Source organism: Lytechinus variegatus, chromosome 2 (assembly GCF_018143015.1).
Source record: "Lytechinus variegatus isolate NC3 chromosome 2, Lvar_3.0, whole genome shotgun sequence".
NCBI lineage: Eukaryota > Metazoa > Echinodermata > Echinoidea > Temnopleuroida > Toxopneustidae > Lytechinus > Lytechinus variegatus.
In genome coordinates this window covers 82,608,971-82,681,059 of record NC_054741.1, presented here as the reverse complement: position 1 = coordinate 82,681,059, position 72,089 = coordinate 82,608,971, and the positions used below count along the sequence as shown (strand labels likewise).

Sequence of the window (72,089 nt, the reverse complement as noted above, 5' to 3'; positions counted from 1 at the left end):
TCCTTTTGGTAACAAAAATGGTGTTGTCATTACAAGACAACACGATATTATACAATAATAGTAATAACGAACGATGATACATGTGTGTGTTGCTGCCAAAGCATGTATTGCATGCGGGGAAGTTCACCCTGACAAAAAGTTTATTGTAAAAATAGCAGAAAAAATAATAAAAAATATTGCCAAAGGTTTGAGAAAAATCCATCAAGTAATTAAGAAGATATTAGAATTTCAATTATTTGATTTGTGACGTCATATGCGAGCAGCATTCCTACATAGCTAATGGTAAAAAATCAATGAAATGTCATTTTCTCAGAAATTGAGAATGGTTTTCACTGTACCTATTGTATATCAATAGACAAATCATTTCACACCCGATGATGAATAGAAAACAAAATTAAGTCATCAGGAACCATACAAAATTTGAAATTCATGCGTATATTACATAACACATGGGGCAGCTGCTCGTTTATGACGTCACAAATCCAAAACTTTGAACTCTAATAACTTTATTACTCTTTAACGGATTATCCTTAAACCTTCACCAATATGTTTTATTATTTTTTCTGCTATTTTTACAACAAAGTTTTCTTTAGGGTGAACTTCCCCTTTAAGAATAGGCGCCCGGATCAAGCATAGGCTTACTTTCGATTTTATCTGAGCAATTGCTGCCTAAGCAAATGGTTTAAGGATGCAGGGTATTGTGTTGGTCGCGAGCGAGTAACCTCCAGATAATAGGATTGTATAGGAGGGGATGTAATTTTAATAACATCTTCTGCTGGTAATTAAAATAAAAATAATGCTAATAATGATCATAATAGTCCAAACGATGATCATAATAAAAATGGTAATAAAGAATATAAAGGTTAATAAAATTTTACGCCTAGTTCTGACAATGGTAATAACGATAAAAATGATAACAGCTTAACATTTAATGTTCTTTTTTTATCATAATGCATGTGAAATTAAAAAATGGAATGCATTTCAATTCGTATCCACCGAACAGTAGGCCTAGATGTGAGTGTATGTTGCGTGAGGGATGCTCATATATGGGTGTTGTGTGTTCGTGCATATCAGGGCTGAAGCCATGATTTTCTATGAGGGGGTTCCGAATTAAAAAAAAAGAGTGAACCCTTTGTAGATCATAATCAGTTCCGTTACCTCCCAGCTAGGGCTGATCCAGCTTTCCCCAATGCGGGGGGGGGGGGGCGATTTCCCTTACGTTTTCCCCGATCGGCCGCTTAAATAAATAATGCGAGGGCAAGATCAAAGTTTCCAGTTTTAAGGTTGGAATATCACACATTTTTGGCTCGCGTTTTGCGCTCGCACCAATTATTGTTCATTAAGGTAGTCATTCTGATACTGGTGAAATAAAATGTCCAGTTTCATGGATAGAATATCACAAATTTTCAGCTAAGCTTCGCGTTTGCATTCGATTGGTGCGATATGTAGGCCTAGCACATATCCCATTCATGAGTCACCAGATGCAAAATGTTCCTTTCCTGGTCAGTATATGAAAAATTTCAGCTCACGCTAATTCTTTAGTTAGATGACATCTTTTTTTCATGATTACAAAAAAATAAAATCTGAACGTTACTTTTTATGTAGGGCGTTGTTGCCCAGTGGATTAGTCTTCTGACTTTGAAGCAGAGGGTCGTAGGTTCGAATCCAAGTCATGGCGTTATTTCCTTCAGCAATAAATTTATCCACACTGTGCTGCACTCAACCCATGTGAGGTGAATGGGTACCCGGTAGGAAGAAATTCATTAAATGCCTTCCTTTGGGCGCCTAGGCAGCCCAGCTAAAGCCAGGGTAATAATAATAGAACCTTCGGAACAACGAACCTTATTTCGTTTTTGGATTAATGAACCTTCGGAACAAAGAACCTTATTTCGTTTTCGGATTAACGAACTTTCGGAACAACGAACCTGATTTCGTTTTCGGATTATCATACCTTCAGAACAACGAACCTTATTTCGTTTTTGGATTATCGAACCTTCGGAATAACGAACCCTGTTTTGTTTTCGGACTTACGAACCTTCGGAATAACGCCACAAATGTTCGGATTAACGAACCCTTTTTCGTTTTCGGATTAACGTACATCGAGGTATAGGCAATTTACGTGTTTCGGAATTACGAACCTTCGGAATAAAGAACCTTCGGAATTACGAAGTGTAACCATTACAGTCATCCAATCCGAAAGAATATTGGTAATTACTCAACAGTAATAGCGAACACAAAAATAGGAAATGTTTCATTAGGGGGATTTGGTGAATTTATCATGTGGCTGGGATAGATTGTCACTCGTTCTGTTAGATGTAATTTTATCTCATTAATTTCACATAATTACGAAGCTCGGGGAATTATTTATCAATATAAAAATATAGTAACATCTCGCATTATCTAAAAAAAAGGAAAACGTTGAGATAAATTAAAATTAGATGTAAAAGATCATCCCCAACATGCGTAGCTTGTATGTCATTGCAAACAAACCATCTCAAACACATGTACCGGTATTCCTTCCTTGATCGCCTTGCTGATTGAGAGCTGTGCAACACGTGCAAAGATCTACTCTCTCAGCCAAGGCGAGCAAGCAAAACGGCATGTGTTGTGATGGTTTGTTTACGATCACATATGCTAAAAAAGTTTTATCGTAATTTAAAAAATAATACGAGATGTTACTATATTTTTATATAGATAAATGATTCCCCGAATTTCGTAATTTTGTCAAATTAATGAGATAAAAATTACATCTAACAGAACGAGTGACAAACTATCCCAGCCACATGAAGTTTATCGTCGATGCATATCGTCTGCTGCTATTCGTCGAGTTGATTTGCCTTCAGGTTCGGATTATATTCACTTGTTTGTAAGTACAGTTATATCATTATTTTCCTTCTTATTTTTTGTAGCAGCTGCATGAGTTGGTAGCGAATCGGCATATGATCGTGTCGCAAGTTGAATTGTCCGACTCATCATCCTCGGCGTAGATTCCCCCAATTAACCTCCAACTACGTAACTTTGTTGTTCACTTTATCATCATTCTCTTCATCTTCAAAATCATCAATTTGAAAATACAAATCTAGATAAAATTCTGGGTTTTCTTTAATTTTGTGATTGAAGTATTCAGTGACAGTGTGGAGAAAACGTACCCACGCAACAGGTTATGCATGCAAGTGGAGCTTCACGTGGGAGAGCCACTCACGCCTCTCGTACAGACAGTGACGTCTTCAAATTCGAGTCAATTCAGAGACCGATGCGAGGCATATTTCGGAGAGGCATTTTAGCGTTTTTTAATCGGCGATTTTCACCTTATGGATTATTTTCGGGTTTTTTTTGAATGACCCACTGATAATCCCCACATCATTACCTTTCCATTGATATATAATAAGATCACATTCATAATCAATATATTTCTCCTTTAAGGTGCAGTCTATCACCCTAAATTATGAAGGGTCAAATTCAAATATGCCCGATTTTTTTCTTTGTCAAACTATACAGGCCTTGTTTCCTGCAATGATACCAAACTGATGCCGAATGGAACATTCCCATTGACAGCTCTAGCAAGTTTTCCAGGTTCTGGTAATACATGGATGAGACATCTTATAGAGACATCAACCGGATACGCTACGGGTGATATGTATCTAAGCTACATACTCGTCAATGCAGGTACCCTTCACACCCGCTCCTTTTCCACACCCTATTTTCTTAATTTTGCAACAACAACAACAACAACAACAACAAAAAGAAAGAAACTCCAGTTCATATTGTATAGTTTATTGGGGGTCCGAGAATTCACACTGATGGCATGTGCAGTGTGAAGACGGCAAAGGTGGCGTAATAAAGGTAATCATATAAGAAGGTCGATGAATATTACATCAATGCGCAGTTGTAATGGCTTATTATGATCACTCGGGTAGCGGGCGCGTTCGAAATCACTCGGGTTTGGATTTTTGGCGATTTTTTTTCTGGGGGGTGTCTTCAATGGGACAAACACGCTGGGAAAATAAAATGAAATTGAAATTTCGAGTTTCGTCGTTTTAAGCCGCAAACATGCCTTTAAAAATGTATTCGACTACTGTTTTAACATAACAAACAAGGAAATCAGCCATGTGGCTCAACTATCTTTGAATACATCCGGACTTCTACTGTGTCTAAAACGAGGACTCCGATTCGGAACTCGCCATATCTACCACATCGATATGACATCGTCATTCCCATATGCGGACATGCCTGCATGCAATGGCCCCAAGGCGGGCCGCGGTCGGACACGACGTGCATTGGTAGCATGGAGCAAGCTAATGTGAGTTGAGCCGAGTTACAGTGCCAGTCAGTCCGCAGCTCGTCCGAAAGTGTTATATTCAGCGGTATGCAGTCATGGATTTTAATGCATATTATATACAGTAACAATATATTAGACCAAAAGCTTCAGTCTGTCTTATGTCCGTTGTTCCGCTGAACTCCGTTGGCTCCACTCACCAAATACAGAGACCGAAGTTCTAGCTTGATCTGTACAGGGACCCAATGGCCATATGTTTATGTATAACATGTATAAGTTCCAATAAAACAGGGAAGCGACAGCCGAAGTAATTAGTCACTGTTTTCCTTCCGTTTTTTGGTGCATTTTAGGACAAAACGGAATAATAATATTTATTTTGCTACAGTTATTTTCATAAATTTTTATGAAATAAAGACAAAAATCGAAGATCCCCGTCTGGGGGATTTTGCATTTTTAACCCCATAATGGTGGCTGCACGATAGCGATCCGTCTATGTACGAGGAGAAATAAAAATGTTTAAAAAACTCCGTCCTCGAAAGAGATGGCTACCAGCTGTCTTCCACGTAAAGAGCTGTGAGGACGATCTTTTCGATCGGCGTTTTAAAATTTTGCTCTCAATTATTGTCCATTTCTCATAAAATTGCTGTTATTTTATATATCAATGGGCCATATCGTGTTTTAAGTAACCGAGGACCTAAAAAAATCCCTACCTAAATTCTCGAGACATTGCATTTGGTGATTTGCTTGATTGATCTTCTTTGTGCTCGCGTGCGAAACTATACGTTGAGCTCAACGGGGAGTCTTTCTCTCTCTCTGTCTCTCCTACCTTTCCGTTAAAACAGTCGCATGATCGGACACAGTTATTTAGACGCAGGCCAAATAATGCTCTGACAACCAAGCTAACTTCTCGCCAGCATCAGTAAAAATGTGAATGGGCTAAAACTAATACTAAAACTGATCTAAAATTGATTTTAAATCAATTTTAAAATCGTAATGGTACTTATTCCATCAAACCCTCTCTTCCCTCCTCTTCAAAACCACTCTGCCACTTTTAGACAGTTATAATTTTAAAATCGATTTTAAAAGCTCCAACACTTTTTAAAGACAGTTGGCTAGCAACGATATCGCCTTATCAATCCCTATTATTTACTCCTCCTGTAGGGCTCTCCCTGTATTAAAAAAACATTAAGATCCCACAGACAGAGCCCTAAAGGAGGACTAAATAATAATGATTGACAAGACGATATCGTGGCTAGCCAACTGTTTGAAAGTGGCAGAGTGGTTTTGAAGAGGGGTTGATGGAATAATTAGGTTGATTATGAATTTAAAATTGCTTATAAATCGATTTTGAAATCAATTATACTATCGACTGTAAAATTGTATTTCAAATTGGTATTAAAAGCTCAATAATTTTCTAAAACAGTTGGCTAGCCACGATATCGCTTTGTAAATCCTTATTATTTAGTCCTCCTTCAGGGCTCCGTCTATGGGATTTTAATGTTTTTTAATACAGGAAGAGCCCTAAAGGAGGAGAAAATAATAGGGATTGACAAGGTGATTTCATGGCTATCCAACTGTCTTTAAATATGTTTGAACTTTTCAAATCAATTTGAGATACGATTTTAAAATTGATTTTAGAATTATAACTGTCTACAAGTGGAAATTGCTGTTGACATGGTTGAGGAGGAGGGAAATTTCAAAATCGATTTTAAAGTCAATTTCGAAATCGTTTCATGTTTGATTTTAGACCAGCTTTAGTATTAGTTTTAAAAGCCCATTCATATTTTTACTGATGCTGATGAGAAGTTAGTTTGGTTGTCAGAGCATTATTTGTCCTGCGTCTAAACTGTGTCCGAGGGACTGTTTAATTTCGGAAGGTAGGAGAGACAGAAAGAATTTTAGGTGGGGAATTGTTTAGGTCTCCAGTTACTTAAAACACGATATGGCCCTTTTATCTGTAAAATAAGACCAGTTTTATGAGAAATGGACAATTCTAAGAGCAAAGATCGTCTTAATAGCTCATTATACCGCTGAAAAAATACTTTCGGATGGGCTGCGGACTGACTGGCACTGTACAACGTACGATGGATCTACCTCGGCCGGGTCCCGCCTTCGGGCCATTGCATGAAGGCATGTCCGCATATTGGAATGATGCGATGTAATATCGATGCGGCAGATATGGCAAGTTCCGACTCGAAGTCCTAGTATAGGGCACAGTAGAAGTCTGGATCTATTCTAAGTTAGTAGTCAAGTACATTTTATTTAAGGCACTCGCTGGCATAAAACGAAACTCGAATATCAATTTCATTTTATTTTCCTACCTTGTTTGTCCCATTGAAGACAATGGAGGCTTAACGGCTGGTACTAAGCCTAAATTGTTAACCTTGACAGCCAATCACAGCTCGCCTTTTAGCGTCCATTTTGTCTTTCGGTTCTGTTTATTGTTTTTTGTAAACGAGTAGTTCGTCACTCGACGTAAAGAGCGAACAAACGTTCACTCTGATGGGAGTGTTCAGCACGATATTTCGTCGTCCGCCACCTCACTTTTCCGAGTGTTCAATTTTCCTTTCAGTAAACAATTAATCAATTCGCTCAATCGCACTTGTGTTGTTGAGTGTGTGATCAAGGAGAACTTTACTAATACTATAGGGAAGCAGGCGAATTTCGCACTTATAACCAATCACAAGTGGGCACGTCATTGCTTGAGAATCACGTATCGCATCAACATGGCGAAGACAGACCCAGTGAAAGAATTCCTGAAGTCTTCAGGCATCTGAGTGATATCGTTCTTACTTTTTTTTACTCAAAAGGGGGTTGTCCTATACACGGGCCATGCCGGCAGCGAAATTATCTCTCCCACCTCAGTTGCGGACATCAACATAAAAGTTCATGAATTTCGTCTTCGGAAAAGACTACGCATGCGCGCGGATTCTTAAAAAAAAATTGTGGCCGTTTGCGTTGCATGCCATGAATGAATCAGCACTCTCAACGCGCATGCGTAGTCCTATTCCGAAAACGAAATACATGAATATTCATATTAATGTCCACAACTGCGGTAGGAAAAATAATTTCGCATGCCGGAGCGGCAGAGCACGTCGTCCACACGGATCTCCTGGTTGTCATCACGACCGACACGTCAGCAACACGGACCAGCACGTCAGCTACAAGGACCAATATGTCAGCTACACGGAGCAATACGGTAGCTTTATTGACCAGCACGACAAATGAAACTACTGAAAAGGTTCATAAAGTGAAACAGTGTTGTATAACATTGGGGGGAAAAGAACATGGACTGCTAGGGATACTCCAGGCAGCCACACAGACCTTCACGGCAGCTACACGTACCATCCCGGATTGTTTGTCTACCCGGCAGTCCACGGATGACGCCAAGTGCTTTTGACAGTCAAAACTAATGGACCTCCAAGGATGCCCATGCAAGGCGCCAACATTATCTCCCCGGACCAGCCCAGATCAGATCGGGGATGGTCCTGGGTAGTCCGGGGTCTGTAATGTGACTGGGGCTTTCCCAGTAGCCCAATGTCTTCCGCTTTGTTGGAAATGCTCGCTTTTCACATGACCCGTCCAAGAGGTGGAAATCAAGCATGATTTCATGTAACGTTTCTCAACAATGCTCCGATCATGATTTATGCACGAGGTCTCATATGAAGGATGGATAAATTAATATCTAAGTTATGAACTTCGTTTTTAAAATACATGTATACTGTAAAAGCCAGAAAAACTCACTCAGATTCGTAATTTGCTCGTGCAAATGGAATTTTTACTCAGTCATGCGTGCATTGTTAGCTCCGATTACCAAATGTTTTTTTGTTTTGTTTATTATGAACGTTGAGAAGGGGTTCAAATGAAAGAGAAGAAGTTTATCTTTATGTCGATATACATCTTGTGAAGCGAATGAATAATTATTTTGATGGTAAAAAATAACATTGAATCCCTTTTTGTCTGGGATGCACTGTATATAATGTATGTGTCCACTTTCAATAAAACAATTAGATACACAATGAAATTCTGTGACAAAAATTACTTCTGACGCCAAGATCTATATTGTGGTTTGTAATATCAACGACCATGATTATTCAAACTATAACAGTATAGCCTCATGGTTCCAGTTGAAGTCTAACAATCATATTCTTCTTACTATTTTGTAAAAAAAATTCAATAGTTCCAAAATCTTTCACATATAACATGCAATATCTATTTAACATGGTCAAAACGAATTTATTAATTTATAATAATTTAGTATTCATATAATACATAGGGCAATATATATGGTCCGAATCAATGATAAGAAGAGATCAATATGAAAACCGGAGAAGTAAAAAAAAAATGTTTTTGCCTCATACCTTAAATGAGAAGCTCTTTTTCTGCTGATGTATTTTGGTTGCTATTAAGCCAATGGATTATATTTTAGTATGTAATTGTTTCTATTTCATTTGTTTACTTTATTCAGGAAATAGATTTCTTTATTCAAGTTCAAATATTAACATGTTATATATATTTTAAACTGCCTCAGTGCCTTCTGTCTGGAATAATGTATCGTTGAATTTGAGAATTATATCATCACTGGAGACCTAATCTAAACTGAAGTCTTATCTTTTTTCACAGTATTATAGGCCTAGTTATTGACACTTTGACACTCATCCAAACTCTCTCATTCTTTCTTTTCTTGTGCGCCTCGGAATAGAATACTTCTAGATAAATGGCGCTATGTAAAAGCATATTATCAATACTAAAGTTTAATTTTCTTATGGACGAAAATAGATTGTGTTTTATTTAAAACTGAATTAAATCAGAATGCTAACCAGTTTCTAAAAAATCAGTTTAATGTAGGCATAAGCACAGTTCATTGAGACTTTAATAATTAATGTGAACCATATCGCACTCTGTATTTTCCCCAATGCTGTTTTCGACAGGTTTTATAGGTGGAAAGGTTCCAACCTTCTCTGGGAGAACTTTGACAATCAAGTCACATGTTTTTCATCCTAAAATGGATAGTGCTATTTTGATTGTACGTAATCCATACCGAGCAATGGTGGCCGAGTTTAACAGACAGAAATCGAATAAGACTGGATTTGCATACGACGGCGAGTTCAAAACAGAAGGTAAATTTGTTTCCTAGGCTTATTTTTAAGGAACAGTTGTTTGGGAAGACGGATCTTTTACTTCGGTCCACCGTTTTGTGCCGGTGTGGTCGCCGAATAATATTGGACCGGATACCGGCGGTCCAAAAAGAGTACAGTAGCCGATTAGTACCGCCAGTACCAAACGGCTAGTCGATCGGGCCCGCCAGATCCAAATGATTGGTTCAAATTTTGGCCGAAATGGTAGGAGAACCGCCGTTTGGTTCTACATTTACCAATTTTTTTTAAAGTAGATTATATTTTCATTTACTTTGATAAATGTTTCAAAATATATCGTGGAGTAAGTTTGTTTTATGCTAGTGCATAGCGCGATCTGAATTTTTAAATATTCTAACCTGACGTGACTTTAAAAAATTGTCTTCATTTGCCATTTTCATGTGGCTATATAAGCTGTGAAATAAGACAATTCAACGTACATCCATTTAAAGCGGCTAGCCTTTGACAGATCATGGGGAAATTGAATACAATGCGGAATTTGCAAAAGGCCAATTGACTAGCATAATATAATCCGTCCGTCATGACAGCCCGTTGGACTAATGCGATAAAAGTTCGGACAGTACAAATTTGACTTCGGGTAGTCGCCGAGTAGTCGCAGTTCTATAGTTCCCATCAATCCCAATTCCTAGACTCCTAGCAGGTCTCATGATTGCTAAAACCAAAATAAATTATCTTTGTAATGTTCCATTTTATTTCTCCTGTGAGTGAATGGTTTTTTAGCATTCCTTTCCCTCCATTATTATGTTGGTCTAAGAATTGATCAAAGTAACATGAGATTACGCGGGTGTTTTCTGTTTACTACTTCCCATATTATAGTCCAAGTTTATATTACTAATGATATTAAAATCACCTCATATTATATTAACCAGATGGTTGTTTTCGTTTATCTCATCTAACTTTTCGTTGAAGTGTTTGAAAAAATCTATTTGTTCAAATTTGTTCAAAAAAACATGTTCTAGTTGGATAATCCAGCATATGTAATTAAATCCAAAGCAAAATTGAAAGAAAATGGCTTTTGTAGCCTAAATTTCTTTAATCTTCATGGTTCTCTGGAGAAAAAAAAATGTCAAATTGTATATTAAGTAAAATCTATCATTCTTCTTTACCAGTGCTGATATCTGACCTTATGACCGGCATAATGAATATATCAACTTCACATAAGAACAAATAAAAGAGAACAAAACAAAACAAGCTTGTGCATGCAGGAATATGTCTGCATAGAGAAAAGGGGACATTTTTTTAAAGAAAAGTATATAATAATCAAACTCAATAACTAAAACAGAGGCTTGCTTTTTTTTCTCTCTCTCTCTTTAGCGACTACAATTTAAAAAAGGATAACACAAAACCTTGCTCTATACTGCAAGGTCGATATTCACTTAAGAAATAAAACGCGAGTAAGCAAAGAGAGGAGAGAGGGGGGTGGGGGGGGGGGATAAAAGCCAGCTTATACGAAAAAAATATAACACAGGCAAAATGATGTAAAAACATAACAGTCTGGGTTGAAAGTATTTAGAAATAGATAAATCATTAAATGCACAATCTACTCATGCAGATAAACGCACAGTGTTCTATTTTCAAAAGAAGACTTTTAACGATCGATTACCCTCATTATCAAATAATAAAATGCATTACAGGAAATCCTGGCTTGATTACGAGAATAACATTCCCAAAATATCGGGCAAATGACTCTCCTGTATTAATTGGAACCTCCTAATTTAAACATGGAGATATTCAATAGGTTATTCAACCTTGGATATTTAGAATGCGGGATTGGTACACTATGCAGTACGTGCAAGAACGATAGCAAGACCGATATCTGCCGAAGAGAAATCGCGGGAGAAATAGGTACCGAATCCGCCAGAGTTGGAACACGATCCGCCGGCGGTTTGTACCATATCTGCCAGTCACAGTATTCGCCGCTACACCGGTCGTTTCGATTTTTAGGACGAAGATGGACGCGTTGTCAACATGTTTGACGTATTGGGAAAAAAAATCACGTGACAAATCTCAATGGTTTGTAATGTTTCAGTACAATGCTGATTCACTCATATGCTTTTCACACTGCATTTCCTTAACCCCATACTATCTTTTCTTCGATTCACACTCTCTCTTAACCCCATACTATCTAATCAACCGTGGTTAATGCTTTAACCCCGGACTATCCCTCAGCTCATGAATATTGATGATTTTACCATACAGAGCGTGATTAATGTGCAATTCGACTTATGTGATTGGCTAATGCAAAGCCCCACTTTCCTTAGCCCTTTTTCGTTTTCACACTGCACCTCTTAATAGCACCGCAATTGTGATACTAGCACCACAATAAGCCGGCTCAGTAACCCTGCTTTTTTGCAGGGCCAGATAGTACCGTACTATTTACCGTGCTAGCCCACTTTGCTAAAACGTAGTGTGAAAACGAAGTGGGCTAAGCTTAACCCCGGGAAATTGGTGGGGCTAAGACCCCCCCCCCCCTAGCCCAATTTAGGACAAAGAGTGGAGTGTGAAAAGCATATCAGAAAGTTAAGGAAGCTTAAAGGTGTCCCGAGACACGTTCTCGTAATTTAACTCGTCTTTTCAACTACTTCCGCACTTACAAAAAGCGAGGTTTGTCTTGTAAGAACTCGCCAATGCGGCTTCATTAGCTAAGACGAGAAGTTTAGGTACAAAGTATCAGCCATAATTTGTTTTTCATCAATGACCTGTTGAAAACAGAATCAAGATTACAACAAATACCATACATGTAACCGAAATTAAATTCCGAGTTATTATCTGGGCAAAGCTTTGTATTACTATTATGAACTGATATTTTTTTTTTACATAAATGATGACATGAAATGACTAAACTGTAATTTAAAAAACGGAAAAATACAGATAGAAACTAGAAATCGTATAAAAAACCACGGAAATGAATTTAATGAAATAATTAGTGGCGGTTCCAGGGCATTTCCTCCGGACAGAATTGTTACACCTGAGAAGGACCCATTTTATGTGTTAACGAGTGTTCCTTTGAAACAAGAAAGCAATATTCTCATATAATTATGTTATTACAAAACTTGTAAGAATAATCCTACGTGCCTTAACCTTCATGAGTAATGTGAGTGGGGTTGATGAGCATAGGCGTACAGATGGGGGCTCTTGCCCCCTCCCCAAATATTTCACGACCAAGAAAAAAATAGAAAAGAAAAGAGAGAAGGGTGAAATATTATATTTTTTTTATACATAAGTTGTCAAAATCTATCACAAAATTGGATTTTCGTTAAAAAAATGCCAAATTTTTTTCCTCGCTCGCAGCTTCTCTTGAATTTGCGTGATACGACATATCTAGCCCCCTCAAAATATATGCACCATTACGCCACTGTATATTATGTTTTCTTTGTTTTAAGATAGTGCCCTTTTAAATAGAAAAGGTGCCCTTTTCCTTTCGCTCCACCGCCCCTGTAACTGTGTATTATACTGATGTATGTAGATACGGGCTCCAGAAGCACCGGCTAGAGTGAGTTTGATATATATATATATATATCAAACTCACTCCTTTCACCGATATTTTTTTGTCTTTAACCTAGCCAAGAAAAGAGAGAAGAATGAAATATTACATTATTATATTATATCACGTTAGATTTACTTTTCGCAATTTTTGCTTTATCTCTGTTCGCTCGCGACTTTTTAATCAAAAATAACAATTTTGTCAGATCCGCCATATTGCGCCCCCTTAAAACGTTGACTCCTTGCCCTATAATTCATTTTCCAAGCACAATTCGATCGTAATAAAAGCGATAAATTATCTTTTGTATCTGCATTTGAAACTTAAAGGCAAATAGTGAATTATTGAGAAGGCTCTCCTGACATAATCATAGCAAAACTATTATTTTCTTATGAATCTTTCTAACTAAAGCCAATTCTTTGTCTGAAGATATTTAATCAATATTATTCACTTCTCTTTGCAGGATGGAGTAATTTTGTCAAGGATGAAGCCCCGAAATGGTTTAATCTCTACGAGAAATATATCTCAGAATGCAACCACTTGGGCCACACCTGCAAGTCTATGTTAATCGTGTACTATGAACAACTCCAACTACACCTTAAGGATGAATTGCGACGAATATTGAATTATCTTAACGTCACGATTGATGAACAAAGACTTGCATGTACAGTAAGAAATTCAGAGGGACAATTTCACAGACCAAAATTGGACAAAACTCTGGATCCGTTTTCACAGGTAGATAGGAGTCCCGTGGAGGAATCTTTGAAAAAATATCTTGATTTGATTGATCAGGAGGGCTTGGAGAAACCACCATTAGAACTAAGCTCATTTCCTAATGATATTTAATATTGTAGAACCAAGGCATTTCATTTTTTTTCCAACAGGGAACATAGTCTTAACATCGATAAGCGGTCATGACCAAGCGCGCGTAGCTAGGATTTAATTTTGGAGGGGATGGTAAGTGAACACGAAGCGTGCCAACAAAGGGAGGCTGGGAGGCCTAGGAGTTCCCGCGCGAAGTTTTCAATGTGTCATCAAATTCAAACCAAAAGAAATCTCTCGAACTCAATAGACTTGGTGCGATTAAAAAAAAATAGAACGCTCCAAAAGGGGAAAAGATTTAGGGAAATTGAAATAATTCCTCTAAAACAGTTTATAAAATAATTGAGAAGAGAAAAGGGCATTCATTGAGTGGTATAAAATGTAAATCTTGGTCATATGATAGCAAAGCATTAATTTTAGCCACATTAATAATCGAAAAACGGGGCACGTCGATGGGTACACAGACAGAAGATATTCCTTCCAGCAAGTAGCGTTGAAGATCAGAAATGTCGAAATTTCTGTGAAACCTTTACCTGCTCTAATTCATATCATGATTTTATTTTCTTAGATTATTAAAATCGATTTCGAAGACGAAAGAGCTCAAAATGGGGAAGGGATGATGCACTAAGAGGAATGTTTCCTTTTCCATACACGCGAAGAACGAAAACCTCTGTGATATGTTTTGGAAAAAAAAATATGTGTAATTTGGCGCTTCCTTTGTATGATTTTTTTTTAGTGATATTCAAACTTTAGAATCAATGGCGCAAAATAACACGAGATGGAAGTGCCGCGAAATGGGATAATGTTCCATCGTATATACTTTTTTATATAGTACAGCGGGGTTTTTATATGCTATACTATAGAAATTGGTGTAGCCAGGGATATCAATCAGGCAAGGCGAGATGGTCTCAGTTTATACACTCTACGATAGACAAGCAAAAATACCATCACGGACGGTGTGTGACAGCATCCAATTAAAAATATATGTAGGCGTATCGAAGCCAAATACAATCATCACAGGGGCGGCGGTATGGGGTCCTTGCCCCCCCCCCCCACAAAAAATGTAAGAAAAATGAAATGTTCCCTATTTATAAAGATGAAATAGTCTACCCTGTTTAAAGTAAGAGTATAATAAATTTCAGGTTAGACAATCACAAAAGTTTTCGCTCGCGCTTCGCGCTCGCATCAGTCATTGTAAGTATAAAGTATTCGTCCTGTCATGCCTGTTCATGGTTAAAAAAGTGCATTGAATATCCAGTTTGGAATATCACATTTTTACTCGTGTTTCGCGCACACAACAATTTTTTTTTATTACGGTCGTCATTCTGTTCTTGGTTAAATAATGCCTAGAACGTCCAGTTTTCTGGTTAAAATATCACATATTTTCAGCTCGCGCTTCTCGCTCGCATTATTCGATTGGTGAAATATGTAGCCCGTATTCTATTCATGAGTCACTATATACAATCTTTAAAAGGTTCCTTTTTCTGGTCAGTATAATAAAAATTCAGCTGGCGCTTGACGCTCGCGTTAAATCTTTAGTTCGATTCACATTTTTTTTCATGATTACAACAACTGCACGGTATGTTCATTTTTCATGTCTTATTACATGAAATTTCCAAAAGTTTGAGCTTCCGATTCGCGCGCTCGCCACATCTCTGAAGGACGCTCTTTTAACAGTAATTATGCCCATAACTGACAAAAAAGCGAGTTTTACAACTTCAGATTTGAATTTTTTTCCAAACCGCTCGCTCGCAAAAATATAAAATCTAAATGTATCTCTTACCAATCAGGAATCACTTAAAAATTTTGCTCTACGTAATTACTACAAAACACACAGGTTCTTCACACATGATAATGTCATGGTGAAAATATCCGTTTGCATCAAATTTTCTTTTTTGTCATAATAAGTGCCCTTATTTTTGGCCTTGCCCCCCAAACGAATATACGTTCCGCCGCCACATGATAATTGTAACAAATGAAAGTTTATTAAACAACAAACGTTGTACAATACAAAGAAAATGCATACAATGAAGGGACTATTTAAAGTGTACGAGGGACCCCAGCGATTATGCAACAAAAGTGTTGTTTTCACAACTGACATGATTGAAAACGTAATGTGTGTAACCCACCAACGGTCGGTTTCAGCAAAACAGGGCGCATGTGGGCTTGTAAGGCATATTTGACCCCGCTCAGATGCCCCAGATATTTTGAACAATGAAGAGAAAAAAGGTAGAGTAATCCGCCTTTGACCCCAAATTTATGAATCCCGGTGAGCGACGCCTCTACAAAAGGAGTAACACGTGACCATAATGAATAGGAACATTTTGAATGGAGACCTCGGTATACAATGATATTAAGGAACGATTGTATAACAGTATAAGGAGCAAAGCGACTGAGCGAGAAAAATAGTTATTTCGAACAGTAAAACGTATCGTTAAACTACAAAATGATATGAAATGTGACTCTTCATTAATTTTACAGTCATACGGCCATCCATGTTACAGACCTGCAAATGCCTGCGTATATCATGTATATTTTGATAATGAAAATGCGTTATTTTTACCCCCAAATAAAAGGACATTTTTTTATCGACCGAAATCAGCATTTTGAACACAAAACTCGTTATACGATAAAACATTTGTAGTGAAAGGTCGATTGGATGTCCATGAGCGTGTATAGCGACTGAGCAAGGTATATGTTTTTTCGGTTTTTCGTTTTCTTACAAGTCAGCCATAATATTTGAACCAACAATAGAATATAAAACATAGAATCCGAATTTGTTTGCATTTTTCCACCCGTGAAATAACTGGGACCCGTTGCATACAAGTTACTATTATGCAAGGACGGATCCAGGAATTTCTAAAAGGGGGGCACATTTTCCCTAGGAAAAAATAAGGATATTTCGACCACGGAAAAAAAAAAGAAAAAAAAAGGAGTCTTTGCTTTCAAGGGGCGTGGGGCACACTTATGTTTTAACGGCATTTCTACATGACAAATATTGATTGTGCCTCTCAAGGGAGGGGGGCATGGGCCGGCTTTGCCCCCCCCCCCATCCGCCTTTGCCATCCAATTGTAACTTGCATAGAATCCTTGATTCTGATTGGCTGTAGATCATCGTTACCATGGTAGATTCCATTATGCAATGGAGTCAAGGGATAAACATGATAAAGTAGTTTGTAATAATAATTGTAATAATATAGTAACCGACTATAGTCCATGCTGTCATATCAGTTTCCTTACGTTAGATAAATGAGCTTGGTAGTCTTGGTTAAATAGGACTGGTCCGTGTATATAGAACCAGTCGTATATCTAAATAAATTTAGTTTAGATCCAGTCTAGTCTCTAGATAACGTCAGGCACAAATTAACGTCAGTGCGCGGCTCCGGTTGCATGATACGCATTGCAATAAATCGCAGACGGACTAGAAATATTAAACCAAGGCGAGTTAATTGGTATACCTTAAGTAAACGTAAAGAAATTAATTAACCAGTTCTCAGGGACCCAGATCCAAGAAATGTCCCGATCGAGAAAATGCATTTTGTTTCATGTATTTTGTCCTGAAAATTGAACATTCTGAGCAATGTCTGAGATCCTGAACAAGATGCGTTTGTAACAATAGGCCTATAATTACTGCGAGTGCGAGCAGAAATTTTATAATGAAGGCTCTGGCCTGATGACTATTTGCATCAAGCTATGAAGACTACGTGTTTCACAAATCAAATAATTCGAGCGCGAAGCGCGAGCTAAGAATCCTTGACATTCCGACTTTAAAAAAAGGACGTTCGAAGCACTTTTTGTAATTATGAACAGGAGAGTATGAATACATGTAATGCGAGCGCGAGTGGAAAATTTGAGATTTGAGAGGACACTCTATTTATGTTTTGTAAAGCATGAAAAGGATGGGTAATTGGGTATCTTCCTACATTAATAATACGAGCACATAGCGCGGGCAGAATTTTTTTGATATTCTGATCTGAAACTGGATAATTTAAGCATGTCTTAAATAAAGAACCAGTTGCAGTATTACTTTATTTATATTTTATATCACTATTGTAGGCGTATGCCTTAATTGCATTCACCATAGAAAAAAAAATCGAATTTCAATTTCAGTTGTTGTCTGTATACTGTCGAGGCAAATTTTGATTGATTTGATTCGTATACTTGCACTCTTAAAATGAGTTGTTAAATCAACATTTGAAAGGTTGGAGGAGTGACCTTGAACAAATGTTACATCCAACCTTGCATAAAGCTTAATCCAGCATTTTAAAGGTCAAGTCCACCCCAATAAAATGATGATTTGATTAAATAGAGAAAAATCAAACGAGCAAAACGCTAAAATTTTCATCTAAATCGGATGTAAAATAAGGATATGACATTTTAAAGTTTCGCTTATTTTTTCACAATACAGTTATATGCACATTTCAGTGACATGCAAATGAGACAGTCGATGATGTCCAGCACTCACTATTTCTTTTGTTTTTTGTTTGATTTATACAATATTTCAGGTTTACAGATTTAACGATAAGGACCAGTTTGACTGAACCAAATAGTATTAAAAATAATAATTCCACATGTTCAGGAAGGAATTAATTTTTGTTTCACTTGACAATGAGGAGAAAATTAGAATATTTCACATTTCATATAATGAAATACAAAAGAAATAGTGAGTGGATAAGGTCATCAGTCTCCTCATTTGCTTACTGACCAAGATGTGTATAGGCCTATAACTGTTTTGTGAAGTTAAGCGAAACTTTAGAATGTCATAACTTTCTTATTTTACATCCGATTTTGATGATTTTTTAGTGTTATGCTTGTTTGATTGGATAGACTTGTCCTGTAAGTGTTGGCACGAACCATTTAAGGCGGTAAATCCAACATTTAAGAAAAGGTTGTCACTCATCAAACCTTTAAAATTTTGAATTGGCGTTTAATTTTTTTAGTGTGATATTGTGATTCATTTGAGATTGCAATATCATTTTTTTTTTCATTTTGACACTCATTTCATTCATTCTCTCATCAATCACATTCAATTTTGCTTAAGAGTAGGTGGTGTTGGAGAATTTCGATAGTAAGTGGGCAAGACGACATGAAAATATCTTCTATTTCTCCATTAAAATTAGGCTTGCAAAATTCCCGAGAATTTTGGTGGTGGAAATTTTCCATGGGAATAAACGGGAATATGGGGAATTTTTCGGCAATTTTCGAGATTTTTTAAAGATATGCTGCACCCTTAAAAATGTTTGGCAACAAATACTGTCCGCACAACTATTGTTAAAACTTTATTCAATTCTGGGTAGATTTAAACCACGTGCTTTGGATGAAAACTACTATTATACAATATTAGTTGAATACTACCCAGAGTTGGATAATTTTTTTAACCAATTATTGTGTGGACAGTGTGTTGCCAAACATTTTAAGAGTGTATGAATGCTAAAAAAAGTCAGAATTTCGTGATTATATAAAGAAAAGGGTACCCAGGCAATGCTGCTTTCTTGTGATTTTGTCAGCAAATTTAAAGTCAAATATTTATGCAAAAACAAGTCGGAAAGGGCAGAATTGTAATGAATTCCATGGAAAGTTCTAATGAATTCGATGTTAAAGTTACGTGGCTGAATTGGTTAGTGTGGTGGTAGTTTACTGCACGTGGAGTGGGTTGGTGTGGGGGGAGGGGGGGGGGGTACGAAAGGCTGTGCTGAGTAATCCTGGAGGCCTACAAGTTCTATATTTGTGTGTGTGGGGGTGTCTATAATCACGGAGCATTGTGGCCCAGTGGATTAGATTCTAGACTTAACCCGGGGCGCTCAACCAACGTTAGGAAAATGGATACCGCCGAACCGGTAGGAAATAATTTTTCAAATAGCTATGAATACCTAACAAGGTGGATATGTGTGCTATAAAATGCCCAAAATTATTATTGCATGTATTATTATCAAATCAATTAATTAATTATGCAGATCTATTTAAAGCCTAATAAATGCATGATATTGAAACCAACGTTAGGTAAATGGGTACCGCCGTACCAGTAGGAAATAATTTTTCAAATAGCTACGAATAACTAACAAGGTGGATATGTGTGCTATAAAATGCCCAAAATTATTATTGCATGTATTATTATTATCAAATTAATTAATTATGCAGATCTATTTAAAGCCTAAGAAATGCAAGATATTGATTTTTTTTGTTTATATTTCATGTATTTTTAATCGTGAATAAAATCAACCGACAATACCACACACCACTTCATCGCCGCTTCGCAAAAGCAGGCTGCCGGTTTAATCGTACGATGTCCCTGCGCTGATCGTAGAATACCCTTGCGGTTTAAGGGTTACGATCATACGATTACTGCACTAAGATTGCGTAGACCCTACAATAATCGATAATCAGTACGGACATTCACATTGTACACACGTTGCACGCCACTCCAATGAGACCGTATAATAAGCAGGCTATATAAATAACCCTATAATGATCATTATTCAATTCCATGGTAAATGGAAGATGGGTTCTTAATTCGTAGGCCTAACTGTTTAATCTCTCACAGAAACTAAGAAAATAATCATGAATACGATAGTTTTCTTGCTTCATTTTGAATTGTACGTGTAAAAGTACAGATTGGCTTTGTACCCATAGCATTTAAAACATGAAGAGTAGATGTTTACACATTGATGTATGAAAATATAAATAAAAAATGATAACTATTTTCCTATGGAAAAACAGAAATTCCCGGAACTTTCCATGAAAAGTTCTACAAATATGTAATTGAGATGTGGCTGACATTGTTATATATTTAGTAAACATGTTCTTCAGCCTGTATTTGGCTAACATTTCAAGAGAGAATATCTATGTTAAGATAAACCCCCTGGGGGCGGTCAAATGTATCGCTGTACCCATGCGTGACCAAATTATTTCCAAATGCTCCCTAAACGAGTTTTCTATATGTGCTAAATAACCCCCTTAACAAGTTGTTTGTGGGCTTCATTTACACATTTTGGCCCCTAAACGAGTTATCGCCAGATAACCCCCCAACTGCCCCCCCCAAAAAAAAAATGCTCTTGAAAAAAAAATACCGTAAATACATGGACCATTGACCAGTCTTTCAAAACCACCTTTTTTTTTGAAAATCAGTGTTTTTGATACCCTTAACGAATGCACGCACGGCCCGCGTCAAAAACTGAAGAAAAAAAACATCCCTTTAAACGCGTTTTTTTTTTTGGTCACGCATGGGTATAGCAGCAATATTGTTTGACTGCCCCCCCCTTGGGAGAAAATGTCTTTCTAAATGTGTACCTCCTCGGGGGTAGATGTAACACCATGTTACAATTGCCTCTGGCTTTTAATAAACTTAAAACTAAACTGAGCTCAGGGTAGAGAACTGCATTACTTCGAACGTATCTGTCAATCATTTGTTTACAAGGAAAAAGTAGCCTAATCATAAATCAAAGCAGATCTATATAGCTTCGAACATGTTTGTAAAATTATTTTTATAACAATGCAAAATGTGAATTTTGTCCAATAAAGTTTGTGTATCATTCGATTAATTATAATCAGAACTTTCAGTGTTCTTGTTCTTTTTCTGTTTTTCAGTTATATTACTTTACTAGAAAAGTTAAAAACACAAGAAAAGTGTAATTTGTGTCACATGTTCTTCAACATGACTGTTTAGCAACTGGCTTGATATTTCCTGTGTTACCACTTCAGTAGCATGGATTTAAAACTGTGCATTATTTTGTTTGTATAAAAACAGATTGGCTGTATAAATTCATAGTGAATAATCTGCTATTGAAAACCAGGGCTCGAAATTAGTGATTCATACAGTCAAAGTAGTTGTAATTACATTTAATCAGAGCCTTGTCATCAAATCTTTTAATGCATAAACTTCATTTTGTCCACAATGAGAGAGAAGCCAATGTTTCTTTGTAAATGGTAAAAAGTAGAGCAATTATGCAACTTGGAAACTCCTTTGAAAAAGGAAGTTATGTGGAATTCTCCCAGCTGAGGTTATTTGAATTTCAATTATCTAATTTCAATTATCTAAAGGGTGAATCAACTCTGCCAGTGGATAAACACCAATGCATCTCCCCTTATTCCAGTGACAAAATGGATATCAACTGAGATATTCGTCACTCAACTACACAATCTGAGTAAAATAAAATTTCAAGAACAAATTTATTCAAGGAATTCGATTGTAACAACAAAAAGAAAAAAAACGACTGGGTCTTTTGGATACCTCAAGGCCTAAAGAGGGGAGGGGGGGGGGAGATTTCTGCTCTCCTGGGAACAGGTACAGTAATGATGTATTGGATGTGTACATGCTACAAAGGCCAGACTACAAATATGAATTCCATTATCAATTGAAAATGAACTGATTATGTTAATATTTGCATAAAAATCAAGATGCTGTGAACAAAAAGTCCTGAAAGGGTATTTTATTTGCTTTGCTCTTCCTGACATACAATACAAACAGTATGAGCAAGAGCATCACCTACCAACTTTGCCAGGCCTTGCGGGTTTTATCCATACTTTCTATTCACTCACCTACTTTAACTTATTCAATCTAAGTAAATGTATTAAAAATTAAAAATATGATATATATACATATATATTTTTGTTTTTATACACAAATAAATTGGCAAGGTGGTCATTAATTCTAACCAGGAAAAGGGCAAATATTAACATTGTACAAATGTAAACCTATCATCACTTGGAAGACATTATACCTTTTTCATGCACATCAATACACATCAAACTGCAAAGGCATATTGGGACCAGCCACCCCGAAAACCAACAGTAAGTCCCCAAAATGAATTTTGAGATTTTTATTGAGATTGAACAAGTAGTCAGGCAGCATATGTCATTTACTTCGACAAATTGGCTAAGTCTGATTTTTCACTTTAATGTGATTGGTGACATCACAAGGAACAACTTCCAACTTGGTGACAAATTTCTAATGGTCATCTTGACCATGTTGGGGGTCAAAATAAGGTCAATGGGGGTCAATTTTTTAAATTGCCCCAATTCTCTCAAATGACACATCAAATTGTTCGTCTTGTTATACTGAACAAAAAAGTGTACACAATTATATACTCTTGACCTCCCGTTAAAAAGTTATGACCAGAAATGTCAAAGGTCAACGAACTTTCGTTAAATGGCAAATTACACTGAAGGTGTTAAGAAAGCTCATTTATTCCGTGTTTTTATGCATGTGTGTACTTTTTTATTTTCGATTTTGATAAGTCCATCGCCAGAAGTCCTTATCCAGAAGATATAAAGGGTCAAGACAAGGTCAGGGAAAGGTCAAAAGGTCAACAAACTTTCATTGGAGGCCAAAAATACACGTCTAATAGCGGTTAGAAGTTTAGAAATCTTATTTTTCGTGGGTTCTTTATTTTGAGTCTATATCTCAGAAGATATTTTATATATAAAGGGGTCAAATATGCTTATTTAGGAACAAGATAGATCAACAGAGATAGACGTCGAATACATTCAGTGTGGTATGGTACTGCAGGAATACTTTGAAACCACTTGACAACCCTATAATGCCCTTAAAAGTCCTATCATCTTCATGATGCACTAATAAATGCAACCAGTTCTTTCCGAGTTTCTTGATTTTCTTGATTTAGGAATTCAATTCAAGTTCAATTCATTGTCAATTTACTAGTCTTTGATATGTAAAGATACATTTAGTCCGTTTGCTTTGTACATAATATTTTAATCAACAGAAAGTATTGTAATGTATTGGGGTATATAATTATGTGCACTACATGTATGTTAACAGACACATCGCTTGATCAGTGCTCCCAGCTCCTAAGAAAGATGCCTAACATCTTATTTGGATTAACTTACGAATAAGATGAGGTAAGGAATGAGGATGATATGATAAGTTGGACTCAAATTGCTATTAATTCTAATGTGTGACTGTTATTTATTTCTGACAAAGAGGCAACATCGTTCATGCTTGCTCATTGTAGTCAGTCATTGGTGTCCATCATGCTGATGTGATATGTTCTGACCATTACTCGATCTCTGGAGCCAACGACTACACATTCCTGATTATGTGCTGACATTAACACGGCTTGTACTATTTTATCAAGTGTGTTTTTCCAGAGCATACAACGTGAAACTAAATTTAATACCAGATGCAGATTTTGTTTTTGTTCTTTTGTCGTTCTTGTTGTTTTCCTACTTGCTGAATTACCTGGATGTTACTAAAAAGAATAATTATATAATTGAAGTAAACCACGGTCATACCGCAGCGGGAAGGGGGGCAGCTGCCCTCAGAAATTGTGAAGACTTGCATTTTTACAAAAAATAAATATAATTGACCAAAAGTATGCACGAAATCCTTATAAATTTTCACTTTACAAAATGCAAAAGGGCCCAAGCTTAGAACAGCACATGAACCATAAATGTGTAGTCCTTCTTGACTCCAGAGATCGAGTAATGGTCAGAATATATCACATCAGCATAATGGACATCCATGATTACAATGAGCATGCCTACACGATGTTGCTTCTTTGTCAGAAATAATATAACCGTCATACATTAGAATTAATTGAGGAGCAATAATTGGAGCCCAACTTATCACCCTCAATCGTAACCTCATTATCTTATTTGCAAGATAATCCAAATGAAATATTAGGCATCTTTCTTATGAGCTTGGAGCACTGATCAATCGATGTGTTTATTCTGTTAACATAGTATTATACTTGTACCCCAATACATTACAATAATTTCTGGTAATTAAGATATTCTGACAAAGCAAATGAAGGAAATACTTCTTTACATATCAAAGATGAGTAAATTGAAAATGAACTGAACTTGAATTGAATTCCTAAATAAATAAAAAAAACTCTCTGGTTGCACTTATCACATCTTGAAGGTGATAAGATTTTAAGGGCGTAAGGGTTTGTCAAGTCTTTTCAAGGTATTCTCGCAATACCACACTGAATGCATACGACGTCTATCTCTGTTTATCTATTTTTCCTAAATAAGCACAATTGACCCCTTTATATATAAAATGTCTTCTTAGATATATACTCAAAATAAAGAGCCCACGAAAAATAAGACTTCTAAACTTCTAACCGCTATTAGACGTGTATTTTGGCTTCCAATCAAAGTTAGTTGACCTTTTGACCTTTCCCTGACCTTGTCTTGACCCTTTATATTTTCTGGATAAGGACTCCTGACGATGGAATTATCAAAATCGGAAATAAAAAAAATGTACACATACATAAAAAAACAGAAAAAATGAGCTTTCTTAACACCTTCAGTGTAATTTGCCATTTAACGAAAGTTCGTTGACCTTTGACATTTCCGGTCATAACTTTTTAACGGGGGGTCAAGAGTATATGGTTGTGTACACTTTTTTGTTCAGTTTAACAAGACACACAATTTGATGTGTCATTTGACAGAATTGGGGCAATTTGAAAAATTGACCCCCATTGACCTTATTTTGACCCCTAACATGGTCAAGATGACCATTAGAAATTTGTCACCAAGTTGAAAGTTGTTCCTTGTGATGTAACCAATCACATAAAAGTGAAAAATCAGACTTAGCCAATTTTTCGAAGTAGCCGGTAAATCATGACATATGCTGCCTGACTATAGGTACATATTAAGCTTTAAAATGATATATGATTTGTCAAACTTGATAAACAAAAAATCACTCAAATACTTGATGAAGAGAACACATAGCGAGAGCTTACAGAAAATAATTAGAAAACAACATTCGAAGATGTGCACACTGCAATTTCAATTTAACTTCCAAACAGTCTGCAAATACTTGTGTCAAAGAAACTCTTGTATCTTATTTTCTAGTAAACTTTAAAACTCAAAAATTTTACAGTATAGATGAAAAAGCACTCCTTCAGATAAGCTAAGTTTTGAATTTTGATTGTTTGAAGACCAAGTTACTATTTCGGCCATTTTCAGAGAACCTTTTCTGGTGAATTATTGGTGGTTCTATAGATGCAGGCTAGGTTACAGTGGAAAACACTCCGACCCTCGGATAGGATGTTAAATGGAGGCCCCGTGTAGGCGAAAGTCACACCCTTTGCACAAAAAGAACCCACTGCACTATTCGATTAATAGCATAGGGAAACCCCGGTGTAGTGGTCCACCTGCATTCCCACAACCAGTTAAATCGGGAGGAAAGACCTGCGGGTCACAGTTCTGTGTGCACACCTTTTAGGCGACCCAGATTGGCTGGCTCCTCCTAAAATGCGCCTTTGAATGCCTTTGAGAGATATATGGCACAATACAAATCATAATCCCTATGCGCGTTCAAATTTTCACTGCGATCGCGCAATCAGTGACCCAGATCTAAGGGGGGGGGGTCAAATTGACACCCCCAGTATATACTGGTCTGAAATACAACAGGATGTTGTATACCATTATATATTTTTCCCCTACTTTGTAAATTTCAAATCTAAAAATCAATTTCCAATTTACACTGCAATATTAATATAAATATGAATACAATAACCATTATAATAATTTATAAAATCATGACCATGATCAACATTTCTAAATATCTCTATTATTTTATGAAACAGTTGGATATCTCAATGTTGTAAGAGATAGATATATAAATTAAGCAAAATAATGGTTTTTAAGGACTGTTGTAAAGAAAGCAGTATTAAAAGTACATGTCTATGCAATAATCAAGGTGATTAAAGTACACATATTTCAGTTAACCTCTTTTAGACTTGGGACGATGACATCCTGATGAAATGGTGAACCTTGAAGTAGCACTGATACTGGAAGAAAATATACCTTACAAAACATTTGTGTGAACTATTCAGTCAGTCAGATTATCAGGAATTTGGAGCACTGCTGTGGCTGTTGTAACTTTGAGATTGGCGCAAGAATGCTTCATCTGTGTCAAATACAGAGAAAATTATAAAGAACTTTTTTGCTTAGAGTACACACTATTTTCCTACACTTCTTTTCAGAAATTGTAGAGATTATAAGACTTCACAGGCTTACATGCTACAAGTTGGACTTCAGCTATGTTGCAAGTGAGAAGTCCATGTGGTCAGTTTCTATGATCTATTGCAGCCAACTAAAGGGGTCACAGAACAAAGAACGGTTCAAAGTGACCTTGTGTTTAAGATGTTTTGTAGAGAGCAATGATCTTTATGTATTTGTGGTGATGATGAGGAGTATGATATATACATGAAAACCATAGTTACCAGAACCACCATCATCATTCTATCATCATCATCTTCATCTTCATCATCATCATCATCATACCATCATCATCATCACCATCAATCCATCCATTTCACCAATGAATGAATCAATCAAACCGTCTCCTCAGATATTCACTCACCTGCTTCATTGAGTGCCATTGACTTGTCATCCAGACCAGACCTCTGGAGGGTGATGTTATCCAAACCACTACACATTATCTTCAGGTTATCAGGCATATACTGCTCCATGGCAAAATTATATGACAAAGCTGAGAAGGAAGAAACAGTGACACACATACAAGTGGATATTAATACATGGCTGCAATTAACACGGAGGGGGGGGGCACACATGTATAATGTGGTATGTAGACATGCTTTGATGACATTTGTTTCAAACCTCGATTAATTTCTCCAAATATCAAGTTTCTCTCAGAATCAATCTAAATAAAACCCATTCTTCCACACTCTGAAGACCCCCATTCCAAGACATATTCTTTCACATGCAAAGAGGGCCCATGCAGCGTTTGTGACAACAAAATCACACCGTAAGGCTAATGGCCGTATACGTAAGAACAATCCAACACAAATGAGATGCAGCACAAGGATATACTGTAGACAACTGAGAAGGCTCACTATGAAAATATATCACAATATTTTGGTATGTAGCGCAAGGTGCATGGATATCTTATGCAGTTCTCAAGACACCATATTTCACTCTGCTAGATAGATCATAATTCCCAAAACCCTGTATTTTACATCTTGATTTCAGTTCCTTAAGACCACCATTTCAAGGCTAGGCACAACCCCGGAAAAAATAATATGAGTCCCACCCCCCCTGAAGAAATGCAGACAAAGAGAATATAAGTAAAGCGATATAAAGCAATATTTCAATGTATTAGTGTTATATAAAGCGCAATATCTTTATAATCATTGTTTTAAATCTAATCATTTATCAGAATCTCATAGTATTATTCAGAGGAATAATAGGATTTGAAACTGGAGATCTAATACATTCAAAACTAGGGACTATTTCATGAAGATTTTTATCTGTGCTTTTTCACAGACAGATGTCATAAGCTACTGAAAACTTTTCATGAAAAGTTCTTCAATAATGCTCTGTAATAAACCCTTCATAGCTCATCGCGGTTCTGCAATGTTCTTAAAAATATTTTCAGACATTAAACTAAATTAACCTAATTTGTATGAATTATCTTTCGCAAGAACCATTCAAAGTTTGCGTAATTGGCCTACTTGTTTTGACGATTCTCTCAATTATCATGTTTAGAAGATAGCATAGATGTAAGTATTACCAGCAGGTGAAGGAATGTATTTCATGTAATCAGGACGATCCTTTCTCTCAGGTGGGCCAGGGAACCACTCTTTAGCTTCCATGCTACTTCCTAGAAATAATATTCACAAAAAATAAAGAACATTTACACATACATGTATGACATAAATAGAAGCAAAGGATACATAATTTTGTTGATGAACTTGCATTTTCTGTAAAGAATCTATTGCTTTTTGACATCCCATGTTAATAAAAATTTAATCTGAGGTTATTTAATCAGAAAGGACATCCTCTAACATGAAAAACACAAGATAGGATGTAGAGTATTTGTGAGAATTTAAGATTACATGTATAAACCACTAGGAAGTACAGTATACATTATTTCACTTTAATACGAAAACCTATTTCCAGGTCTCAACAGCCATTCATAATTCAATTTAAGTATCACTTTAATTTATTTTCTCATTTCAACATCAAATTAGATTGTACAATAAATGGTTATAATTAACAGTTACCCAAACAGTGTGAAACAAATGCTAACATGATTCGAGAGGTAATGTATTGAGTTGGGGTGGGGACTGGGGGTAGGGTAAACCAATAGCTTGAAAGTTTATATGGACCCCTATTATGATGCGTTTATGCATGTCCTCACATCACTCCAAATTATGGACCCCTATGTGTGATATGATGTGTTTACGCATGTCCTCACATCACTCCAAGTTATGGACCCCTACGTGCGATATGATGTGTTCATGCATGTCCTCACATCACTCCAAGTTATGGACCCGTACGTGCGATATGATGCGTTTACTCATGTCCTCACATCACTCCAAGTTATGGACCCCTATGTGTGATATGATGTGTTTACGCATGTCCTCACATCACTCCAAGTTATGGACCCCTATGTGTGATATGTGTTTACGCATGTCCTCACATCACTCCAAGTTATGGACCCCTACGTGCGATATGATGTGTTCATGCATGTCCTCACATCACTCCAAGTTATGGACCCGTACGTGCGATATGATGCGTTTACGCATGTCCTCACATCACTCCAAGTTATGGACCCCTATGTGTGATATGATGTGTTTACGCATGTCCTCACATCACTCCAAGTTATGGACCCCTATGTGTGATATGTATTTACTCATGTCCTCACATCACTCCACGGGAAACAACAAAATACATATAAAACAATCCAATAGAGCCAAGAAAGAGGCGATAGCGATCATAATCTCTGGATCATCTTACCATATACTTTCTGAAGAGTCAGATACTGTCTAAGAGCCATTATTTCTGGATCATAGGTGTGTACGAGTGCCTTGTTACCCCCAAGCGCTTTGAGAAGCTTGCGACGATAGTATCGCCGCCATGCAAGCTGGATAGTACATGCAGCTATCTGTCTCTCCCAAACGTCTTCATCCTTGCGCATCAATCGCCGAAGCTGTATCTCATGAACAGTGTGCATCATCTTAGTGTTGCATTGTCTGAAACTGCAATTTCAAATTTTGAAGGAAGATTGAAAAATAACATGTAGTGTTATTTGATATGTTGAGCTATGTGTAAGAAGAATTGCATTACAGGACAAGGGTCCTGTTGCATAATGGTTACCACAGCTTGCAAGGAATCCTTGATTCTGATTGGCTGTTGATCATCGTTACCATGGTAGTTAACATTGGATGGCAAAGATACCATAACAGTACCTTTTTATGCAACGGGACCCTCATTCACCAGATAGTAATCTTTCAATTGATCTGATGTTCTATTGCTATTCCATCACATTTACTGTACATACAGAAGGTGTATGTCCCTGACAAATAGGTAGAACAGGATCATAATCATCACAGCCATTAGTTGGCAAAAATCAGCTACTCAGTCACCCATTCGATGCAGTGTGGATTGTCATGATAGTACTTCATGTGTATTGATGAATTTAAACACATACAAAACCGTATAAGATCCAAATATTCAAAGATCTATAATACATGGAGGACTTGCATGCACTTTGATAATTAAAATCATGAAGCACCTGCATGAAGACATTTTGCTTGACATATAGAACAATATTGAAACATTCTCTTGCTTGATAATAAGAGCTTTGATTTCATACAACCTTTACCTTCCTATTCACAGATATGTAAATTATTTTCAAGAATATCATCAATAACAACACAAGCCTAACCTATCATAATAATAATCATCATCACCATCATCACCATCATCATCATTATCATCATCATCATCATCACCATCATCATCATCATCATCATCATCATCATCATAATCATCATGTTCATCATCATCTGAATCATCTTCACTGTCAGTCATATCATCAACTTCATTATAATCACCAATACTAATACTGACTATGTCAAATCAACAAAGCAAGGAAAGAATCTTTCCAACATGTACTCACTTTCTCCATGCATTCTGAATGATGGTAGCAGCTCTATTCTTCCTTCGCATGTCAGCCAACCTTAGTCTTTCCTTATATACCACTTTTCTTCTCTCATTCAGAATCCTCAGCTGACCTTCCTCATCCCTAACCTTCTCTAGTGAGACGGAACATGGGTTGTCACTCACTAATAGAGGTGGTCCTATAACCCTTCCCTCTACCTCCCCCACTCCAGAGCAGGTGTCATGTAACGTACTGGTATCCTCTGACAAGCTCACTGATGCATCACAAACATTATTGTTATTGTTGGTGTTAGCATTCTCTGATGTCCATCCATTCTCTTTGATTTGGGATTTATCCCCTGGATTCAAAGTAGGGATATGTTCGATACTTTGGGAGTTCAACGGGGTTGAGGAGGAATCTGGCTGATCATACTTTTTGCTTTGCTCTTCACGTTTCCTGAAAAGAAACAGCAGAGAAAATGTGTTTATTCATTAATTCAGAACAGTGGATTCATGAATAAAATAGCGTGCTTAACCAAGGCAACAAGCGTCAATTTGGCACACTGTGACAAAAGCGTACATCATAACTGGTCATTGTTCATTAAGCGGTAAATAAACATAATTTATACAGGAAATCTGCATAAACCATGGGTTCAACCGATGGTTTTCATAACCACCTTTGTGAATTCGGGCAATTTGTCAGATAAATCATCCAATATATGAAACGCTCCACAGCTTTGCATCCTTGGTGAGGGACTAATAGACTACAGCGTTGCAGAAGTGCACTAAAACAAAAATTTGGTTTCAAACACTAGATATATCATTCATTACCATATCTCATTTCTAAACTTGAATTCTTACTTAGCTGCCGCATCTTTCCTCAGTTGTTCATGTTTCATCAGTAGCTTCTTTCTCTCAACAAATGTCTTGCGGACACAGAAACCTCGGAAACGACTCTGGAGATAAAAGAATATCAATCCATATTTTCAGGTTCTCCACTTTTTTCATTGAAGAATTTATATTGTATCCCAGTTACATTTAATTACACATTATATGTATGTATCAGTAAATCTCAACAATAACAATCAAGTTCTGTTGCACATTTTGTTTTAAAAGATTGCCAAGTAACAAATTAGAATCGTTGATCCAATTTCTAATTGATCCCAAATATTTGTTTGAATGTTGATCATGTTTTTCTGATCAGAAGTTGAACACACACTTTGTATCAGATCCTGTTTAGTATAAAACAGGAAAGATAATCAGGGACTGTCCACCTGAAATGTGAACTTGATGGCCCTCCAGGTTACTACAATGAATTGAATAGTTATTTTTTATGGGATAAAGTTTGAATTACTAATTTTCTGTTGGATATGTAAATTGTAACAATAAATATCAGTTGTCTCTAGACTCAAATCAGTCTACATAAATCATTTTCAAATGTGTATAATTTCAAGCAAAGTTCAGTATTTAGAATGGTTGTTTGTAGAACACAGTCACCGTCTGGAGGGCAGGTATTACCTGAATACGAGTGGCAGCCATGTCTCTGATACCAGTGATAGAGAGTGCGCCTTGTTCAACCATGTATTGTGATACTTCATGATGGTCATTAAGTAGGGTGTAGTCAAGGGGTGTGAAGCGATCCTCTGTTAATTCCATATGATTAGGGAAAGCCCCATGGTCTAAGAGTAACCTTGCAGCATCCAGGTATCCAGTACTACAAGCCCAGTGAAGAGCCGTCATACCCTGTGAATGTAAGTGAGATAATATTACAGGAAGTTTTATTCTTGTGACGGCAACAAATTACTTTGCAGTGGTGTTATGTACAAAGGTGCCTTCTCTAAGCAACATATAAACATTGAATCATGCATCATCATTAATCCTAAAATGGGATTATCGGATTAAAAGAGAACTTGGTAGAAACTTTGTCCACCTGAAACCCCAAATTCTCCTAGAATTATCCAAGAATTACTGGTGTAAAATTTTCATTGAGCTGTGGTCAGTTACTTTCCTTTGCATCTATCTTCACAAATAGGACCCTTTGAGATACGGGACATCCTTTTTCAAATCCTGACACAATGTTATTTGTAGACCATATCTGTCACTGAATAAGGGATAGATTGATTTATTACTTTTCAAACAACAAATAACAAAAAAAAAAAACAAAGCTCCTTACACAAATACCTCCCACTCCAGCTACTGATCATGCTATGGTGGAGCATCACATATTCTTGTCCTCTTCCAGCTTTCTTTTTTTTCTTCAAAAAGTGTCTTTTCTACAAGTCCTTACATGCTTTTATTTCTTTTATTTTCCAGGCTATCCCTTCCAATGAATGGATCACTCTCCAATATCAAAGTTAAAATGTCATCAAAACAACAGAATGAAGTCTTCATCCTCACCTCATTATCCTGTAGATTAGGGTCAGCACCGTGCTCTAGGAGTAGAGTCATACAACGGATGAAACCCCCATAGGCAGCACACTGTAGAGGGGTACGACCAGCATTATCCTGTACATTGGGACTTATGTCATGTGTCATTAGATGGTAACAGACACACGTATGACCTCCTAAAGCAGCCCTGTTCATCAAATGATGGAGAATATACATATCAATGTAAACAAAATAAGAAAGCCATTGCCAGGGGCCTGTTTCACTAATATGTTCATAAGTTAGTTATAACTGAATAGTGCCTGGTGACCCTTTTTATATGATATATCCCTATGTAGCTAACCTCAGAACATGTTCCAGTCAGGTGAAAAGTTGTGTGTAAAACACTTACAACAGATCAAAGAAAATATATGATTAAAAAAATTAAGTTCTACAATATGTAAACAAAAATGTACTTACTTTATTTTTTTTTAATATTTCATGGTCTAAACATATTCACTTTTTATAAAATTTATAAAACTTTGAGAGACCCCCCTGCCCACCCCCTCCCCCCCAAAAAAGAAAACGACCCCTGGAACATTATCTATTTGCATAAGTTCATAAAACACAACCCTATGCACTCACATCCAGTAAAGGCTATTTGCAAACCTGGAAAGCTGTCTGACTAATTTTAAGTTGCTTCATTTAAAAAAAAAGCAATCAAAATATATTTCTTTTTCCAAACAGCATGATGCATATACATCTATTACCCCCAGCATATCAATAGGACATTAATGATAAATATCCAGTTGTCAGCAAGGTGAAATCACAAATTTTGAGAAAATATGAACATCTAGATAAATATGACTGTCATCTATGTAGTCATAACAAAACAGTGTTTGAATTGCCAATGTAATATTATGTGCTTTTAATAGCACCAATCAATTTTGCTTTCTAATCTCTGACCTGAATAGAAAAGATACAATGAATTGTTGCATCTCTCTTAGGGTTACAAAGCCTTGCTCTATTTCATCATGTAATTATTTCCCAATGTTTGTGCTTGTAAACTCACCAGTGAAGAGGAGATCTGCCTTCCTGATCAACTACCTTGACTTGAGCTCCACCTGTCATTTCAAATCAATCAAATTCCTTTCAGTTCAATTTAATTCAATTCAATTCAATCCATCCAATCAAATTAAAATCAATTCCATTCAATCCCATCCAATCCACTTCAATTCAATCCAGTTAAATTCAATTCAAAATGGCTTCACAGAATACTTTCTTTGGTAAATCAGAATCGTAAATGTTTTTATTTCAAGAGTGACAATAACAATAGATATGACTCAATGGGACAAACATAATATAGACAGGAATACAAGCAGCAGAGTATAATAAGAACATTTACAAATGACTGGAGAACCTTTCTTATATGCTAAATTAATCACCAATGAACATTTACTGGTGAATATCAGTTACCACAAGAAAGGATCACCATTCATTCTTAACTTATGAACAGCTTCATGAAACGGCCTCCAGATTACATTAAAACATAAAATATGCAAGAACATGCCATAGTCTACCATCGCATATCTTCATTTTTTGGGGAGCTTTGTAAGAAATGGTGCCATAATATGAAAGGTGAAAACTTTATTGACATACACACATTGATTTAATCATGTGTGCTATTGAAAAAGAAACTACTTCAAATGATAGTTTAAATGCAATGGTACTAATGTCACAAGTTGACTGCATCTGACAGAGAATTAAAGAAGACAAAAGACTTATCATTAAACTGAATCATGAAGGAGAGAAATGTTGAAAATAACACATCAAGACTTATTGTATGATCAGGGCCCTGTTGTACAAAGAGTTAGGATTGATCCAATCAATCGCAACTATGGATGGCCAGCAACGTCCACATCTATTATGCATGTTTGTTCAAAATATTTTCTAGCTGTGATGCATATTCATGCATTCATTGTCTTCTTAAAAATTCACTGCACTTCTCTTTGCATACAAAGGACATCGTGCAAATTTTTCGTAGAAAAAATTATGACACTGATTAATCGGATCAATCGTAACTCTTTGTACAACAGGGCCCAGAAATTAATTTTATTTTCCTCTGAGTCACATGCATTGCTTCACAACAATGCATACATGGGACCAAACATAACTATTTGGCATGAACATATTTTTAGCTGTTGTTTTGTCATATTTTGAATGATCTGGATAGAAATCAATTGCAGTAGACCTTCTTACTGTCATATTCCGTTAACATAATCATAGGAAATGATCTTTAAAGAATTCCAAAAATAATAATAATAAAATAACCCTTTTTAAGAGTCCAAAACTTCAATTGAGTCCAATTTCAAAATAAGGATTCGTTTGCATGAAGAATTCATGAAATCAGATTAGATTCACTGAGATACTATGCCCAAAATTAAGACAAGGTCCAATGAATACCTTTAGCTAAAGTCATCATGACTTCTGTGTGTCCCATCTCAGACGCTCTGAACAGAGGAGTGTGTTTAGTCTGATCAACAACATCAACTGCTGCACCATGCTGAAAAATTGGAAACCAAGCAAATAATGTATGAGGGAAAGAAATAGAATTTAATATGAAACCTAATAAAGAGATGAAGACCTTGAGAAGTGTTTGAGGCAAACATTGATATTGTCAATAAAATCATGGTATTTAAATTGACCCAACTTGTACCTTATCTGTATAACATTGGTAATCAAAACTCAACCACCTCAATGCTAACTAAAAAGTTATACAGTCCATCTACTAAAGGCATATGCATCCATGATGCAAAGTTTAAAGCTTATAAGTTTATAATACATCACAACGCCTTGGAATAATATATCATATAAACATGTACCAATGAAAAAGAAAAAAAAAGAATGTCTTTGGGAATATTTTGGCACTTCAAAGTTTCAAAACATTCATAGATATGATCATGAATATATTTTAAAAGAAAATGAAAAATCTATTATCAAACAAATATAGACAATTAAAAAGTTTCTTAGAGTTCACAAATTGCTATGATAAAAATTAGGAAAATCTGAAAATTGTCATTTTTAAGACAATTCCAGTAGTATTTCATGATTAAACCTAACAATATCAAAATAACTGGACTTACCTGCAATAAGACATTGACTGTACTTGCATGGCCCGACATAGCAGCAGCATGGAGGGCTGATTAAAGAATGATTATTTCAAATTTTACTATGGAGAACAATATCAAAGGCACTCTATCTTGAGATTAATAGGATGTGTATTTTAATGTGTTAAAAAATGGATTTTGTGGTAAGCACAAGAAATACATGAACTGTACATCTTTAGGGCTCAGCATGACAAGTCACACCACAGATAGATCTTTTCCTTTTTGGTCATTGTTTACAATTCCCACAATAAACAGTGCATCTCACTCAATGACAAATATATGCAGATATAGTGAATTGGGGATTTTGCCAGGGTTCTTAAAGCCAAATAAAATGTCTGTAAAAGATTGCAAAAAAGTTTTTAATTTTTTCTATTGCCATAAACACTGAGAAATTTGCACATCATTCAAACTTTATTTGCTAAAGTTGCTAGCATATGCAAGACATTGTAAGACAATATCACTGAAGTCCTTTATGATTCGCCAATGCTAGCACCACATGATCCCATGGCTCTTGCATAAAATCAATCGACCTAAAAAAAAATTGTGTTGAGGAGGCGCGATAGCTCAGTCGGTAGAGCGGGGGATTTGTATTCCGGTGACCCGGGTTCGATTCCCACTTGGTGCGCTATTGCCCTTTGGCAAGGCATTAATCCTCAGTACCAGGTCCTGCGGAAAGGACCTTAAGCCGTCGGTCCTCTGGTTGCTTGCCTACAAGCATTCATGCTTTCTTAGCAGTCAGGTAAAAAATCACCACCACCAATCATACATTATCATGAAGTATTTTTGTTCATCACAAAACAATTTGCAATTTGGATGTTGTTTGAAGGTTTGCATGGTGGCATGTACAATTGCTGATGTGGTTTACGGTACACCATGTGGAGTGTTATAGAAACAGTGGATAGAAGAAGAGAAGAAGTGGATAGACGGACAGTCAACCTGTCTGAAACATCGAGTCTCTCTACTACTCATCATCTCTACTCGCCGACTCAAGCCAGCATCTCCTCATCAGCTCTACTACTCAAGCTGTTCTCACTCAACATTCCTTCTGGTTTACAGTCCTTTTCAGGACTATTTTCAAGAAAGAATATTCTATTCTCAAAACTCCACTTTCTCGCCTATCCACTTCTTCTCTTCTTCTATCCACTGTTTCTATAACACTCTACATGGTGTACCGTAAACCACATCAGCAAATTTGCAATTTGTTGTATGTCCCAAAGAACCATTAAAACATGTGTCAGAAAGTTGGTCAATCCAAATATCACTACACACATTTTAGAGGGAGATATACCTGTAAGAGTATCTTAGTTTATCTTTGATTTTCAGACAAATCTTGTACCTCCTTAGATGAGGACCCCAGCAGGTCTTTGACTTGTGGGTAAGTCTTGTAACTTTTTACACAAGGGCCCGAGCAAATTAGTACAGTCTGCATTATACACTTACCCGTTGCTCCTGTCTTATCTGTAGCATTAATGTCTTGTTTGAATTTCATCATGACCTCAATCACCCCATCCGCTCCTTTCCCAGCCGCCCACATGAGTGCTGACCTTCCTTCAAGGTCAGGTTCATCTGTGATCCCTTCCCTCTGAAGAAAGACTTCCACAGTCTCCTAGAAACAGACAGACGAAGCATGATCAGACACATTGAAACTAATCAAAAATGGTAAATAAAGGAAGACAGACAGTGTTGCTTGATGGGACTGAAAAAGAAGTTAAAGGGGAAGTTCACCCTGACAAAAAGTTTATTGTAAAAATAGCAGAAAAAATAATAAAAAATATTGCCGAAGGTTTGAGAAAAATTCATCAAATAATTAAAAAGTTATTTGAATTTCAATTATTTGATTTGTGACGTCATATGCGAGCAGCATTCCTACATAGCGAATGGTAAAAAATCAATGAAATGTCATTTTCTCAGAAAATTGAAAATGGTTTTCACTGTAACTTTTGTATATCAATAGACAAATCATTTCACACCCGATCATGGAAAGAAAACAAAATTAAGTCATCAGGAACCATACAAAATTTGAAATTCATACATTTTATATTATATAACACATGGGGCAGCTGCTCGTTTATGACGTCACAAATCCAAAATTTTGAACTCTAATAACTGTCTTACTCTTTAACAGATTTTCCTCAAACCTTCACCAATATTTTTCACTCTTTTTTCTGCTATTTTTACAACATAGATTTCTTCAGGGTGAACTTCCCCTTTAAGTAAAATGTTGAAGTTCCACATGTGGTGTACAGTATGAATCCTGGAAAGGCTTGAAGTAGAAAGTTTTCAGGGATTGAAGTCACGCAAAATCTATTATATTATGTACAGCATAATGTTATTTACATCTTAACAGATTGCTGTGCTTCCAAGAGATTTGACTAAGGCAGAGTTAGGTTTACATGTCAAACAACATAGCTGTGAATGATCAGCTATAATAAAGCATTAAGATACCACAGCATGATCACATTAAAGATGTTTGAATATCAATACCGTATGGTTATTCTGTGCTGCGTAGTGTAAGGGTGTGGCCCCGTTGGAATCCGAACAGCTGTAATTTGCATTCTTGTCCAGTAGCATGTTGACCATGTGGGTGTGGCCAAGGACAGCTGCCCAGTGGAGAGGGGTCCGGAACATATTGTCCAAGACAGAAATGTTGCACTTGACTAGTGGAGTCTGGGTCAAAAGAGAATAATAAAGGAAATGGATTGAGTATGTACATCATTTGCCACATCTAACTTGCCTTCAATTATATGATCTCATTGATGATTTACTTCTAATATGTAGTTATATCATACCACTTGTCAGAGCATATAATATTATGTATCCCAATACAATACAGTGCGACTTGGCTATTAAAGTTGAAATAACAAATATTCAAATTCAGACATATCATGACTTTTTAATTGAGGAAGTCATTCAATAATTTGAATAAGACTACAATTTGAAATGGTGGCATTGCACATTTCATCTGATTTCATCATATTAAGCAATTTTCCCTCCAATGACCAACATACCTGAAAATCCACTAGCCGTTGGACTATGGCAGTATTACCATTAGCAACGGCCAGGTGAAGTGCTGTTCTCCCCTCATAGTCCTGCCAGTTCACCACACTCGGTTCAGTTTCCTATACATGCAATGAAGGATTTAAAAAACTAGAATGCCTCTTGCCTGCATAACACAATTCAATATAGAAAGTACATGTATGTTGACTTTGGAATACTGAAATATCAAAACATTTTCTCTTTTTCATTTTCCTGAGAGGACCATGATTTTGATACCCTGCTTTAAAGAAAACGGAAAAGATATGAATAGAATTAAATTATAACAAATAATCTATGACAAATGACCTTCATCCAAAAAATTGAAGAGCTATCTATAAAGCTTTTATGAATGGCTGTCATGCATACCGTACATGTAGACACAGTTTTGCAGACAGACACATGCAACATTATCATATCAGTGACATTTTTGACCATCATATCTATGATTTATGATGCTCAATGAATACATGCATCCTTTGTCATGAGTTACTAATCATTTATACATACATGTACATTCCTTTGTAAGTGGAAGCCTATTTATAGACATTGATTTATAAAGCAGCCTTCAGTGTGCAAAGATCATTAGATACTGAAATGCTCCACCATCCTGTACTCCAGCCCTACAGGCAAATTCAGTTAAAAATACTGGTCTGTACACTATATTAGCCAAATTGGTGGGTGGCAGTTGGGGAGGTATTTTCTAAATGAGGGAAATATGATTTAAATGATTATACAGTGCGTCCCACAAAAAACAAAACAGACATTTATCGATGATTTATCATAACTTACTCACAAATACGATATACACAAGTGACCTACCATTTTAAAGCTTGGAATCTCCTCTTTCGTATGAAATTACTTAGATTATTTCTCATTCACGCATGAGCAAAAACAATTTGAAAAGGGGATTCCAAAAAGTCACTTGGCGGGGCGTATCTGGGTTTTGAAAAGAAAAACTTATTTTTAAAAAGTTCAATATCTGCTCTTTAATTTGACACCTCAATTACAGAAAATGGTCAAGAAATAACAGAGTTCTGGTTATTTTAAATAAGGCTTGTATTTCAATAATTTCATAAAATGAAGAGGTTTTACAGGCTAGCATTCAAACTCACTTGACACTCCGTTTTGTTGACGATCAGCCATGCATTAAGTCTTTTGTTACCGTGCGATAGCTTCTGTGGGAAACCGGTGAAAACACGTTTATTTAATGAAATTATCGAAATACAAGCATTTTTTCAAGGGATCATAACTTTTTTACTTCTAGACCATTTTCTGTTATAAAGGTATCAAAGGAAAGAGCAGATATTGAACTTTTTAGTCATGCGATTTTCTTTTTGAAATTCAGATACCCCCCGCAAAATGAGTTTTTGGCATCCTTTCTTCGATTTGTTTTTGCTCACTCATACGTGAATGAGGAATAATCTAAGTAATACCAGATGAAAGAGGAGATTCTAAGCTTTACATTGGTAGGTCATTTGTCTATTTATTTATGATTAAGTTATGATAAATTATTGCTAAATCTCGGTTTCGTTTTTTCTGGGACGCACTGTATAATAAGTTATCAGAATTGAGTTGCTATGTCAGGGAATACATTAATATCTGATGGCATACTTGATGCTCCTAGTCATCACCTTGACATAAAAAAGAACACCACATGAGGATGGTGATATGATAGCTTTACCCTGACTCTATTCTTACCAGTATGTGCTGAACGGTGTTAATAGCAGTAGGGGAATCCCCTGCATTAGCTGCCCAATGGAGTGGCGTCTTACCATCACTGTCTGGTATACCAATGTTGGAGCTCTAGAAAAATAAAGGAGCATGTTCTGGTAATACATTGTTCTCATTACACTGACAAATCGTGTTTTTTTATAAACGTCATTTATCTTGTGAACTCATTAGTAAATCAGCTTCAAGTTCTAAGGAAAGATTTCTAATAAATTAATAATATGGAATGCATAAATTTGTAATTTTACTGGCGTACAATGGTGTTAATTGATAAAAGTTCCATTAATATATTTGCCCATATCAAGCGGTTGAATAAAAGCTACATTTAATTAATTTTGATATTGTACCAAATTTCCTCAGCTTTTTTACCCTAGTTTTCACCCTAGTTTTTTTTTTCCTATGACACGATAGACTTGCCCTTTATAAAACTAAATATATTCCTGACTTACATGTTTCACAAGCATCCTCACTGCTTCCTCATTTCCATAGGATGCACTCCAGTGTAAGGCAGTTCTCTGAAAATAGTCACAAAAAACAAAATCCTATATAATCTATTTATTACAAACATAAATAGCTGCGATACACACTCCACATTTTATCAAACTATGGAGAGTATCAAAGCATTAAAAAAAGCCACCAAGATTTGATCAATGCTACAAACCCACTAGCTCCATCTCATTTCAGGAGTTAGATGATAATGATTGGCATTACTATGACAAGGACAGTACCACTTTGCAAGCACAAGCAATTTCTAGACAAACTTTACAAAATCTTGTTTTGTCAAATGCAAAAAATAAATGTAGATGGTCCACAGGTCCCAGACAAGCCTATTCAGGATAGGACACAGTAGGTATATTGGTTTACCAGAATGTTTGAAGGTATTATTCAGAATAGGACATAGTAGGTACATTGGTTTACCAGAATGTTTGAATGTATTATTCAGAATAGGACATAGTAGGTATATTGGTTTACCAGAATGTTTGAAGGTATTATTCAGAATAGGACATAGTAGGTACATTGGTTTACCAGAATGTTTGAAGGTATTATTCAGAATAGGACATAGTAGGTATATTGGTTTACCAGAATGTTTGAAGGTATTATACAGAATAGGACATAGTAGGTATATTGGTTTACCAGAATGTTTGAAGGTATTATTCAGAATAGGACATAGTAGGTACATTGGTTTACCAGAATGTTTGAAGGTATTATTCAGAATAGGACATAGTAGATACATTGGTTTACCAGAACGTTTGAAGGTATTATTCAGAATAGGACATAGTAGGTATATTGGTTTACCAGAATGTTTGAAGGTATTATTCAGAATAGGACATAGTAGGTACATTGGTTTACCAGAATGTTTGAAGGTATTATTCAGAATAGGACATAGTAGGTACATTGGTTTACCAGAATGTTTGAAGGTATTATTCAGAATAGGACATAGTAGGTATATTGGTTTACCAGAATGTTTGAAGGTATTATTCAGAATAGGACATAGTAGGTACATTGGTTTACCAGAATGTTTGGAGGTATTATTCAGAATAGGACATAGTAGGTATATTGGTTTACCAGAATGTTTGAAGGTATTATTCAGAATAGGACATAGTAGGTACATTGGTTTACCAGAATGTTTGAAGGTATTATTCAGAATAGGACATAGTAGGTATATTGGTTTACCAGAATGTTTGAAGGTATTATTCAGAATAGGACATTGTAGGTACATTGGTTTACCAGAATGTTTGAAGGTATTATTCAGAAAAGGACATAGTAGATACATTAGTTTACCAGAACGTTTGAAGGTATTATTCAGAATAGGACATAGTAGGTACATTGGTTTACCAGAATGTTTGAAGGTATTATTCAGAATAGGACATAGTAGGTACATTGGTTTACCAGAATGTTTGAAGGTATTATTCAGAATAGGACATAGTAGGTACATTGGTTTACCAGAATGTTTGAAGGTATTATTCAGAATAGGACACATTAGGTAAATTGGTTTACCAGAATGTTTGAAGGTATTATTCAGAATAGGACACATTTTGTAAATTGGTTTAACAGAATGTATGAATGTATTATTCAGAATAGGACATAGTAGGTACATTGGTTTACCAGAATGTTTGAAGGTATTATTCAGAATAGGACATAGTAGGTATATTGGTTTACCAGAATGTTTGAAGGTATTATTCAGAATAGGACATAGTAGGTATATCGTTTACCAGAATGTTTGAAGGTATTATTCAGAATAGGACATAGTAGGTATATTGGTTTACCAGAATGTTTGAAGGTATTATACAGAATAGGACATAGTAGGTATATTGGTTTACCAGAATGTTTGAAGGTATTATTCAGAATAGGACATAGTAGGTACATTGGTTTACCAGAATGTTTGAAGGTATTATTCAGAATAGGACATAGTAGATACATTGGTTTACCAGAACGTTTGAAGGTATTATTCAGAATAGGACATAGTAGGTATATTGGTTTACCAGAATGTTTGAAGGTATTATTCAGAATAGGACATAGTAGGTACATTGGTTTACCAGAATGTTTGAAGGTATTATTCAGAATAGGACATAGTAGGTACATTGGTTTACCAGAATGTTTGAAGGTATTATTCAGAATAGGACATAGTAGGTATATTGGTTTACCAGAATGTTTGAAGGTATTATTCAGAATAGGACATAGTAGGTACATTGGTTTACCAGAATGTTTGGAGGTATTATTCAGAATAGGACATAGTAGGTATATTGGTTTACCAGAATGTTTGAAGGTATTATTCAGAATAGGACATAGTAGGTACATTGGTTTACCAGAATGTTTGAAGGTATTATTCAGAATAGGACATAGTAGGTATATTGGTTTACCAGAATGTTTGAAGGTATTATTCAGAATAGGACATTGTAGGTACATTGGTTTACCAGAATGTTTGAAGGTATTATTCAGAAAAGGACATAGTAGATACATTAGTTTACCAGAACGTTTGAAGGTATTATTCAGAATAGGACATAGTAGGTACATTGGTTTACCAGAATGTTTGAAGGTATTATTCAGAATAGGACATAGTAGGTATATTGGTTTACCAGAATGTTTGAAGGTATTATTCAGAATAGGACATAGTAGGTACATTGGTTTACCAGAATGTTTGAAGGTATTATTCAGAATAGGACACATTAGGTAAATTGGTTTACCAGAATGTTTGAAGGTATTATTCAGAATAGGACACATTTTGTAAATTGGTTTAACAGAATGTATGAATGTATTATTCAGAATAGGACATAGTAGGTACATTGGTTTACCAGAATGTTTGAAGGTATTATTCAGAATAGGACATAGTAGGTATATTGGTTTACCAGAATGTTTGAAGGTATTATTCAGAATAGGACATAGTAGGTATATCGGTTTACCAGAATGTTTGAAGGTATTATTCAGAATAGGACATAGTAGGTACATTGGTTTACCAGAATGTTTGAAGGTATTATTCAGAATAGGACATAGTAGGTACATTGGTTTACCAGAATGTTTGAAGGTATTATTCAGAATAGCACATAGTATGTACATTGGGTTACCAGAATGTTTGAAGGTATTATTCAGAATAGGACACAGTAGGTACATTGGTTTACCAGAATGTTTGAAGGTATTATTCAGAATAGGACATAGTAGGTACATTGGTTTACCAGAATGTTTGAAGGTATTATTCAGAATAGGACATAGTAGGTACATTGGTTCACCAGAATGTTTGAAGGTATTATTCAGAATAGGACATAGTAGGTATATTGGTATACCAGAATGTTTGAAGGTATTATTCAGAATAGGACATAGTAGGTACATTGGTTTACCAGAATGTTTGAAGGTATTATTCAGAATAGGACATAGTAGGTACATTGGTTTACCAGAATGTTTGAAGGTATTATTCAGAATAGGACATAGTAGGTACATTGGTTTACCAGAATGTTTAAAGGTATTATTCAGAATAGGACATAGTAGGTACATTGGTTTACCAGAATGTTTGAAGGTATTATTCAGAATAGGACACACTAGGTACATTGGTTTACCAGAATGTTAGAAGGTATTATTCAGAATAGGACATAGTAGGTACATTGGTTTACGAGAATGTTTGAAGGTATTATTCAGAATAGGACACATAAGGTACATTGGTTTACCAGAATGTTAGAAGGTATTATTCAGAATAGGACATAGTAGGTACATTGGTTTACCAGAATGTTTGAAGGTATTATTCAGAATAGGACACATTAGGTACATTGGTTTACCAGAATGTTTGAAGGTATTATTCAGAATAGGACATAGTAGGTATCAAACTAAAGTCGGTAGTAGCACCAAGATTGTGACAGACATTAGTACTATTTATGAACCAACTATCATAACTATTTTCATAAAAGATATAAAGTGGCAATGATTTGAAACCTTCACCCAGCACGCGACACTGGTGCAGGGCCAAATATTTTTCAAAAATAGCAAAATTTACTGGACCGACATGACCAGTAAAAAGTATATCAAACTGATACAAATTATATCTTCTCCTCTTTGGTGAATTATAAAAATGTCTCTAGCCTCTTAAAAAAATGGATCTCAAAAATTGAGAAATGGGTCTCATGAATTATGTAGTGTGTGTAAGTGTGGGTACTCTTTCTAAGTTTTTTTTTGGAGGGGGAGGGGCCAAATAAAAGACAGCAAAATAAACTGAAGGTTTTTTTTTACGTTTTTCTCTATTTTGGGGGACAAGTAAATCTTAGGTTTGGATCAGTAAAAAAATGGAAAAACTTGTTATCTACTGGTCCAACTTGAACAGGTTGGACCAGTAGAAAAAAACGGTTAGTGTGGAGCCTTGCTTCACCTCATGTTTAATAAGCTCCATAACAATCAGACAGTGAAATTGCCGTAAAAACGGACACACTAAAGCTTTTTGACATGCACTCATTAGAGTAAAATTACATGAAATTACTACAATGAGTGCATGTAGAAAAGCTTGAGTATATCAATTTTTAAGGCTATTTTACGATTTTCAGGTACTAAACAATCAAATCATAACATGCCTTAGATTCATACAGTCAAACATACCTTTGAATTATCTTGCTCATCTACTTCCCCTGGCATGAGTTGTTTCATGATAAGGGCAAGACATCTAGTATCTTTGTGTCTTGTGGCAAAGTGAAGACACGTCTGTCCCTCGTTGTCTTTTTCTCTCCAATAGGCTCCCTTAGATACTAGCAACTTGCATAGCCGAAACACTCCCTGCAAAGACCAAAGAAAAAGACATTGGTGGTGATTGGTGATTTTTTACCTGATTGCTAAGAAAGCATGAATGCTTGTAAGCAAGCAACCAGAGGATCGACGGCTTAAGATCCCCTCCGAAGGACCTGGTACTGAGGATTAATGCCTTACCAAAGGGCACTAGTGCACCAAGTGGGAATCGAACACGGGTCACCGGAATACGAATCCCCCGCTCTACCGACTGAGCTATCGCGCCTTCATATTAAAATCGCTCACTTTGCCATGTGTGTAATGTCTATGTATTCTGCAAGAAATATTCAAACATCTAGTACATGCAACTATATATCCCATATATTTATTTCTCAATTTCACTTTGGATGAGAAAACCATTGAGCTTGGTATTTTCATGATTTTGTATGTACTTAGATCTCACTCAATTTGTAAAGGAAATGAAAGTCAGTCCAGTTGTTTAGTCATAGTTTCATAAAAATTATACCACCACCATATACATGCTGTATTAGGCTTAGGGACATTCCCTCAAAAGCTTGTGTATATCCAGAACAGACCTTCGAAGAAAATATTTAAATGCAACAATATCAAGGAGGGTGCCCGGTAGCAATATATGAATAAATTATGTTAAAATATATATATTTTTTTATTACTCTTGGGGATACCTTGTATGTAGCCCAGTGCAAGGCTGTCCTTCCTCCATTATCTTTGGCATCCACGTTAGCTCCCTTTTTTATGAGGACCTCTGCGCAGTCAAGTCGGTCAGCAAGTACTGCAAACATGAGAGGTGACCGCCCAAACTGGTCTGCCTGATCAACTTCTTTTGGGTATGCTACAAAAGAAATGAATGGTTCATGAAACTAGCCATCAATTGCAATTTAGAGCTATAGTAAGTTATTCAATTTCCATTGTGAATCAAGAACAAATCTAAAAATCAAGCATAATGGGGGAATTACAAGAAAGTTGCGTTGCTATTGAGTGCACATTAATAATTATTTGTATAGTATTAAATTAACACTTGATTTGGAATCAAACATAAGTTTCTTGCAATGGCCATAAGATTTTCAACTTATTTCAAATTTTCAATTGACCATCAACATATAGAGTACTGAAGTGATGTCACAAGAACCATCTTTGCATTTCAGCGTCTTTGATACCATTTTTTTTTGTAGAGCATCATCATGAATAAGTTACAACCTAAATTTTTGTGGGCATCTATCCATGGGGGCCCAAGATATGACCTCATGAATGTAATTAGCCCACTAGAGTCAATGAATCATCTTGTCTGGTTTATAACATTTACATGTAGAAAAAAGCCAATAATACATTGATTTCAATGAGGCTACTTATGTATTCATGAGATCATATCTAAAGCCCCTATGGACTAATTCCCACCAAATGTAGGTTGTGGAGTTATGTAATCATGCTCTACCCAAATATGATTTTTTTTTTAATGCTGAAATTTAAAAATGAAAAACTGATGACATCACACTTCAGTACTATTGCAACACAAAGTTACATTTGAATTAACCAGTACCAAGAACAATAGGAATGATATATTTAGTGTATTATAAACTGAGAGCAAACTTTAAGTTTTGAAAATCAGACCACTACATTCATAGTGTACCTATTTCAAAGAGGTACATGTTATCATCAAAACAAGAAAACACTGAAAACAACCACCCACATACAATGTACATGTACTACACAAGGTAGAAATGTTGTACATCATTTTATTAATTCAACAGAAAATGACTGGGCATAAATGACAATTAAAATACTAAATGAAATATTTCATCTTTGTGGAAACAAATGTTAACAGTCGAGGTATTGCAAGAAAGTTCTTTTTAATGATTGGCCTTTTGATTGCACATATCAGTTAAAGTAAATCAATCTATAAATGGTGTTGTAAGAAGCAGAAGAGCAATCAAGTGAAAATTTGCATCAAGTGAAGGAATGGATTTAAGACTGGAATAGGCTGAAATTGACTTGTAATTGATTTCAAAGCCTTGGTTTCAAGTTTTGATTAATCCTAAATCACAAAAATATTGACCACTGTTCAACTTGATACTACATGTCATAGGCCTGAATTGGATGTGTCCTGAAAAAAAAAAACAGGTTTTAGTATTCATATTTTGTTTCAGATGAAAATCTACGTTTTGGTTCATAGTCTGAATTTTAGATTTATAAAATAAAACAAAAACCATAATGATGCACAAGTTTCTTTTGTGGGTCACTGGAACTGTGTACATGGCTCCTACATATACCTCTAGTCAATCCCTACTCACATTCACATACATTGTACAGTGCATGGAGCTGTTCTGTTTATTTTACAATGAAAGTGGCAGGTGAAATCAACAAATACAAGTATGTTAATTCTCTTTTGATATGGCATAGTGACTTCTTGAAATTATTTCACTTACACTTTCAAAATCCAAAATATATACCAGATTAGAAATTGTTACTGAACTTCAGGGAGCCTCTATGATAAAAGATACATGTGATAGATGACAAACCTTTGAGAAGTTTTTGAAGAGATGTCTTCTGACCATTGACAGCAGCAGCATGGATCTGAGTGGTTGGGGATGCCTCTCTTTGGAGGGAAGTCATGGAATTAAGTACCCCACCCCCACGCCCTGGGGAAGGGGCCTGACCTTTAACCTCAGGAATGGTCTTTACCCCTGATGCTAATTGTAGTGGGGCTACCTCTGCGTTGTGTCTTTTCATCTGTATAATAAAAAGTAAAAATAAAACCCAAAATATGATAAGACGTTTGAATCGCTCATCATTGTCTTCAGTCACTCTCATCATCTCATGGTCATTATCATCATCTCTATCTATCTAATCATCATAATCAATTATCATCATTTTCGCAGAGTGCTGAAGGTATTATTCTTCATATGCAGCATCCCCTGGGATTCTGACAGGTGTAGCAAATTGGGAAAAAAATGTACATGTAAGGAAAGTGACCAACATTTTTTGTTGACCCCCCCCCCTTTTTTTTTTGCTTACAAATTTCTTGGGACCAAAATGACCTTCATTTTGTAGTGAAACCCCCTTTTCTGCTTGTCAAATTTTCTTCAGCACCCCCATTAAAAAATATACTGTTCCCAGGGCCCTGTTTTTTCATCATCTTCACAGTCACCACCTCACAATCACCACCACCATCATCATCTCTATGATCAATATGATTATCATCTCCATCTGTATCATTCTCCTTCTCCTCATCATCACCACCATCAACACTGCCATCATCATTGTCATCATCATCATCATCGTCATAATCATCATCATCATCACCACCACCTCTACCACCACCAACAATGTTATCACCATCATCACCACCATCAACAATGTCATCATCATTGTCATTAAGACTCATTATCACCATTAACATCATCAACATTGTCATCATCATCATTGTCATTATCACCATCACCATCAACATTGTCATCATCACAATCATCAACATTGTCATCATCATCATTGTCATTATCACCATCACCATCAACATTGTCATCATCACCATCATCAACATTGTCATCATCATCATTGTCATTATCACCATCACCATCAACATTGTCATCATCACCATCCACCATTGACATCATCACCACCATCAACACATCATCATCCATCCATCATCATCATTGTCATGATCATCATATCTCTTTTGCAAGATCATCCATAGTCTTTCAATATCCCAATGCCAGACATTTATTGGCTCTGCATACGTCTGTCTGATTGGCTGAAGGCCTTATACTTTCTGGAATGCTAATCACCAAAATCAATTCCAGGAGGTCACTTCTACAGTACATGTAATTTAATACAGTAACTGCAATTTAAGCGATTTGCCATATGACAGTTACTAAATAATGTCAGCTCTTTTCGTGAAACCATAGATACATGTTCATGCACATGTAAACTTGTAAAATATGAAACCTTCTTAAATTGTTAAACCCTAAAAATACATGTTACTATTCCAATACTATTGTAGATTATATGAATATGTGTGCCCCAAATGATGATTATGATGTTAAAGATATTAAGTGTTTTATTTGGTAAATTTACTGATTTTATATCGACATGGTAATTTATTTTGATCAGGTGCACAATAAAAATGTGTATTTTTGTTTTCTTTATATTGTAAAACCCTTTCTTAAACATTGAATGGGGCGATTCCACACTAGAACTTCAAAAATATCATAAATTTCAACATGCTTTCAATAAGTCATAAGTAGTGTAATATTTTACTATGATACCTAAATTTTATGAAAATTATGAGTTTTAACCAAAAGTGAAGACAGATATAGTTTTTTAGGGGGAGAACAATGGAATTTTAAATTTTCAATAATTTTGCTCATTGAATAGTCAAGTACAATTCCGCCTGAAACAATTATTTGCAAAGCATGAGAAGATTGAAAATATTGCAGGTCAATAGAATAATATATCAATGATGGTTCCAAATAATATCTACAACATTTTCATGATCCATAATAGGGGCAGCCCTGATTTTTCCGAACCTATTTTTGGCAATGTCCCGTACGACACATGACAATGCAAAAGTTTTTCCTGCAATTTTATTTTTGATGATGCAATTTCATAAAATCAGTTTCTCTTTGTTTGACCCATGGGTGATCGATTTATCCCATAAGGATCTAATTACTGCCCTTCATTTTTCAATTATTGTCCTATTAAAAGTTGTCCCGTACGACACACGCTGTGTCGTACGGGACATGTCCCCTACGACACACAATATAATAATGCATTTAATTGCAGGATTTGGATTCAGAAACCATAAATAGTAGGCATATTTAAATTCATTTAATTGATTTAACATAAAGTGAACTGAAAAAGGACTTTGTTTATCTCCATAGAACATGAAATAGGTGAATCTAAACATTTTAATTGATTTCATGTAGGCTTATTCTTTTGTGAATCCCTTCAGCTAAACTGGTGATTTTCACTGATCAGAGCAAGGTTAATTTCTTTTCATTGAGCATGAAAAGAAAACTTTTATAATCATTTCAACCTAGCCTGGAAGATGACTTCCTCTTGCATGCTAATGTGGAATTATTATAAGATGTAAAAAATACATATCAATCATCATGATCATCTATTTGGACTTCCCTTGATGATCACTATTTTTTAAATACAGTATTGAAACTCCTTACTTTTTTCAAGTTGTAAAAAAAATCTGGAAAATAAGACAAACCATATGGTTTCATGAAATGCAGATGGGTTTGAAAAAGTAGAACCGCATTTCTTTAGAAAAAATAATTGTGACTAAAAAAAGCAAAAAAAGTGACAGTTGTGACATATCATGTAGATATACATTTTATTTAAAAAATTATAACATTTTAGCCCCATAATTTACACAAAGTTTCATTCATTCATTGTTTAGTGTTTGGAAATCATCAATTAATTCCCTAAAATATAACTTCACACAAAACCTGAAGTTTTTCGGCTCGTAAAATGCTGTGAACACTTGTACATTTCCCATCATGAAAAAATTATAACATATTGTTCCCAATTGTATATATTGAGGTTACTGTAGCGGCACAGCTTTGCAAGACGGCCGGTGGCCGCCCACCGTCTTGCGCTGCCCACGTACAAAAAAAAGACGGGAGTCAAAGAATGACAAGTTCGATGAAGTTAAGTTGTGTATCAGGTTTTATTCTAAATCAAAGTCAAATTACATGCTGGATAATAATAGATGTCGCATCTCTGGGCTGGACGACCGACGACAGACAAAAATTAAACCGACATGGCCTACGGCGGCAAAACAAATCGGGAACGAAAAACTGCCCCTTGGCAACTAATCACTCCCTTTTTATCCCCTTTTTGGTCAAACACCGCGTGGCGAAAAAGCCTTTCCAAGTCGACCCTATCACCTTTGGTGTAATGTGCGAAATTAATCCGCCTATAATGTAAGTATATAAAACGGAACTTAATTATTGTGTACCCCGATTCCAAATTCAAGTTCTTCGGCTTTCCATTATTCTTCCAACTTACGTAACTCTCTTAACCACTCCCCCAACTGCTCTCTCAGTCAATTAATCCTCTTTTGCGACTCTTGTCACTTCAGCCACTCCTACTCACAGCTCACTTCCACCAAGGAATTCACCCCTTGCTTCCACACCTGTTCACACTCTCGCTCTCTCTCTCTCTTTAATCACTGAAGAATGCAAGCGAGCCGAAGAACATGAATAAGAAGCAAAGTAGTAAATAACTGAAGTTCCAATGGTCTTCTATTAGTCCTGAACGCCTAGCAACCCAGTCAGTTTGCCCTCTTTCACTTCCACATTCCAATCGCTAGCCTGGCCCAGAAAAACTAGCAAACGAAATCAACACCTTTAAGGAATGTAAACAATGGAAGAAGGCGAACGAACTTCTTTACCCAAACAAACAAATCTCTATTTTCCATCCCGCTATAACTCTCCCCTACTGAATCGATCTGTTCCATAAGATCGCAAAAAATAAGGAAAAAAAGATTTGATACTGACGGTCGTCCATCCATGACACTTACAATTTGTCATAAACAATATAAACATTTCAACATCGTTCTATATTTATGCCAAATATTGTTCTTTCAAAATCTTCCCTTTTTGGCAAATAAATTGCATGTATATACATTGTACCTGTACCTTCTTCAATTAAAAATAGGATTTGGAGAGCTTCTATCAGGGGAATGTCAACGTATAGGCATTGGGAAGTGGATGACCCAAGCTTCCTGCTGCTTCATCGATGACATCACCCCTTCAAAGATAAACACTCCAGACCCCTGAAAAAATGAATTGAAGGTTTAGTTACAAATTCAACCTCTAAACATCTATTAAACCTTCATTATACCTCTTATGCACAACTAGTTACGTCAAAATACTACAGGTACATAAACATACATGTACAGTAGTAATAATAGCAATGATACATGTGAAAAGTAAAATTATCCATATCCGTATCTGTATCCACCTTACAAAATGAAAAACCAACAGCAGTAAATCTGGTCATCTTATATAAAAAAACTATAAATAACCCGAGTTAACAAGTGCATGTTTCATGTCCAAAATGATACTAAAAAAATATTTTGCATCAGCATACTTGTATAATGCCCTAGTAAAAGTGTTTATTAATCAATTGAACATTAATCAATGGATGGGTTGTAATTGTAAACCATGAACTTCAGGCATTATATATCAACCATGAACATGCATCATAAACAGTAAACAATAAATATTTTGATATTGGACAGCATGCATGCACATGTTAGACCTCGCTCTGCTATGGTTACAAATAATGACGCTTATTCTGAAAGTTACAATTATTTTATGTGTTATACTTTCAGAATCATTACTTTACAGTGTTTTTTTTTTATGTACAATTCATCCTTTGCTTCCAAACAGATGACATAGTGCACCTCTAGGGTAAACCTCCACATTAAAAAGATAAACAATTGTTTAAAAAAATCCCTTTTTTCATTTGTTCAAATTTTACAAGTCCTATTACATGGACAAAAAAATAACCCAAACATTACTGTTTTCTACCATTTACCAAGACTTTGGGATGATGTCAAAACTACCATCAGAGGTGGATATCCCATGCCTCCTCCAGTTCCGTTTGACACCATCCTGCCATCTGATATGTAGTTTTCCTATAAGGACAAATATAATTACATATTTACAGATTAATTAATATCACAAAATATATTAAATAATCCATGTCGGCAAACCAAACTGGGCCAGTCAATCAATAGAACCAAGCAATCATATATAAAACCCATAATCACTGATGTACATCATTCATCCCACAATAATAAAAAAAATTAATTAAATCCAAAAATGTGTCTGACAAAAACTTACTATTCTACGTAGGGTACGTAGGTATAGCTTCTTCCCCCTCTCTGTTAGATGCACTCCATCAAGAATATGATGGGGTGCATCCGGCAGGGAACGGTGCTCCCAAACCCAGAACATATCCCTATGTATTTGTATTATGTAGCATTCTTTCAAAGTTGAGTCACCTTCTCCAAAACTTCTCAATATTTGTTATTTACCACCAATTTCCAAATACATGCTCCTTACCCCACTCCCTACTAATCGTTTCACAAAGCTATGTCCAAATAATAAAACTGTCATCGTCATAAATAATTGAAGGCGGAGTCCAGCCCAGAGACCCAAGGTAAATTTTTAATTGTTTACTTATTACTTTATTTTTCCAATACAGACTTAGGTAAGTTGTATGGATTAGAATGAATGCCTTTATTTTGTCTTTAAGATCTCATCTGGACGACACTTGTTCCGCCTCTGGTACGCCCACTTGTACGCCCCCATCCGTACTCTGGTTAGACCAGTACTCTCCCCTACTGTTTCTGTAGTTACTCTTTCTGGTACTAAAACATATTCATCCTCAAAATCTTTTCTAGAATCCTTGTAGCTAGCAATGATTTTCCTTCTCTCATAACCCAAAATCTTCCATATTTTGGTCAACCACATCTGATTCAGAAGGTACTTTCCTTACTAGCCTACGATTCACTATCTTTGGATTACCTCCATTAATAGGTCGGATACGATAAATATCCTCAGGATTTATCCAATCAACATATAATTCATCAAAACAAACATTCTCCAACTTGTGTCTTTTACTAAAAGCACACTTCTTTAAGTAAACAAGAGATCCTATGCCCAGGGGAGGGGGACTTGCAGAGATATTTGCATCAGCTCGGGCCTTATTCCGGGCTGCTAACTTGTCGGTCCTTTCTCTGACAACCTTTTGAGCCCTCTCAACCAACTCGGCTTGTTCTTTAACAAAGTCTTGTTCCCATTCTACATCAGACACACCCAACAAATGATCTAAAGGAATACGCTCTTTCCTACCAAACATAAGAGCAAAAGGGCTGACCCTCGTAGTTTCGTGGGGGGTGGTATTGTACATGTAGACAAGATGAGGCAATAATTCAGGCCATCTACGTCTATCACGCTGATCCAGCGATTTGATTAGGCCAAATAAAGTCCCATTGAATCTTTCAGCCTGAGCATTACCCTCAGGATGATATGGTGTTGTACGAGTCTTACGTATACCATAAAGCCTACATAATTCTTTTATCACCTGACCCTCAAAATTACGTCCCTGATCACTATGAATTCTATTTGGAATTCCATACTTTGTGAACCAGTGCTCTTGTAGAGCTTTAGCTACTGTTGAGGCGTGTTGATTTCTACAAGGGATTGCCTGAGCTAATTTCGTATATACATCTGTAATAAAAAGTACATCCTCAAATCCTCCCTTACCAGGATCTAACTTAACAAAATCAATAGCAATAATTTCCAATGGACTAAATGCCATTAGATGTCTCATTGGGGTTCTTACCCGAGGCTGCATCTCCTTTGCCTTAGCACATTTAATACATCTTTTAACATAAAATTTTTATCACGAGCCATGCCAGGCCAATAAACTCTTGACCTAGCTAATTGTTAGTTTTATTTCTACCTTGATGTCCCCATTCATCATGACATCTAACTGAAATACTCTTACGCAAACACTGTGGGAGTGAAATTTGAAATATATCACCAAATAAAGGATCAAGAAGCTTCCTTCCTAATATTCCATCTTTAACAGAAAAATTAGACCATTGATATAACCATTGTTTCAAACTATCTGGTTCTGAAAAACGTGCGGGAAATTCAACCCCCGGTTTCATCTACCGGTTTCCAGTTTACGCTCCCGCGCTCCACCGTTCCCACACAAATCTCAGTTCTGGGTCCATTTTCTGTATTTGAATGAGTTGTTCAGGCGAAAAGGAAGGAAACAAATTTAAAAGAGTGGTCCCTAACAATTTTTCCTGGTCAGAAACACCAGACTTCGATTGGATTTCATAAAAGGCTTGCTGCAAAGATTGCACAGTTTGTTTCTTTCCAAAATGTTTTTGAAATAGTTCAATACTTTTAGTATCTTATTTCCCCGAAAAACAACTTTTTTACGTGCTGCACCTTCCAAATTTGCTCTGATTATGCCGCACTTTTTGAGTTTCAGAGATTTGGTATTGTTCACAATAAAGATCTATTTCTTCTAACCATTCGGTAAGGGAAATGCCACCTTGTCCAGAAAATCTCTCAAGTCTGGTACTTCTATCACTAGGGGTAAACCTACACCTTTGTAATGCTCCGGTTAAACCGGTTACTAAATCTTCAACTAACTTTTCAGCCATAATTTTACTATGTATATGTGAATACTACTGAAAGGAGATGCAACCTCAACTACGATAAACCTTCAGTTATAACACACTTATTATATAGTCTACTATCTAACTCTGGGAGAGAAAGGTAACCAATCGAACCAGACGCAGAACCTAGGAAAAAAGGCATTTAGTTAAAATTGTGAAATGTGTAAGTCCAGACCACAATAAACATTGGGGGTCTGATATAAAGGTAAGCACAAAAGACTGCAAATTCTATATAGATTTTCTGAAGATGTATTTTCATGTGTTGCCAAAGAACACTACCAAAATCTAGATTTTTACTATTATTATTCTGTCTAATGGTGTATTTGCAGAATTTATTTGTGCTATCTCCTTCAGATCCCAATGCACACTAATGCAAAACAGACATAATAACAAACTGCATAGCTACACACATATCTTAACACATCGTCATGTTGAGAAGATAACGAGTTCATATCTTTTCAGATACAGATCAAGCATATCTTATAGTTTGTAATATGAGAGTCTACATTAAATGTGAATGACTGTTCTGGAAAAATCTTAACAAGGGCTTCACTACATACCAGCGACTCCTGCTGCTTCACTCGCCAAGGCTATCGGCTTCCAAACGACAGTGCCAGCTTCCACCGTCGAAGATATCGAAGACAGGGTCTACCACACCACGTCGATGACGAAGATGAAGGGCCGTGTCGAAGCGTTGGTTGGAAGAACGATGTCTCGGAGCTCCTCGATAGCGTCCAACTCCCCGAGCCGGACTAGCGCCTGCGGCCTTCAGTACCTAACCTCAATCCATCCTCATGAGACGACCAAAGGAAAAGCAATCGCCCTGCTGAGTTCCTTTACAGCCCCTTCCAAGACGATTCTCGCGCAGTTAAACGACTCCTCTCACCGCAGTGTAATGTGAAATCACCAGACTTCGTCGGTACCAACTAATCCGGAGGGTTTTAGTGGAAACCAGCTATGCTACCCCGTCAGGTCTATTTGCAGTGGTTTTCACAGGTCCCTCGACTCCTCGCTACAATGCAGCCACGCGTGAGTCCCAGGACGAAGGGTTCTTTCTCCTGAGCTCAACGGCACATGTAAGGTCCCAACGTCGAAAACCCGGGCGATGTGGGGGCTCAATTCCAACCCCTGCAGCTGAATTTCTCTCCAACGTTAAAGTTAAAATAATATCATAATTCACATCCTCGAACAAAAAATAAGCCGGAACCGGTGACATGAAGTGAAGCTCTCCTTGTTGAATTTATCTCAATGTCCGATAAACATTGTGTTTATGCGTAAAACCAGACTGAAGGACTAAAACGTTCCCCGAACATGCTGAAGATGACGGTCGACCCCATCCGTACTACCAATTTTGTAGCGGCACAGCTTTGCAAGACGGCCGGTGGCCGCCCACCGTCTTGCGCTGCCCACGTACAAAAAAAAGACGGGAGTCAAAGAATGACAAGTTCGATGAAGTTAAGTTGTGTATCAGGTTTTATTCTAAATCAAAGTCAAATTACATGCTGGATAATAATATATGTCGCATCTCTGGGCTGGACGACCGACGACAGACAAAAATTAAACCGACATGGCCTACGGCGGCAAAACAAATCGGGAACGAAAAACTGCCCCTTGGCAACTAATCACTCCCTTTTTATCCCCTTTTTGGTCAAACACCGCGTGGCGAAAAAGCCTTTCCAAGTCGACCCTATCACCTTTGGTGTAATGTGCGAAATTAATCCGCCTATAATGTAAGTATATAAAACGGAACTTAATTATTGTGTACCCCGATTCCAAATTCAAGTTCTTCGGCTTTCCATTATTCTTCCAACTTACGTAACTCTCTTAACCACTCCCCCAACTGCTCTCTCAGTCAATTAATCCTCTTTTGCGACTCTTGTCACTTCAGCCACTCCTACTCACAGCTCACTTCCACCAAGGAATTCACCCCTTGCTTCCACACCTGTTCACACTCTCGCTCTCTCTCTCTCTTTAATCACTGAAGAATGCAAGCGAGCCGAAGAACATGAATAAGAAGCAAAGTAGTAAATAACTGAAGTTCCAATGGACTTCTATTAGTCCTGAACGCCTAGCAACCCAGTCAGTTTGCCCTCTTTCACTTCCACATTCCAATCGCTAGCCTGGCCCAGAAAAACTAGCAAACGAAATCAACACCTTTAAGGAATGTAAACAATGGAAGAAGGCGAACGAACTTCTTTACCCAAACAAACAAATCTCTATTTTCCATCCCGCTATATTACTTAATTGTATTGTCCTGAATGACTACTTATTAAAAGATTTTTTCATAAATAAGCAAGAATTTAGGGGCAATGCTCCTTCTGATTGATAAAAAGTTCATGTTTATTTATTCAGGCTGCCCAGTACAACACGCAAGTGCCTGTACAACACACAAGTGTCCCGTACGACACACAAGTGTCCCGTACGACACACAATTGTCCCGTACGACACATTATTTTGTTTATGATATATTGACAGAAATATTCACCTAATAGCGGTTTCTAACCTAATGAGTGTCTTAGTTTGATAGGATTATCATTACCATCAGCCAAATAATGTGATTGAAGAAGTCAAAGTGACATAAAGTAAGAAAGTTTGGCTTCAATTTAGAGATGTCCCGTACGACACATTTTGAATGTCCCGTACGCCACAATGTTCTTGAAAATTATAATTTGCTTTATTTATTCATGAATGTTTATTTTGCTTTCTTTTATAAATGTGTTTGTTCTTGGGTAATTGAGTGTCAATTTGAGTTCAGTTTCTATGAAATTTATCTGCCCAACTCACAGACTTTTGAGTATAAACTTGAGGTTTCTAAAAAAGTTACTTTTTCTGCGTCCGTACGACACATTACTATTTTTAATCTGTATTATACAGGATGTGAATTCAAGTCATGTTAAGTCTTGGTTTTTCTTACACTCTGGTAGTAGTTGATGACCACCTATAGTTACTGGAATATTTTTTGTTTTTTCTTGTAAAAAACTGTCAAATGTTCTCTAAATGTCCCGTACGATACGTATGGAATCACCCAATGGACTGAAAATTGCAGGACATGATTTTTGTTCTTGAATTTCTAAGTAATATCCACTATTCTACTTATTAAATCTATAAAGTACATGTAGGAGTTCAAAGGGCTCTTTTAAATAATAAATTACCAACAAAGGACACTGAATGCCAAATACATCAAATTTTGAAAATATGTCAAATTCAAATTCTAGTGACTGAAATCTACACTTTTGTGATACTGTTATGTTTGATGATACTCAAATCAATTTCACAAATTGTACTTTTACCAAAGTTTTTGACAGGTTTTAATTGATTTAACCAGCACTATGGAAAAAAAAGCATGTGCACTTCACTTGTACAGTATGCATGGATCCACACAACTTACTATTTAAATGGATTTAACTACAAGCTTCAAAGCCTTTATTTTTTTACCCGCATTTAATCATCATAGTCATTGCTGCACACATTGTGAAAACATCTTTCGTTAAATAAAATAGAGAATAAAAATTACATACATAAAGTTACATCAACACTGCATTCCACAATTTAAGAATAGTCAACATTAGTGTAATGAGTACTTTGATTCACAGAGAATGATATTCCTACAGAAAAATACATGCAATTTGCAATTGCTTTTGCAATCATTCGCAATTATTTGGTCACAATATATGTTGCACAGAATCGCAACGGTTGTAAGCAGTCGTATCACCAATTGTGAAAGGGGCTTAAGATAATGCAGAGATGCCAAGGTCAAAGACCAGCTATGCGTGAGATTTTCTGTGAATCTGAGTGAGATCACAGACATTGTGTACAATGTACATGTATATGGGGATACGCTGTGATAGTTGCGTGAGACAGAGATTTGAGGGGATGAACAAGAGTCCAAAATGCTTGAGTCTCACGCATAATGCGTGAGACTTGGTAGCTCTGATAATCCGGTTTACAATTTTTTTCATGTTTATGCAATAAAAAGAGAAAGAAAAAGTACTTACATCACCGGAGGCACCAGATGCCTTCACAAAGCATGAGAACATTTTGAGATCTGGATGAACATGTACAACATTTATTAATTAAATTGTGCTCAAATTATTTTCATTAAATTTTCAGAATATCCTCCCTCGTTCATTCAGAGTGAAAACAGAACAGAATCCATGACAAAGACATGTATGACTTGTTCCAAGAAGAAAACATAGACACAAAAATCTGAAGAATAATGCACATTACAGTATATGACAACCACAAGAGTTTGTTTGCAAGAGTTCTTCTGAGTTCTTTCCTTTGAAACTCCAAAGCTGTTTGTTACGATGACAAAGGGTTCTATTGTACCTCTAGGCAAGACCATGATTCATGCTCACTCAACTGTGCTACATGTATATTACATTTTACAGGTAGCTAGCCTATAAACCTATAGATGATAACCCTACAATGTATAGTTTTACTATTGTTACAGAAGTCTATACAATCTGTAACAAGTATAAACAACAATATTGACAGAAAACAAAAAAATAATACTAATGACAATGATAACAACAATGTTAATAACAACAAATAATACTAACGATGATGATAATAATAGTAAGTATAATACGTACAACACCACCAACGACAAGAATAATAATAATGATAATAATAATAATAACAAGGTTGGCGATTTAAAAAAAAATTCAATTTAAAAAATCAGACTTATTTGATTTAAATCAGATTTTGTCATTTAAAAAAATAAATTTTCTTGAAAAAAGCACAAACACCAAAAATATATTAATATATTTCACTACTAAAAACCGCTATATAAAAGCGTGTTAATTATCATAAAAAATTCATGAATCCATACTTAAAGGAATGCTCCGGGCTGAAAATAATATGATTTAAACAGATTAAGAAAAATCAGACAAACAAAACACTGAAAATTTGATCAAAATCGGACAACGAATAACAAAGATATGGCATTGTAAAGATTTGCATTTATTCTGGTGTAAAACGGTCCTACATGTAGGCACGTCTTCATGAATATTCAATGAGCAAAGTGATGATGTCATATTCCCACTTGTTCTTTTGTATTTTATTATATGAAATAAGGTTTATTAAAATAAATTCTGCCACGAACCAAAAAATCGATTGACAACTGATTTAGTGCATTAAATATTCATTGTTGCAACTTATTTCATTATAGATGAGACACATTATTCACACATGTATGAAAAAAATGAAACAATTTAGTCAGGCAGCATATGTCATGATTTACCGGCTACTTCGACAAATTGGCTAAGTCTGATTTTTCACTTTTATGTGATTGGTGACATCACAAGGAACAACTTCCAACTTGGTGACAAATTTTTAATGGTCATCTTGACCATGTTAGGGGTCAAAATAAGGTCAATAAGGGTCATTTTTTTAAATTGCCCCAATTCTGTCAAATGACACATCAAATTGTTTGTCTTGTTATACTGAACAAAAAAGTGTACACAAGCATATACTCTTGACCTCCTGTTAAAAAGTTATGACCGGAAATGTCAAAGGTCAACGAACTTTCGTTAAATGGCAAATTACACTGAAGGTGTTAAGAAAGCTCATTTTTCTGTGTTTTTATGCATGTGTGAACTATTTTATTTTCGATTTTGATAATTCCATCGTTAGAAGTCCTTATCCAGAAGATATAAAGGGTCAAGACAAGGTCAGGGAAAGGTCAAAGGTCAACAAACTTTCATTAGAAGCCAAAATACACATCTAATAGCGGTTAGAAGTTTAGAAGTCTTATTTTTCGTGGGTTCTTTATTTTGAGTCTATATCTAAGAAGATATTTTATACTATATAAAGGGGTCAAATGTGGTTATGTGGGAACAAAATAGATAAACAGAGATAGACGTCGAATGCATTCAGTGTGGTATTGCGGGAATACCTTGAAAAGACTTTACAAACCCTTATGCCCTTAAAATCTTATCATCTTCAAGATGTGATAAGTGCAACCAGGGAGTTTTTTTATTTAGGAATTCAATTCAAGTTCAGTTCATTTTGAATTTACCATCTTTGAAGAAGTATTTCCTTCATATGCTTTGTACACAATATCTTAATTAACAGAAATTATTTAATGTATTTGGGTATAATACTATGTTAACAGAATAAACACATCGATTGATCAGTGCTCCCAGCTCCTAAGAAAGATGCCTAACATTTCATTTGGATTATCCTGCAAATAAGATAATGAGGTTAGGATTGAGGATGATAAGTTGGGCTCCAATTGCTCCTCAATTAATTCTAATGTATGACGGTAATATTATTTTTGACAAAGAAGCAACATCGTGCATGCATGTTCATTGTAGTCATGGATGTCCATTATGCTGATTTGATATATTCTGACCATTACTCGATCTCTGGAGCCAAGGACTACACATTTATGGTTCATGTGCTGTTATAAGCTTATCATTGGGCCCTTTTGCATTTTGAAAAGTGAAAAGGATTTCGTGCATACTTTAAATTATATTTATTTTTTAGTAAAAATGCAAGTCTTCACAATTTCTGGGGGCAGCTGCCCCCCCTTCCCGCTGCGGTATGACCGTGGTTTACTTCAATTATATAATTATTCTTTCTAGAAACATCCAGGTAATTCAGCAAGTAGGAAAAAACAAGAACGACAAAAGAACAATAACAAAATCTGCATCTGGTATTAAGTTTAGTTTCACGTTGTATGCTCTGGAAAAACACACTTGATAAAATAGTACAAGCCGTGTTAATGTCAGCATATAATCAGGAATGTGTAGTCCTTGGCTCCAGAGATCGAGTAATGGTCAGAACATATCACATCAGCATGATGGACATCCATGACTGACTACAATGAGCATGCTTGCACGATGTTGCCTCTTTGTCAGAAATAATATAACAGTCACACATTAGAATTAATAGCAATTTGAGTCCAACTTATTATATCATCCTCATTCCTTACCTCATTATTTTATTCATAAGTTAATCCAAATAAGATGTTAGGCATCTTTCTTAGGAGCTGGCAGCACTGATCAATCAATGTGTCTGTTAACTTAGTGCACATAATTATATACCCCAATACATTACAATACTTTCTGTTGATTAAAATATTATGTACAAAGCAAACGGATTAAATGTATCTTTACATATCAAAGACTAGTAAATTGAAAATGATTTGAACTTGAATTGAATTCCTAAATCAAGAAAATCAAGAAACTCAGAAAGAGCTGGTTGCACTTATAACATCATGAAGATGATACGACTTTGAAGGGCATAAGGGTTTGTCAAGTCGTTTCAAAGTATTCCTGCAATACCATACCACACTGAATGTAGTCGACGTCTATCTCTGTTTATCTATTTTGTTCCTAAATAGGCATATTTGACCCCTTTGTATATAAAATATATTCTTAGATATAGACTAAAAATAAAGAATCCACGAAAAATAAGACTTCTAAACTTCTAACCGCTATTAGACGTGTATTTTGGCCTCCAATGAAAGTTTGTTGACCTTTTGACCTTTCCCTGACCTTGTCTTGACCCTTTATATCTTCTGGATAAGGACTTCTGAAGATGGAATTATCAAAATCGAAAATAAAAAAGTACACGCATGCATAAAAACACGGAAAAATGAGCTTTCTAAAGTTCATTGACCTTTGAAATTTCCGGTCATAACTTTTTAACGGGAGGTCAAGAGTATATATGCTTGTGTACACTTTTTTGTTCAGTATAACATGACAAACAATTTGATGTGTCATTTGACAGAATTGGGGCAATTTAAAAAATTGACCCCTATTGACCTTATTTTGACCCCTATCATGGTCAAGATGACCCTTAGAAATTTGTCACCAAGTTGGAAGTTGTTCCTTGTGATGTCACTAATCACATAAAAGTGAAAAATCAGACTTAGCCAAATTGTCGAAGTAAATGACATATGCTGCCTGACTAATTATGATTTCATGTAATAGCATAAGAAAAAGGAAAGTGGGGATGTGACATCATCAGCCCACCAAATGAACATATTTCATGATGAAATGCATTCATGTATAACTATGTCCACAAAATAATGCTCAACTTTGAAATACTTCGTTATTTGTAATCCGATTTTGATTAAATTTTCAGCATTTTGTTCTGTGAATTTTACTATATTTATTTAGATATAAATATTTTCAGCCCGGAGTACCGCTCTAATGATTATGATCTTCAGTATGTATGCACCCATCCAATCCTGGCAAGTGTTTAATGAAAAGTTTTCAGAGATTTGTCCTGGAAAAAAAAAATCAATCCTTGAATCTGATAAGCAAATTTATGATCAACTCCTGAGCAGTCATACATGTACATATACAAGTATCGTACGAATGCGCGCTACACAACATGTGTGCTATGAGGCCCTTCCCTATATAATTGTTCATCAAAACGGCATCGCTGATCAGATATACCGTACGTCATGACGAAGCGGTTCGAGGGTCAGGTTTTTGTCTTTGCTTTGTTGACAAACGGATCAAGGGATTTACAGGAGATCAGTCTGGTAAGAAACGTCTCATTTTGACCATTTATAGTGAAATAATTTGTAGCCCTTTATACGCATTAGGCACATGAATAAAATTCACCTCTACAAACCGATTTCACCCTCTTAACTATAGATTTGCCTAGGAAATCCATCTTTGTATACATGTGTCTCTTATAGAATGGGCGTTGTGGCGTGCGCCTGTAATCCAAGCTGTGGGGAAGTTACAAATTGATGCAGAGATTCGAGGTTCGATCCCTGGTAACGTCTTTCGGATGGTGACTTTAAAGGTCGGTCCCAGACGTAAATAATCATATCGTAATCATCGCGAATGCAGTTTTCAATGGTAAATGTGCACTCTCTATGTGGAATTGTGACTGCAGAGTGACAAACGATTCCTATTCAATTTGGTATACAGAGGCTGAAGTTAATCTCTAAATGCAGAGAAAATCCACAACTCTTTGGAATTTTGGAGTTACATTCACTTTAATATCATTTTTTTCCTATAATAATATCAACTTATTTTACTATTTGAGCTGAGGCACAGGAAATACAATTTGTTTGCATGACAAATCTAATGCGTAGCTTAATTAGGACCCCTTCTATTGTCATCGGGTGGCGAAATTAAGAGGTGTTCAGGAAACATGGCAGGATTTTCATATTTGTGAGTTTTGTGATATTTTCTTCTTGGTTTATGACCTTTAGAATACTTGCCACAAATTAGTGAAAGATAATTTGTTCAAATGTTAAAATTGGCACAGTTTTTATCGTTTGTAAACATAGTGCGTAGTTTTAGGCCCCCCCATCATATATGTCAAAATATTTTAAAAACATCATCATGGGTCATCAAGACTACATCTTTGATCTTTCCCACCTTTGTCAATCGGATTATTCAGAGCGAGTTTGGACCTGGCTTGACCTTGACTCGAGCCAGGTTCGGGTAGGTGGAGCGTAGTGTAGCACCTAGCGGTAGTGAAGTGGAGCCTTCAGAAGTTCAGTAAACGAACATCACTTTAGCCTACTAATTAATAACCTCGCACTTGTCTAGTGTAAGTGGATTAAACCTGACTTCAGAATGCGGGTCACTGTCTTACCACCCTTCGTTTTTCACCTTTGCCCGGCCCCAGCTCAGCATTTTTATCAATCTTTGTCACATACACACAGATAAGTTCGTATTTTTCCAACAAAAAGCAGTAAGAATGATTGGTTTAACTGTAAGTTACCTTCACATTGTCGTTCAAACTACAGTTGAAATGTACATGTAGTTTACAAGTTCTGGGTTAGAGGTGGTCGCTGTTTAACTAAATCACAACGTCCGCGGCATCATCTTTTTTTTCACAGAACTAGAGAGGTACGGTATACCGGTAGTGGTACGTAGCTAGGCGGCCAGGCTCGGCCGGCGTGCCGCGCCCGCCCCGGAGCGGCTCGCCCGATCGCGATCAAAAGTTTTTTTTTTTTTTTTTTTTTACTTCTTAGCGACGGGACTCGCAGTTCGTTGGCAGGGGGGGGGGGGGGGAATTTAGCCGCATTTACGGCGGCACCGTACGTGTTTCTTCTCTAGGTAATAAACTTTATAAAGGCAGTGAGTGAATACTGATGAAGGGTAACAATAAAACTACCTTTTGTAAATGAATCAACCAACCAATCAATCAAGATCGACAGGATAACAGTTTTCAGGGGCTGCGGGGGGGGGGGGGGCTTCAGCCCCCACTTTTATTTCCAGAACTGTGTACAAAAACGTAAAAATGAAGCATATAGTATTGTGGGGTTTTTTGGCATTCATCAGCCTATCCCCTTTTTCGGCTCAGCCCCCCTCCCCCCCCCCCCACTTTGAAAACCGTTCCATGGCCATAAAGAACTTACCGCGTAAAGGGACATCAGGGGCAGATCCAGCTCCCGCCAAAAATGGAGGGGGGGGGTGGGGCGAATTTTTTCCCCCATATTTTCCACGATCGGCTTCTCGAAGTTAATTTTTTGTTTGTTTCTTTGAAGGGGTTGTACCATTTAATAATGAGCCAAAAAAAAAATTTGAGGGGGCTCGATCGATACGGTGTATCGCATACATGTAAAATTAATAAGTTGTGAGCAAGCGAGCGAGCAAAAATCAAAGTTTGTGATACTGAAATGTTGACATAACATTTGTAAAATAATAGGCCTATATATTTCAACCTCATCACTTTCCTTTTCTATTTTTTTCTTAATTGGTCATGAAAAATTGAGGGGGGGGGGGGCAAAGGGTCATATCCTAACAGTAATTTCTTAGCTTTATTCTTACATAAAACAACAATGAAGTGTAATAATCTAAAAAGCCATATTCAAAGGACAAGTTCACCCCCAACAAAAAGTTGATTTGAATAAAAAGAGAAAAATCCAACAAGCACAACACTGAAAATTTATTATGTGAAATATGAAATATTCTAATTTTCTCCTCATTTTCAAGTGATACAACAATTAATTCCTCCTTGAACATGGGGAAATTGCATTGCTTAATACTATATGGTTCAGCCAAGTTGGTCCTTATTGTCAGATCTATAAAAAATGAAATATTGGATAATTCGAACAATAAAAAAACAAAAGAAATAGTGACTGATGGACGTCACCTACTATATGCATATCACTGTTTTCATGGTTTTGGGAAAAATAAGCGAAACTTAAAAATGTCATATCTTTCTTATTTTACATCCGATTTTTAAGAAATTTTCAGCACTATGCTAGTTTGATTTTTCTCTGTTTATTCAAGTATGTATTTTCGTGGGGTGGACTTGACCTTTAAATACTGAGATCCCGAAGCGTGATCTGAAAAATTATGGAATTTCACGTATTTTGTCCTGAAAATCAATGATTGTGAACCTGAACAAGATGGGTATGTAACTAGAATTACTGTGAGCGCGAAGCGCGAGCCGAAATTTTTATATGGGTTCTGGCTTGATCGAAAAGGAAACTGTTAATGAACGTTTTTCAATTAGACAGATAGACGATACATATTTCAACTATTAAATAATGCGAGCGCGAAGCGCGAGCTGAAAATTTATGACATTCCGCGGCCTAAGAAACTTACATTGCAATTTTAGTAATCTTTAACGGTCAAGATAATTATAAAACCAATGCAAGCGCGAAGCGCGAGCGGAAAAAATGAGATTTCAGACCTATAATGGGACACTCTATTCAAGTTTTGGAAATCATGAGAAAGGATGGGTAATTTGGCATCTTCCTGCATTAATAATTCTAGCGCAAAGCGCGAGCAGAAAATTTTTGATATATTGGATAATGATTTTAAATAGAGAACAAGCTGCGTATCTGAAAAAAAAATGCGCGATCTAGAATCTGGGCATTCTAAACCGTATACCGTATTTTATCATGTAAATCGATAAAGCGAGCGCAAAGCGCGAGCTTAAAATATTTGATATTCCCAACTAAAAAGGGTCAATTTAAACTCTGTATTTTAAGCACTTTGAAGGAATATTGGAAGGTGGATATGGATTTGCTGAAAAGGCTATATGTTTCAATATCATTCATTTGAGTTTTGACATATTGGACTGGGACATTCTATGAACATTATGTCATCATATGAAATTAATGACAGCATGCAGATCGTATTAGGACAGAAACGGACACATTTATGACAACGTCACGAGTGGTAAATTCAAGGACTAGGACCAGTAGCGGACCGTGACCCGGAGGAGACAAAGCATTGGGGGCACTGCATTGTTTGTGAACAATGCCGTGCCCCCCAATGCTTTGTCTCCTCGGGGTCACGGTCCGCCACTGACTACGACAATCAGGATAATTTTCGGACAACTTGCGAATACTCCAAGAAAATCATCGTTCATATATTTTTTAATGAATTTAGGGGTGTTATTTGGTGTTTGGGTTCGTTTGTTTTTTTAATTCTTTTAAAGAAACCTTGATTTTGTAATTAAATCCGATATAGGAGCAGGCAAGAATGAAGCAATTCGTCATAAAAGTACGCTATTTTGAAACATTTTTCGACTACAAAGACTATATAGGATTTTTTTTTAAAAATCAAATTACATACATTGGTGGAAATCCCAGTGGGACAGGGGGACACGTCCCCCCACTTTTTGGAACGAGCAAACAAGAAAAAGAAGAGAAAATGAAGAGGAAAAATAAGAGGAGAAAAAGGAGTGAATAAAATAAGATAAGGGGGGGGGATTTCATGTCACTATTTTAAATTTTCGCTCGCTTTGTGCTCGCATTGCCTAATCATACATAACTTGCTCATGCAAGAGACTTACATTGAGCTTAAAATATCAAGTTTTGAAGCAAATAATACAAAATATTTCTCGTACACTGAGTTTTCAATTTGTTTGATTTACAAATAGATTTTATAGTTGTTTGTAAAATGACTTTATTTTATGGTCTAATAATCAACATTTTCCGCTCGCGCTGAGCAGTTGCATTGATTCGTCAAGTAACTATTCTCTTAGTGTATTCCATAATTTTTTTTTAAATATCCCTTTTTAGGTCTTTATGTCTTTTTGGGTCTGATTCTGAATAGTATTAGCTAAAGCTGCGCACTTGCATTTTGATTGGGAAGTTATATACCCAGTTGTTGTGTATCCGGACGGGTTGTGTGTCCGGACGATCAATTTTAGAATGTCATTTGGAAAAATTTACAAGCGAAGTTTCATCAATTTTTAGTACAAAATGTTAGGAAATATTATAAAGAACAAAATAGATAATGATTACAAGTAATGAATTCATATTTTTAGTGTAATCCACAGACAAAAAAATAAGGCTTCAAAAAGATAAAGTGTCCGGACACCTGACCCCCCATCCTACCTACATCAAATGTATCAAATTATTTTAGATTCCTCTTTCATTAAAGTTTATCAAAATTTTCGGCTCGCAATTTGCGCTCACATTATTTTTGTTAAAAGTATATTAACCCATGCATTCTATTCATGATTAAAAAAATGTCAAGTTTTCTGACCTTGATATCAATTTCGCGCCCTCATTGGGCTTATTCAAAAGCTTAAAAAATTGGATTGAAATCGGATTAAGTGCATTGGATATGCATTGCTGCAACTTATTTCATTATATGGAAAACATATCATTCACACATGTACGAAATAATGAAATAATCATGATTTCATGTAAAAACATAAGGAAAGGGAAGGTGGGGATGTGACATCATCAGCCCACCTAATGAATATTCATGATGATGTGCATATCACTATTTTCACAAAAATATTGCTTAACTTTAAATTCAATAACTTCGCTAATTGTAATCAGATTATGATGAAATTTTAGTATTTTATTTAAAAGACTACATGCATATAGGATGGGTGATGATTATGCATAATAAGAGAGTGGATGGTAGCATCAATGAGATATCACTATCCTTGGTAGCATACATTCACTATTTCTTTTGTACACGAAATTAATTTTTCATTTTTAGTATAATGAAGAAACCCTACTTTTAATTGCAATATCTAATTTAGTTCCTAATCAAAGAGATACTTTAGGAACCAATCCCTTTAAGGTAAACTCTACATCTTTTACGTTTTACGATAAAGCAGGAAAAATAGATTTCATATCTGAAAATAATTACTGATAACATAATGGGCCTTTTGTCCCGTATGTAAAAAACCCGTGAGAAACATGGTTTCCAAGAACATGAAGGTTATTTACGCATTCAAGAACTTTTTATGGTTTTACAAAGAACAAACAAATTTCCCAAATGCTTGTTTAAAGGTAAGAACCTTTCAGGGAATCTTCAAAGGTTTCAATTACGGGACAAGTACAAAGCCCTATAGGGGAAGGCGGGGTAAGTTGTGACACTTTGCATTTTGCATGTTAGAATTGATGACTAGTAATATTGTAGAAATAAGTACCTTGCCTTTAAATTTGATTCTTGGGAAATATTATTGACCTATAAAAAACTTTCTACCCCCAAACTGAAAGTCATCGTGACCTTTGAAAAAAATCGATGTCAAATGGCTCAACTTGCCCCATCTGTGGGGTAAGTTGAGCCACAAAAACTATGTACAAAATGTATGCGGGAAGAACCAGGATGTTCGTTTTTCATTTAAAGTCTTTTCACTTGCTAATTCTCTATAAATACTAACATCTTCTAAAATTAAAAGAACTGTCATGTGAATTTGCTTCTTTCTGCCTGCATATCAATGGCTTTTTACGTTTTTAATTTTTTTTTATTATACATCACCATAAGAATTACCATGGCTCAACTTGCCCCATGTTGATTTAGCTTAAATTACCCCAGTCCGAACTTATTGCGATATTTTTACATCCACACATTTCTTATGCATTCATCATGTAAAAGACTATGACAAGAATGAGAATCCATACCTGGACAAACGATATTGTTCTTATTTCTATAGTACATTTAAAGACATGTGTGGGTAAAAATCATTTATCTATTTTACACCCTTTTTTACTTTTTTGGCTGAAATTTGTATTTTTCCCTCTGAAAAAGTACTTTTGGTTTCAAAGTTGAAAACAAAGTGGTGGGGTTAAGGGTTATGAAATGGGTCATCAATACATGACACCACCACAATGTCGGACTCATTCATTATTGGGTGGTGGCTCAACTTGCCCCTATGCTCAACTTACCCCGCCTTCCCCTAACCTTTTTTTCTAAGAGCATGAAGAGTGTTAAAATATGCAGTACTAGAAATATATAGAAAAATCACTCTCAAATTATTATTGTCCCCATTTTGAGGATAAACAGTTAGTTTGTTTTAATTTCAATTTATTATTTCATAACCACACACTGAACCAAGTTTTAAAAGAAACATAATTATAACCTTTGAATAAATATATTCGTAGTAACAAATTCAAATAGCAAAACACTTACGTATGTTACAATGAATGTATAGCACAAGTAAAATATTACGCAGTAAATCCTATCTGATAGAATTCAGAATATCATTCCATATTTTTCTTGTACTGTTATAACTATGAAGAGCCATACTGAGCTTTTGGCATCAATTTATTAGATACAAATGCCAAAACCATTGCTCTAAATAGGCCTAATAGTTTTGTAATTAGGGTCACATCAATTACTGTACAGGGCATAAAATATTAAATGACAATCGTGAATGGAATGTAAAACTGCACGAAATCTTTGTGCATCTTTTTTTTTAACACCAGGGGTGGAGCAAGGTTCTTGCACTGGTGATTTAATATTTTATTCTTTTTATTTGTTTCAATTAAATCATTATGACGCCCGATTTGTCTAATTTCTGGATTCATCACAAG

General features: G+C 36.0%; 2 protein-coding genes across 2 annotated transcripts; one reads left to right on the top strand and one right to left on the bottom strand.

The window, feature by feature from the left end:
- The first annotated feature begins 3,493 nt into the window (after positions 1 to 3,493).
- On the top strand, positions 3,494 to 13,959 carry LOC121406986 (WSC domain-containing protein 1-like). The gene is made up of 4 exons (XM_041597859.1): positions 3,494 to 3,713; positions 9,177 to 9,404; positions 11,160 to 11,277; positions 13,377 to 13,959. The coding sequence occupies exons 1-4, from the start codon at positions 3,528 to 3,530 to the stop codon at positions 13,757 to 13,759; spliced, it is 915 nt and encodes a 304-aa protein (XP_041453793.1). The 5' UTR covers positions 3,494 to 3,527; the 3' UTR covers positions 13,760 to 13,959.
- An 11,947-nt stretch (positions 13,960 to 25,906) lies between these two features.
- LOC121409279 (inversin-like) lies at positions 25,907 to 66,265 on the bottom strand. Its single transcript, XM_041601176.1, has 20 exons — positions 66,068 to 66,265; positions 48,660 to 48,870; positions 46,809 to 46,975; positions 45,982 to 46,155; positions 41,358 to 41,423; positions 40,879 to 40,983; positions 39,153 to 39,263; positions 38,629 to 38,811; positions 37,585 to 37,750; positions 36,121 to 36,176; positions 35,441 to 35,540; positions 34,050 to 34,101; positions 33,011 to 33,188; positions 32,132 to 32,356; positions 31,475 to 31,569; positions 30,633 to 31,070; positions 29,468 to 29,709; positions 28,239 to 28,328; positions 27,069 to 27,197; positions 25,907 to 26,612 (listed from the first exon to the last, which is right to left on the bottom strand). Exons 2-20 carry the CDS (start codon positions 48,868 to 48,870, stop codon positions 26,551 to 26,553), a joined length of 2,850 nt encoding a protein of 949 aa, XP_041457110.1. The 5' UTR covers positions 66,068 to 66,265; the 3' UTR covers positions 25,907 to 26,550.
- Positions 66,266 to 72,089: the final 5,824 nt, after the last annotated feature.

Excerpts from the sequence above, each read along its gene's own strand:
- LOC121409279 (XM_041601176.1), bottom strand. The coding sequence starts at position 48,870 with ATGAAAAGACACAACGCAGAGGTAGCCCCACTACAATTAGCATCAGGG. Across the intron at positions 40,984-41,357 it reads TGAGGATGCTTGTGAAACAT|AGCTCCAACATTGGTATACC; the intron begins GTAAGTCAGGAA and ends TTATTTTTCTAG. Across the intron at positions 32,357-33,010 it reads CTAATCTACAGGATAATGAG|GGTATGACGGCTCTTCACTG; the intron begins GTGAGGATGAAG and ends TTACATTCACAG.
- LOC121406986 (XM_041597859.1), top strand. The coding sequence starts at position 3,528 with ATGCCGAATGGAACATTCCCATTGACAGCTCTAGCAAGTTTTCCAGGT. Across the intron at positions 9,405-11,159 it reads TCAAAACAGAAGGTAAATTT|ATATTCAATAGGTTATTCAA; the intron begins GTTTCCTAGGCT and ends TTAAACATGGAG. Across the intron at positions 11,278-13,376 it reads AGAAATCGCGGGAGAAATAG|GATGGAGTAATTTTGTCAAG; the intron begins GTACCGAATCCG and ends TTCTCTTTGCAG.